This window comes from Globicephala melas, chromosome 5, assembly GCF_963455315.2.
Source record: "Globicephala melas chromosome 5, mGloMel1.2, whole genome shotgun sequence".
NCBI lineage: Eukaryota > Metazoa > Chordata > Mammalia > Artiodactyla > Delphinidae > Globicephala > Globicephala melas.
Genome location: NC_083318.1, coordinates 86,501,928 through 86,574,016, shown reverse-complemented (window position 1 = coordinate 86,574,016; position 72,089 = coordinate 86,501,928). Strand labels below are relative to the sequence as shown.

The following is a 72,089-nucleotide window of genomic DNA, read 5'->3' as shown; positions in this document are numbered from 1 at the left end:
TCATAATGATTAAAAGGTCAGTTCCTCAAGAGCATATTAGTCCCAGATGTGTACATAAAATCAGAGCTTCAAAATATATGAAGAAAAAATTGACAGAAGCAGGCACAATAAATGAATCAACAATTGCAGTTTCAGACTTTCACTTTTATATTTAACTGACAAAATAGGGGAAATTTGAATGACACAATTAATCAAGTTGATCTAAGCGATATTTCTAGAACATGGGGATCAGCAACTTCAGAATATATATTGTTTTTAAAGTGCACAGGAAATAGTCACCAAGACAGACCAAAGTCTGAGCCATTGACTAGGATCAATAACTTTCATAGGAATAAAATGGTATAAAATATGTTCTCATATGATACAGAATATGATTTAAATGGGTTTAATTACAAATCATTAACAATAACATATGTTGAAAATCCCCAAGTATTTAGAGATTTATCAACATATTTCTCTCTAACTCATGAGTTAAAAAGGAGGGCAATAATAAGAAAGAAATTTTTGGCTTTACAATGTTTATATAAAAAGAGAAGAAATGTTTAGAATCAATGATCTGAGCCAGGGGTTGGCAAATTACAGGCTGAGGGTCAAATCTGGCCCATGTCTGTTATTTTTGTAAATAAAGTTTTATTGGAAGACAGCCATATCCATTCTTTGACATATTATCTATGGCTGCTTTCACCCTACAATGTATGAGTTGGGTAGTTGCAACACACTGTTTGGACCACAAAGCCAAAAATATTTACTATCTGGCCCTTTCAAAAAAAAGTTCACTGACACCTGTTACAAGCGTTTGTCTTAAGAAGCAAATAGAATAAAGAAAATAAGAAGAAATAAAAATCAATTAAATAAAAACTGAGCAAACAAAAAATTCAATGAAGTCAAAACTTTTTTTTAAATGTAATACAGAACTGATGAACTCCTAACTAGATAGATAAATAAAAAAGAAGAGGAAGTAGAGATTATGGAGAGAGACCATAACTACAGATTTGACAGACATTCAAAGGAAAATAAAGTTGCCTGATTAACATCTGCATGCCTATTAATTTGACAACTTAGAGAAATGGACAAGTTGTTTGAAAGACATACTTGCTAAAACTACATAAGAAATTAAGCATTGAGGCAATCCTATATTTAATAAAATAATTGAATTATAATGAAAAATATTCCCCCAAAGAATGTTCTAGTTTCAAATGGTTTCACCAGTGAGGTCTGTCAAACATTTAAAGAAGAAATAATACCAGTAATACACAAACTCTCTTAAAATATAGATAAATAGAACATTTCCCAACTCATTTTATGAAACCAAACCCCAATATAAAACTGTCAGGGACATTATGAGAGAATAAAATTGTTGACTAGTAGTGTTCACAAACACAGATGCAAAAATCATTCATGGAATATTAGTGAATAAGATAAAGCAATATTTTTAAAAGATACCACATTATAACAAATTAGCATTTTTTTTTCCAGGAGTGAAAAGTTGATTGAACATTTAAAAGTGAAACAATGTAATTTACTAAATTAACCAAATCAAGGGGAAAATTCATATTTTTATTTCAGTAAATGCAGAGAAGTCATTTAACAAAAGTCAACACTCATTCATAATAAAAATTCTCACCAAACTAGGATTTCTCACCAAAAGGGAATTTCCACAATCCTTAAAGGTAATTTATGGGAAATGTTCAGCTGACATCATACGTAATTGTTAAATAATGAATGCTTTCCTCCTAATAACAGTAACAATGCAAGTATATACACTTTTATTCTTTCTAATCACCATTACACTGGATACCCTAGTCAGAGTAACAAAGTGAGGAAAGGAATAAAAAATGTACAGAGTAATAGAAACAAGTGAAATTATTTTTATTTACAGAAAACCTGTTTGTTTTTTGGGGTTTTTTTGGTGGAAAATAATATGGAACCTACAAAGCAACTGTGGAAACTGATAAGTGTATTTAGCAAGATCATTGCATACAAGTTCAATGTACAAAAATCAACTGCAACTCTTAGAGGAAAACATAGGAAGAACACTCTTTGACATAAATCACAGCAAGATCTTTTTTGATCCACCTCCTAGAGCAATGGAAATAAAAACAAAAATAAACAAATGGGACCTAGTGAAACTTAAAAGCTTTTGCACAGTAAAGGAAACCATAAACAAGACGAAAAGACAACCCTCAGAATGGGAGAAAATATTTGCAAATGAACCAACAGACAAAGGATTAATCTCCAAAATATATAAACAGTTCATGCTGCTCAATATTAAATAAACAAACAACCCAATCAAAAAATGGGCAGAAAACCTAAATAAACATTTCTCCAAAGAGGTCATACAGATGGCCAAGAAGCACATGAAAAGCTGCTCAACGTCACTAATTATTAGAGAAATGCAAATCAAAACTACAATGAGGTATCACCTCACACCAGTTAGAATGGGCATCATCATCAGAAAATCTAGAAACAACAAATGCTGGAGAGGGTGTGGAGAAAAGGGAACCCTCTTGCACTGCTGGTGGGAATGTAAATTGATACAGCCACTATGGAGAAGAGTATGGAGGTTCCTCAGAAAACTAAAAATAGAACTACCATATGATCCAGCAGTCCCACTACTGGGCATATACCCAGAGAAAACCATAATTCAAAAAGACACATGCACCCCAATGTTCACTGCAGCACTATTTACAGTAGCCAGGTCATGGAAGCAACCTAAATGCCTATCAACAGACAAATGGATAAAGAAGATGTGGTACATATATGCAATGGAATATTACTCAGCCATAAAAAGGAATGAAATTGGGTCATTTGTAGAGATGTGGATGCATGTAGAGGCTGTCATACAGAGTGAAGTAAGTCAGAAAGAGAAAAACAAATATAGCGTATTAACACATATATGTGGAACCTAGAAAAATGGTACAGATGAACCAGTTTGCAGGGCAGAAATTGAGGCACAGATGTAGAGAAGAAATGTATGGACACCAAGGGGGGAAAGCAGTGGTGGGTGGTGGTGGTGGTGTGATGAATTGGGAGATTGGGATTGACATGTATACACTGATGTGTATAAAATGGTTGACTAATAAGAACCTGCTATATATATAAAAAAAATATCAACTGCCTTTCTATATGCTAAAAATAGAAAATAAAATTTAAAAACATAAAAATATTTAGAAAAATAATTAACAAATAGTGCAAGACCTCTACACTGAGAACCACAGAACGTTTCAGAGATAAATATAAAAATTTATATAAAATATAAATTTACTATCTGGCCACTTTTTTTTTTGAAAGAGCCAGATAGCAAATATTTTTGTCTTTGTGGTCCAAACAGTCTGTTGCAACTACTCAACTCATACATTGTAGGGTGAAAGCAGCCATAGATAGTATGTCAGAGAATGGATATGGCTCTCTTCCAATAAAACTTTATTTACAAAAAAGCAGACATGGGCCAGATTTGACCCTCAGCCTATAATTTGCCAACCCCTGGCTTAGATCATTGATTCTAAACATTTCTTCTATTTTTATATAAGCATTTTAAAGTCAAAAAATTCTTTCTTATTATTGCCTGAATAAGTATATACCATGTTCCTGAACTGGAATACTCAATATGGTTAAGATGCCAAGTATTTCCTGTTTGGTCTTGAGATTCAACACTATCCATTAAAACTTAGCAGGGTAGAAATTGACAATCCACTTCTAAAATTTATATAGAAATGCAAAAGACATAAAGTTATAGTAATAAAGACTCTTTAGTGTTGATGCAAAGACAGAAAAGCAGTTAAATGGAATAAAACAGTCAAAAATAGATGCAGATACATAAAGTCTATTGATTTTCAATAAAGATACAAAGGCAATTCAATAAGGAAAAGATAACCTTTTAAACAAATTATCCTGGAATGATTAGATATCTTTATGGAAAGAATTATCCTTGACCCCTATCTTCACACTCTACACAAAAATCAATGACTATAGATTTAAATGTAAAAGCTAAACCATTAAAAATTCTGTAAGAAAACATAGGAGAATATATTCATTACTTTGGGGTAGGTGAAGACTTCTTTATTAGCACACTAGACACTAACCTTCAAAAAACTGACAAATTTAACTACACCAAAAAAAAGAAACCAAACATTCCAATCCTCAAAAACCACGCTAAGAAATGAATGAAAAGACAAGCTACAGACTAGAAAAAGTATTCACAAAAACATTTATTGGGCCAAGTATGTTATCCAGAATACGTAAGAAGCTCTAACAAATCAATCATAAGAATATGATTGAAAAATTGATTCAAAAAATAGGGCTTCCCTGGTGGCGCAGTGGTTGAGAATCCTCCTGCCGATGCAGGGAACACGGGTTCGTGCCCCGGTCTGGGAAGATCCCACATGCCGTGGAGCGGCTGGGCCCATGAGCCATGGCCACTGAGCCTGCGCGTCCAGAGCCTGTGCTCCGCAACCGGAAAGGCCTGCGTACCGCAAAAAAATAAAAATAAAAAAGATATACTAATTGTCAGTAAGCATAGAAAAACAACATATTGTTAGTCATCAGGCAAATGCAAATTAAAGCTGCAAAATATATAGTATATTAGAGTAGATATAGACTGAACTGTTTAATATATTAGGTTGAGGAACAGATTTAGGAGTCAGGGATAACTTATATATGTTTATTAAAGTCACAGCAATAGAAATGTTCATCCAGTGGTTTCTGAGAGAGAAGAGAGGGTAGAGGTCAAACTTTGTGAAGGTTAATTTTGAAGGGATGTTTGATAGAAGAGGAACTCATGGAAATGACTTAAAAATACAGTTCTAAATGTTGACCAGAATGTGCAGGAATTAGAATTGTGACACATTGCTGACCAGAGTATAAAATGTTACAGCCACATTGGAAACTACTTAGCAGTTAGTTATAATAAACTTACCCTATGATTTATCTCCACTTTGTGGTATTTACTCAAGAGAAATGAAAACATATGTTTACAAAAGGACTTGTACAAGAATGTTCATAGCATTGTTATTCCTAATGGTAAATAATTAGAAACAACCCAAATGTTCTTCAATAGGAGAATAAATAAACTGTAGTATATTCATATAATGTAACATACAATTTAAGCAATAACGTGAATGAATCACAAAAGCATTATACTGAGTGAAGGAAGTTGCCACAAAAGAACACAGTGTATAAAGTAATAAAATAATTTTAAAAAATTTAAAAAAGAAAGAAGAGAGAAACCAAACAGAAAAAAACAAATCCACCAATCATAACAAGTGCTAAAAACTATACTAAAAACAACAACAACAATTTGAACATACAAAACAAAACAAACAAACAAAAGAATACATAGTGTGTGATTTAATTTATGTAAAGTTCCAGAACAAGCAAAATTAATACATGGTGATAGAAATTTTATTTTTGAAAGTAGTAGCTTGGCATGAGAATGGGGAGACTAGATTGACCAGAAAAGAGAAGGAAGGTGGAGTGGTGGAAATGTTCTGCAACTTGATAGGAGTGATAGTTACAAAGTATACACATTTATATGTATATGTATGCACATGTGTATATGTAAATCAAACTCATCAAACTTAAACTATACATTTAAAAGTATGGCAAGACTATGATGATGGATTGGTTGTGTAAGCAGTATTGGAGGTGAGAACATGCATGGGTTCTGTACATCAGTCTTGAACTAATGCTGTTATAATATATTTAGATAGGAAGCAGCCAGTGGAGTAGGTTGGTAGGGAAAGTTTTGAGGCTAAAGTGTGGATTATCAACTATAAGCAATGTTGATTCTAGAGAAATTATTCTACATAAAGTTTTTCTGGTTAGATCTGTTCAGAATTGAACTGTTTTTCTGCTTTGCCTTTCTTACACTGGCCTGGGATGGAGAGATTTGGATGCCAGGGTTAAAACAAACAGACACATAAAACATAGTTCTTTGCATGTATCCTGGCGATATTTCCATTAACTGTACACTCTTGTCTTCCTAACCTTAGTAACAAAAATGATAGAGTTTAAAGCTCTTCTATAAAGTAGTCTGAAAATATAGAATATTTCACTGATAGTGATTATAGTATTCATGTTTTCAAACATAGTTGTTGCTCAAGAATACCTTACTAAGACTTAACATCTTCTTGAAACAGATTGGATACTGAACAGTCTGAGATTCAGAAAGTTTTTAAGCTGAGTCACTAAATTGGATTTTTAAAAACCATCCAGAGTAATAAGGTCCTTTTAATATTGCCAAGAATAAAGAAATAAATTTGGCATGCTTAGCTTAATATTAATGTTTTTATCAAAATATTTATTCTTGAAGGAACTTCTCAATGTTTATCTTTGCATTATTTTATTTATGTAGAACTTATCTATTTTATGCTTTTATATGTTAATATTGTGTTTATATAACGTGTAATTTTCAAAGCATTTATTATTGTAACCCCTAATACTGCCAAGTTTTTGACGATTATAGCATGATGCTTTGAGCTTTGTGGTTTTCCCTGAGTTCTGCTTCTCTTCACTGTACCTTCAAATAGAAGAGCTATGTTGTGCTCATTTCTCTTCTTTAGTCTCTGACCATCCCCTTTCTCCTCCTCTTTAAAAAGAGAAGTGGAATACTTGCTATGTTCCAGAATGTTTTCTAAACATTCAGCATGAATTACCATGTTCCTAAGTGCCGAACATGCGTTTTAACAGACATCTTGTCGTTTGACTCCCCATGTCATGTCCAACATTAAGAGGTCTGTCAATTACTCAGAATTACTTTCAACTCACCAATTTAGGGAAAAAAAGGACAATGTATAAGATGAAGGTAGAATAGGTGATTATTGGGTTACTATTCTATAGGGTAAGTAACATATTCCAGAGTCATAACATTACTAAATGCTGGAAAAAGATATGATTCTAGGAATTGTGATCAACTTTAAAGTAAAATATTAACCAAATTTGCTTGAAACCACCTAATACATGTTCATTCATTTATTTATTCACTCATTCATTCATTTTCCTTTTCATACAAATAGTTTCACACACATCAATACACATCTACATACAAATACGTGAAGTTTATTGAATGTCAATTTTTTTTTCTCAGAATTTCAGCTGAAAGTTCAAAGCTGAGAAAATAACTAAGAAGTACTTCCATAATCACGAGTAAAGGGAGAAAATTAACATTTTCTGAGTACAATTGACTCTTGAACAAAGTGGGAGTTAGGAACACCGACCCACACACAGTCAAAAATCCATGTATAGGGGCTTCCCTGGTGGCGCAGTGGTTGAGAGTCCGCCTGCCGATTCAGGGGACACGGGTTCGTACCCTGGTCCGGGAGAATCCCACATGCCATGGAGCGGCTGGGCCCATGAGCCATGGCCGCTGAGCCTACGCGTCCGGAGCCTGTGCTCCGCAACGGGAGAGGCCACAACGGTGAGAGGCCCACGTATCGCAAAAAATAAATAAATAAAAATTAAAAATCCATGTATAAATTTACAGCCGGCACTCCACATCTGTGGTTCCTCATCCGAGGATTCAACCAACTGCAGATCGTATAGTATGGTTGGAGGTATTTATTGAAAAAAATCTGCTTATAACTGTATCCCCACAGTTCAAAACTGTGTTGCTCAAGGGACAGCCATACTTCATATGAGCCAGATATCTTACATGTGTTATTTCACGTAGTCCTTTCAGAAAGTTTGAAAAGGTAAATATTGTTATCTCTGTTTTACACCAGAAAACTGAGACTCAGGTTAGGTGACTTGTTGAAGGTTGAAAGCCATATTGAAAGCCACATCTGATGAAATCCAGAATCTATGCCCTATTTTGTACTAGATGTTGCTTCTCCAAACCAGTATACATCTTCTTGAGGAGCTATCCTTTTGGGTGATGACAGCCATCTCTCCGTGTATCTGTGTCATATTGGGAGTGTGTACTTAATGACATCTGTCACCAAATAATTTTGATTTTAATAGGGAGTGCATCAGAAGGAATCTAGCTGAACGGACCTGGGAGGAATAATGAGATGATATGTCAAAGTTAAGTACATACTTTAGTTCATTAGTGTCAGTCACCACACTCGTAAATCCAATGACAGGATGTCTTTATTCTCATTGATGCCACCATTTTCCAGAGCCTTCCTTTATTAATGCAATTATACAATTGATTCAGCAATTGATATTTTCTTTATTCTCATTGTTGTTACTTTCCAGATTATGCAATGATAGGATATTTGAAAAGAAATACAATTTTGTAAAGCTAAGGCTAAGGCTTATTAAGTGATTGCATCACTTTTCTGTGACATTTAAAGTGTATAATACTATTTATAAGTAAAATGTTCAGGAGAAGAGCCAAAATATTTTATATTTTTCAAAGACCTGATGTTAACATTGAGGAAGTAAATAGCCTAAAATGATATCCAAGGCACTGCCACATCTTTTCTCTGAAAAATAAAATAAAAGAACATTTTAATACCATTAGACTGTCTTCTGTAAAATTTCCTAGATATTTTCTAAATTGCTTAAAAAGAAATAAAATACTTTTCTGGCATTGGTGCAGAAGGTCACACTCTACTGAAATCCCCTTAGTATTTCTGATTAAAAAGCTTGAAACTTGCATTGAATGAAATGTTACATTACAGAAGAGACTTCTAAAGAGCTGCTCACATTATTCACTTCTGGCTGTAATTTTATAGACTTTTTTTTTAAATCTGAAGAATGTTAAGTATTCATTTTCACAGAAGGAGAAATCAGAAGAGACTCATAGGCAGCAGGGAGGAGGTTTCAAAAATCTTTGCCTTTTACTTTTCCATTTCAGGCCAAATTGTTAGCTGCTTTTTTTTCTAATTTTTTTTTTGTTTGCTTTTTAGTGTGTATTTTTTACTTCTTGGAGTCATCCCAACCTGCACTTCTATCAAACACCCAGTACCTTCATAGCCAACCAAGCCCATTAGGACAGGTAATTAATTAAAGTTATATTTAAAATAAAAATCATGGAATTTTAAATTCCCATGTGATTGTACAAATGTTTTATCACTTTGATACTTTATTTCATTCCAAACTAATACAGATGTATTGGCATTATTACAACTTTTAGCTTGCAAAGTGAAGTGTTGATTTGGGAGAACTGACTTTGTACATAGTATCTGTTGAATGTCTTTTACATGGACCTAGTATATTTACTATTTGTGCTTTCAGAGTTTATACCAAGTTTATGGCATAGGCAGACATGATCCTCAAAAATTTATTTTGATTTTTAAAAAATTGCTAAAATCTCTTAATTATTATTAGCTTTGTATTTTTTTATTTTGTTGTACACCTTTTCATTAGTTCTCCTTATAATTTTTTTCTTTTAATTTACAACATGTCACGGTACTTAAGGCATGCCTCTTGGCAAATACCTACCCCAAACTCTGAATGATTAGGATAACATCTTATGGTTCCTTTAGGCTATTGGTCTTGGCCTAGTGAAAAAAGGATACGCATAAGAAGCTCTTATTAAATCAAAATTAAATTATTTTCTGATTAATTGATTATCTGTAAGCAATTATTGGTCTTCCTATTCAAGGTTAAGACCATATATTCTACTATATCTTAACTGTTATTATTTCTAAGACTAAGTCCTATAAATTAAGCACTAACTTTATACTTTCTATTAGACATCAATTTCTTACATAAAATAAATCTTTGATTACTCTACCTTCTTTTCCATGAGTTCTGGGGTAATAGTTGAGTCAATAGCAGAAGTAAAAAAATTTGTCGTGCTGGGTTTTTGTGAAGTTGAAGGAATGAAAATTCCTGCATTGGCGTGCTTAAAATTTATCATTTTTTTTTGTAAATATGGTGACACTCCTCCTGCTGGCTATAAGGGTGACAAAAAAAAGTGGTTACAGGTTCAAGGACAAGGTCAAAATTGGGAAGAATATAAAGCAATAGGATTGAGATGCAAAGCAAGGATTTTATTTGAGAAGTAAATACCTTTATTAATTTTCTAGATTATAATCTATCCTTTAGAAAGACTATAAATATATGCCAGCAAACATGGATGTGTCTTAATACCTAACTTTAAATGAGTGTACCCAAGGAGAGTATCTGGCATGTAGTAACGCTCAATAAATATTTGATGAACTGAGTGAATTGAATCTTGCTTGGAAAACGATTACAGGGGGAAGAAGTAATAATTGTGTGGAATAATAACATTTTCATTAAAATGAACAGTAATGCAGGGACCTGTAGGTTGTCAGTTGCTTATTTACAGTAGCTAGCAAAGTGTGGTAAGGAAACTTACCATCACAGCAATTTCAGGAGCTGTGCCTAGGAAGGGATCAAAGGCTGGTTGCTGCTGTCCTCTCGGCATAACCTGAAAAATTGCAAAGTTTAAAAAAGTCTAAATTATTAATCGATAAAATATGTTGTTTTGCACCCAAGGCAGTTAAACCCTTCCCAACTTCTTCAATTAGTTTCTTAAAAACGAACAAAATAATTTAGATTTGAGAAAGAGAAAAGCAGCTCCTGACGCTGAGAAAATGGACTGACGCAATAGCTCTGCTGCAGTGTTTTCAGGAGCCGTCCTGACATTCTATTCTGGACGTTCATGTTCTCCTGTTGTACATTAACAATCCTACAGAACACCAACATAAGACAGGTCACCTCTGAGCATGATGAAGTACAATCAAAACAACACCACTTTGTAATCTTGTCCAAAGCAAGGTCCCTGTGCAAGGCATGAAATACCAGGCATCCTTAGGTCCTGGCTAATCTGAATAATTCCTGTTTCTTTACCAGTCATAGTCTTTGCCTCTCTCCATTACCTTTTAGGTAAGAATTGGAAAGTTACCCAATCACAGAACTACCCCCACTACTTGAGAACACCCAATCCAAGGTGAACCATCACTCCTTTAACTCTTCCCAAAATCACCTGACACAAGGCCAGACCCTGTAAGAAGTCATTCCAATACCTTCCTGTTAAGACACCCCACAGTTCTCCATGGTGTGTGTTCTCCCCTGTTACAATGAGTGGATAAATCCAATTTTGTCCAACTAGGGGTGTGTTCCTGGTGGTTTTTGACTAAAGGGCAATGATAGATTTAATAGTTTGTGAAACAAGTAGTTCCAAAAGTTAGTTCCTTTTTTTTTTTTAGTGAAAGGTATACGTTTACTTACAGGTTCTGCTTGTCGTGGAATATATCCAAATTCAGTATAGAATGGCATCTGTCAGAATTTAGAAAAATGCATTAGGTTTGCTCTGATGATTTTTGTCATAATGTGGTGGTAAATGATTACTGAAATATATATATATATATATATATATATATATATATATATACACATTATACTATAGTAAAGACTTTTTTGAAAGTTTGTATGTCCTAGGTGGTAAAAATTATTGCTAAATTACCAAGCATCCTTTTACCACCATATAATTTCTAGGTTAAAACTCTCCCTTTCTCTTTAAGTTAATATGACTTAATTGGAAGTACTACTACCAGTCATTTAAAGCATAATTTCCAGTTTTCTCTAATTGATTAGGCAAGTTTTAAGTGATGATAAGTTTAAAAAAAACTAATTTCCATTCTAATTAAAATCTAGTTATGTATGAGACACCTGAATTTATATTAGAATTCTAGCAATTTATTGCAGGTCCACAAAACTCAAAATAATGTTACCTAATTTTACCTCAAGATCTGGTGATCATAAGTGCCTTTTATCATGGTAGCTATTTAAAAAAATAATAACCACATGTATATGAGAAAAGGGATGCTGGTAGATTTTTAAAAGTTAGAAAACTTCATTTTCCAATACGATTCAGATTTTGGCCTCTGATTCAGCTGAAGTCCATTCACTGACTTTACTCTTTCAAAATTCAGCCTTGGAGTATATTTCCAAATTAGTGACATGTTAAAAGAAAGCACTATATCCTTTTATGACCACCAGTTCAAGCTGTTGAGTTTTTGCACTAAGTATAATCAGATATTCTCTTCTCTGAAAATTTACCTTATCTTCTTTATTCTCAGGTGGAACTAGTCAAACTAAAATCAAACACTTATAGTACCTGCTCCTCAAACAGCAGCTGTCTGGTTTGCAGAGGTGACTGTGCGACTGTTTGTTGAGGCTGGTCCCAGGGTAGGAGCATGTAAACTGGGTAGTACAGAAGCATCTATTTGTAAACAGAAAAGTACAGAAGAGCTTCCTTTAGTTCAAGACTTAAAAAAAATACCCTCTAATATCAATATTGTATTAAAGCTGATTTGTATTTAGCAATTTTATGAACAAAAGAACACATGAAGCAGTCCTTCCCAAACTTTAGAGTAAACTTGTATTGCAAGTGACACTGGACTTTGTTTCAATGTTGCTTGGTCAGACACATTAGGAAGTAGTGAATTCAACTAATAACAGGCTTTTTTAACAGGGCACCTTGGACTTTATATATAAATTACTTTGCAAGTATCTAAGAAGACAGCCTGTGCAGCATTTTCCATTTATTTTTTTGAAACTATATATTCTGCAGAACATGGTATTAGAAATTCTACCATAATGAATGAATTCTCAGGAATGTATTTCCTTTAATAATTGCCACTTTATTAAAACAGTCCATAAGTATTGTAGAATACTTCAAAAATCCAGAAATAGACAAGGAACAAATAAAATCACCTGCAATTTCACCACCCACATTATCATGTATTAGCTTGCACTTATGTCTGTATATGCATATGTGTTTATAGAAAATGAGGATCATTGTACATACATGGGGTTTTGTGTGCTATTTTCTTTCCTTGTATAATTAAATGAAACCTTATTGGATATAAGAGCTAAAAAAATGATAACTGTGGTTTGAGAAGAGGTATATTTTGTACAGTGGTTCTTCACCCTAGCTAACGATCAAAAACACTAATTGAACATTTTAACAGATAATCAGTTTTGATATATTCATGGGGTTTTTATTCATTAGGTGTGGGACAGGGTCCAGGCATTTGTAATTTTCAAAATCATCACCAGAGATTCTAATGCAAAGCCAGGTTGGAGAGCCACTGGTTAGGTGGTTAAAGGAAGGGTGAAGAATTATATTTTAACTCAGCTATTTATTTTCATCAGGATTGGGAACTTAATCTCATAAAGACTTAGTTTCTTGATCCTTAAAATGAAGTAATTCCACTTGTCAGGTATCTAACTCTCTAAATGCTGTGGCATGGAATGAGATAATGTCTAGAGGTAACTTTTGTTTTATAATAGGAGTGGACAAAATTACATAATTATGATTGCATTAAAGCCAAGTGGTGTAATGTTTTACAAAACGGTCAATATTCTGCTGGTGAATAATATAATTTATCCATATCACTATTTCTTTGAGCTCAGGATATTATAAAATTAACTACCCAAACATTAAGAGGGTTTTCTATATCACTTTAACGATTCTACTAGTTTGCATTCATTTTTTAAAGATTCTGTTATTTAATGGAAATCACCACCATTTGACTGTAATATTGGAGTTAAACTGAAAATATTTTGAGCATAACTCAGAAAAACTCTCTCTGTATCATATGGTATTTTATCTGATTAATGCATCTTTCTCTGAACCAAAATTTAGGGTTGGGCAAAGTCAGCCCATGGTATTTCTCCAGAGTTGTTACCAAATGCCAGCATTCTAGGTGCAGAGAGGACACAACCTAAGGCTTAGTGAGCTCTTTAATTCCCAACAAAGTAATGTCCTGGAAACTCAAGGGTCCTGAAGAGTCTCGGCTGGTCTTTCTTTTGGAGCTCTTAAGTGAGCCTAATATTAACAAACTGTTACCAGCCCAGCAGTGGTGGTATCTAGATCGTGATAGCACTGTACGTGTTTGTAGCCCTGCTGTAGGAATAAGAGCTACAAATATAGAAGAAGCATTCAATGGAGAGGGTATACAGCCATCTCTGTATAGGAGTGATGGCATTCCTTTCATTTACCTGTGCTAGTTCACGAGGCATTTTGAAGGAGAACACAGAGGGCATAACCTGCCAAAAAAGGAATTATAAAAAAGTTATACTTGACTTTTTAATTTAAAATTCCAGAGCTGTTTTCTTTAGACCTAGCCATACAAATGTATAATTTGTATTAGCAGACTTCTATGACAACAAAAAGTCATCTATTGTGTGTACCATCATTAACGCAAATTGCCCTTTTTTTAAAGATGATATTTCCCTAGTTATCCTTTCCAAGACATGTTTTAACACTTTTGATTTGTCCTGGACTGCTGACTTAAATAGCATTTTTTATGACAGAAATCAGAAAGATAAGGAATTACTTCCAGTGATGGTAGAAATATATTATGAGAAAGAATTCTTGCTCAATAACTCCTGTCTTATTTCAAAGCTGGTTCATATTCTTTTTCACATTCCATGTGCATTATCTCTCTTCTGGGTAACAAGATGGAAGAGGTCCGACTTACATTTTATTAGGGCCCTGTTTGGTCTGCGGTGGTGTTTGAGGCTGTGAGGGGTTCAGCTGTCCTGCCCGGGTTTCTTGGGCAAAACTGACCTGTCCTGGGAAGGGTATCTGATTTGGGACCTGTCCAGCAAACCAGTCGAGAGTTGATAAAGGGAATCGGGAGAGTCCTGGAATTTGAGCCCTGCTGCTGCTGTTGTAGAATCCCAGGGAAAGGAGGAATCCATGAATTAAATGGATCCTGGGAAGACACAAAAGAAAGGAAGCATTTCTCTTTCATTTCAAAAAGAATTTAAAATCACTCCTGAGCAAGAAGGAGACAAAATGTAAACATTTTCTATATTTCCATTGCTCCATTATAAAAAAGGGCAGATCCTGGCACATTGTGAGCCATGCAAGCAGCAGGAACAATGCTAAATCCCCAGTGCTCATAATGTGACATATGGGACAGAATGAGGTGGATAAAGGCTACAGTTTTTGCAGTTGCCAGACTGGTTTCAAATCTTCTTCTTCTTTTTTTTTTTTTAACCACTTAGCTGAATATGACTTTGTGTAAAATGGTTAATTTAAATATCTCATAGTTATGAGACTTTGTGCCCGGCATATAACAAGTTCTCAATAAATAAATGTTCACCTGATTATAGTTTTTACTTTAGTCTTCAAACAAATGGTAGTTAGAATATATAGGACAAATTCATAACTTTAAAAATTAAGATTTTAGAATCAGAAAACATTTTGTTCTCATACCAAGTACCACAAGAAATGAGTGGTAGAAATGTATTCTTGAAATAATTTTTGAGGTAGGGGTACCTGAAGCCGTAGTGGCTGAAGCTGAGCATTATTAAGGTTCAGAAGTAACTAGAGAAGGAAAGATAATATGAAAACAAGATTACTGCACATGCTAAAACTATTAAGAACGTTTACTACAAATATATCACAAGTCAGAGCTAGCTGATCATAATTTCCTGTTAGAGGTGAGATGTTTTCTTACTAAGCTTATAATAAATGACAGTGATTAGAGGTTAGGATTTAACTACCCCTCCCCTGCTGTATATGAGATTGCACAACTTTAGCCCATTCCAGTGGTTTAGTTAGTCATTTTATGCTCTTAAACACCTATTTACACCATATCAGGTGTTATTAGAACAAAAAGGTATACAAGAATCTGTCTCTACTTTTAAAGAATTTGCAATCAAACAAGGGAGGCAAAGTAATATTCTAGAAACAACTTGGTATACAAAACAAACATAAACATTGGAAATGCATTTGGATATAAAGAGCTAGTGGGTAGAATTGTAGGATAAATCAACAGAAAGCTTTTTATCTCTTCCCCACTGGGTTTCTATAAAACAAAGAAATAAAAAAATGAGGGACATTGTTTTAAGTATTTAAACTAACTTCATTGCTGTTGCTTGCAGACATAAGGCACTGTGGAATAAGCTAAACAAAAAAAACAAAAAACACAAATGGTAGAAGAAGACTTGTTATGGGTTTCACACAATGATTTCAATTGTACCATGACATCACTTACTGGGGCTGATATTGTGGCTCCCAGTATCCCAAGAAGAATTATAGTTTTCATTTTCAGATGAAATACCTAGAAAATATGTTGTGAAGCTTAGGTTTAAAAAAGATTTTCTATGTAAAAATCATGATAACAGTAAATTAGCTGGTATTGTTCAATCAGAAGGATAGTTGGCTGAATTTTACAGTATTTACTTATATATTAGGATTTAAAATAAAAAAGGTACATTTATAAATATCTGTAACAGAACTCATTCTTTTTCTCAGAGCAGCTTTTTATAAAAACAAAAATTGTTTGCTTTTCTTTTAGCTTGCCTCAAATAACTTATTTGGCAGCATGTGATGTAGTTGAATGAATTTATGAACAAGATGGCCTCATTCCCTGTGCTGTTCTACATTGTAGGTAGTGGGTCCTTTGGACCATGGGAGGCCCATGACTGGGGTCAATGAACTAGGTCTTTATTATGCAAACAATTTTATTGTCTATTTAATGTAGTGGTAAGAATACCACAATAAAGCTCTGATAGCAGTTCAGTACCAGGAAGTGTCTATTTAAAATTCTAATAACATTAAAATATATTAAAACTAAGTGACAGAGTCAAAATTTTTCTAATTCAAGGAAATAGTTTATAAAATTAAACTGTAATACTGATTTATAGTCTATCCCGTGGAAATATATTATTTCTTGTCCTCCAGATTTGAAAACTCCTGCCCTAGTTCAAATCATTGACCTACACAAGTATTTAGGGTGACTTTGGTAGTTTATCCTACAGAGTTGACTGATTTGTGTTCTTAAAATTATGAAAGCAAAGATTTGATATCTTACCTCACTCTTTTACCTATGAAGAGAAATCTAGACTCATTCAAGGTCGGTGTCCTTTTTATCTTTTGGCTCTGCTGCTTGGAGCTTCTCTTAAATTTTAAAACCCCATCTTTAGAAGAGGAGGACCAATCAGTTTTCAAAGGACCGGTGATTCAGTGGGCTTCAGACAATGGCTTAGCTATTAACCCCTTTCCTAATCATCTAGGTGGTATATGGATCCCCACAGTTTTAGTAATGTCATTAAATTATCCTCAGAAATGTTTCCCTGTGATCATTCCTGGCTTCTGCTTTGGTTATGACTAATTCTTCTAGAATAATAACTTTGCTCCCTCTTTTACCCTCCTTAAAATGGATACCTTAATAGAGCAACTTTAAAAGACTTTATTCAAGGACTAATGGGTGATTATTTTTATTTTAAAAGTAAAATACAAAATTATTAGACATAAGACATGGGTCTAAAAGACAAAAATTCAAAACATCTTTAGGGGCAGTGAAGATTCTTTGTTTCTTCAGTGCTGGACTGAGTAAATATGAGCTAATTTCATTTAGGTTCAACCTTAAAAACACCAGTATATCTCCTTTTACCTAGGAATTAAATCCTTAAAATATTGCTAAATCTCTATGTGTCTATGACATATATTTCCAGGTGATCACGTTGCTTGGAATAAATAATTTAATAAATATGAAGCATGATGGCATACATTTTAAAAACAATGGAGAGTGAATACTTTGTGTTTTAAAAAATTCTCGGGCTTCCCTGGTGGTGCAGTAGTTGAGAGTCCACCTGCCGGTGCAGGGGACGCAGGTTCGTGCCCCGGTCCGGGAGGATCCCACGTGCCGCAGAGCTGCTGGGCCCGTGAGCCATGGCCGCTGAGCCTGCGCGTCCTGAGCCTGTGGTCCGCAACGGGAGAGGCCACAGCAGTGAGAGGCCCGCGTACCGCAAAAAAAAAAAAAAAAATTCTATTTTGCTGAATATGATTCTAGCATTCAAAATACAACTTATGTATTACTATTTGCCCATTATTGTTATTTAAATTTTCTTCATAAAGTGAGTTTTGCGTTTGTCTTGTTTTCCTTTATTGTTAATACTCACCCGACTCTGATAAATAGTCAAAGATCACAAATTTTGTGATAATGTATTAACAGTGAATTTCCATTGTGCAAGAGTTCTTTGGTTAATTTAATCTTGTACAACTAACGGTAGCCTTATCATGCAGGGAAACAAAGTTATAATAAATTTTTCTTTCTTAGTAGAATGAGACCCTTAGAACTTGAATAACTCATTAATACTAAAATGATGATACCATTTGCTATCTAGCCAAAAATAAAACCTACAGGGACAAAAAAATACTTAAGATAACAAGACCCTTTTCTTTACTAAAGCAGAGAAGCTACTACAAGGATTGAAGAAAGGAACCAACCCAAGATTTAGAAGAGTTGTCTTTTTAGATTAGTTAAGTAGTTAGACCACCCCAGATGTTAATGCAGATTTCACTATAACCAGGTTGTTGGTTAATCTAACCAATTGTTACCTGGAAAATCCAGTAGGTCTGTTGAATGGGTGATGGCTCTAAATTGCCTGATGATATGTTTTCAGTGATTGACCTTAGTTTATCCTGAATACTGTTAAATTAAATTTAGTAAACCATAAGCTCTCAATCTCCTGAGATTTGCTACTGCACTGTGCAGGGTCTTAGGCAGCTAACCCCACGACTGAGCCAGAAAGTTCTCAGAGCCAAGCACTGAAAAAGTTAGCACCTCTATCACACAGCCAAATTAGAGTCAATGTGAACATTATTACCCTGATGATGAACAGTTTCACCTAGCTGCATTCCTCAAATCTGAAGGTAGTTGGGAAGAGATTTCTGTCATTGTTTTCACTTTGTTTTTATTTTCCATTACTTGAATATTCTAAAGAAAAGCAGTTGAAGCTCTCCAGTTATGCAACAAGTTGAAGTGGAAGAAAGGTAGGCTATGCTTTCCTATGTGATCTCTTTCAATCTCCTAAGTCTCTGGAGGCAAAGTTTCCTTCCTCTGAGTAGGAAGGAAAATAGCAAGGGGCTCTAGTTTAATTCTTATCACATTGTAGTGTGAATAGTGTATGTGTCTGTTTCTCCCACTCAACTGTGTTGAACTTACTAATTTTTCTATCCCATGTCAATCATCCAGTAGGTATTCCATTGGCTTTGTTAAATAAATGGGTTCTTTCATTCAGGGGAGAAAAAGGTCATCCAGGCGCAGAGCAATGTCAGTCTGTATGGATTAAGGGGCAGGGACATTAAGCAGAGGAACCTGAAGATAAGGAAATCCTGAACCAGATATTGTCACTGTGACTTCATTATTTTGTTTTAGTTCAATTACCAGAACACCAGACATCTCTTTATTCAAATAAAAGTACAAAAACACATAACAATGCCAAGTATTGTACATCTGACTGTTGGATTATGTACCTTGAAATTATCTGTATCTTTTCCCTGTTCCAATAACATAAATGATGAAGCAGAAACAACAATGGGTTATAAGTTAATCCTTTCAAAATGTTATCTCTGCTTTTTATGTTGTTGTTCATCTAACATGAAAATCAATTAAAAGGTTTACAGAGAACCATTGTGAAGTAGATTCTTTGGATTAACGAATCGAATTTGAATTTTAGCACTGCTTATAATAAAAATAAATTTCTTGCTTATGAGTTATACTTTTCCAGGAAAAGTATACGCACCAAGTTAGGCAGGACAGATTATATCACTGTCAGCCACGTTTCAAAGAGAAATCTGAGGTACGGAAGGTTCAGTGACTTCCTCCTTTCATTTATTCATATGACAAATACTTATTGTGCAGCTTCTATAGTTCATGTCCTTTCTGGGCACTGAGAAATTAGTGTTAATAAAACAGACATGATTTCTGCCTTCATGGAAATTGCTGTTTCTTCCACTGTCAAAAAGGTACCACAAACGTGCCCAGTATGCAGGTCTTTTGATTCTTAACCAAGTAGCCTTTCTAAAGCACTAAGCTACCTAACCAGAGAGGAGAGATACATAGCACAATCCCAAAGATAATTAGAGAATAAGCAAACTCTTAATCAAATCTCTTCTGTTACATAATGTTCACTTTTAATTTACTAAAGCGATCGCTCTGTTTAATAGTGTACATTACTGGATATTAATGATCACATGTCCACTAAGGTGCTGACTTGATAATATGAGTCTAATTTTATTATATTTAAGGTTGGTAGTTATGTGCATGTAAATTATGACTATAAAGTATAATTTCTAGGAGTAGTTTGTTCAGGAATAGAGGTAGTAAGAAAAATAATCTACACCTCTTCCTTTCACAAAAAGACCCATGAGGGCAGAGTAACTGAGAAGCCAGCCCACAGTGAATCTCGGGCTATAGGATGGCAACTGCCTGAGATGCCATGCATTGCAGCCTGTGGAGTGTGCAGTGGAAGCACACCCCTCCAATACAGCCTGGGAATAATCATCATCTGCCTTCTCAGAAAATCACTTCTTTTGTCCCCTGACCTGAACTGGTTTCTTTTTCTACTGGACCTCTAGATTATTTATTTGTGTCCCTTGCTCTTTATGAATACAGAACCCTGTATCAGTTTCTTCTTTTCGGACCTGTCATCAGAGTTTGACCCCAACCTCTTTTCTGTACTATAACCTCCCAGAAACAAATACATCCATTTTAATCAAAATCTTGTAGTTCTAGTAACTTGATTTAAGATTAGTGTTTTTGGCTGATTTCTTGCTTTCTCCTTTTCAGACATCGAGCCGAGCCCATGCTGTGGTCATTCACTCTCCTATGAACGTCCTGTCAAGGGAGCCTAGTAGCCTAGGCCAGTATGCTTTAGTCTCCCTCAAAATTCTGTGGATTGTCTTGTTTTTCATTTTGTTACATTAAAAGTTTACTGCAACAAGATTTTATGTCTTCTGACAGCAGCAATATTTTATTGCTCAAAATATTTGCTAGCCTGTCTTCCTTTTTTCTTCTCTTTTCCCCTTGCCTTCTTCCATCTATTTACTCTTTTTCTTCTTTTATCTCTTACTCTATTTCTTTTTTCTTCTTCCACCTAACCTGGTTTATAAAGCCCTTAATTATCTGACCCTTGTTTTATTCTCTTACTTTGTTGCTTCTCACTCGGGTCCTTGTTCGCTAAGCTCCAACCATGCCAGCTTTCTTTCTGAATATTGAACACATTAAATTTATTCCTGCCTTGAGGACTTTGTATTTGTTCTTTAAGCCTGGGATGCCCTTTCTCTGACCACTGAGAGGCTGATGCCTTCTTGGCATTCAACTTAGGAATCACCCCACAAAACGATGTTCCCAGACTCTTACCCAATCTAGAGAAGTTACCTCTGTCATATCACCCTACTTAAATTCCCTGCAAAGCATATGCCAGTGTCTCATAACTGATATATTTATTTACTTATTTGATTATTCATTCTTTTTAGTGTTACTCATAAACATTTGTTTTTATTTTTTACCTTCCATCACTAGAGTATAACTTCATTAGAGCAGAATCTTTGTTTTGTTCACTTCTTTATCCTCAGTGCCTAGAATGGTGCTTGGCCCATATAAGATATTCAAATATTTGTTGAACAATTGCATGATGATTGGTCTGAAGAAATTCCAAAGACACACTTGAACATAAAGAGATTTAATGCTTCTTAGAGCACTAACAAATATTATAAGTCATTGAAAGAGGGAAGAGATATAGGGACGTATGTATATGTATAACTGATTCACTTTGTTATAAAGCAGAAACTAACACACCATTGTAAAACAATTATACTCCAATAAAGATGTTAAAAAAAAGTCATTTACATGTTTGGTGATAAGATATTATATTGTTTAATATAACAAACTTTCTAGAAACTCATTCTGTAGTATAAGAGTATTATGATACAACAAAGTTGTTAATGCAATGCCTTTTATAGTCCAAACAAAAAGTATACATCTAGCTTGGTTTAAATACTTCTGTACGATAGAATCTGTTACCTCATTTCTGGTGAACTGACATATATATATATATGAAGAATTTAGTAGAAAGGAGTAGTCATTTGTAATTATGTGTTTCTCTATTTGTAATATCTTAATCCACACCTTAGCAATCTTAGAAATATCTATTTTTTTCTGCTTGCTATTTGAACAATGAAAGGGGAACTCATATTTGTTGCTTGGAAAATAAGGCTGACTGTCAAATCTGATTATGGAGTCAAGGTCAGAAATGGGAGATAAATTTGCAGACAGAATAATCAGAAATAGGAAAAATAATCAGTATGAATTTATGAAAAACAATGCTGTGAATGGGAACTGTATTCTGGAGGTCACGCAATATTACAAGCTTAGATTATGGAGCCAAATATGAGTAAAAGTGCTACAGACTCTAGTTTGTCTCCTGCTTCACCTTGGGAATAACTGTGTCCAAATTACTAGTTTCGGTCATTTGGTCACCCATATTCACATTAGCCTGTCCTCTGGAGTTAGTGATGGAAAAAAAGTCATCTTTAGTTTCAAACTCTTCTTTTTCAGAATTCTGTATTAGTCTCTGTTAGGGATGATTCAATGCCCCAACCAGAGTCCCACTTGGGATGATAAGACATTATATTGTTTAATATAACAATTAAAATGAAGGACTTTTTATCCCAGCTTCTGGCAGTGCTGCCAGACAACAGCCTCTTCAGGGTTTGCCTCACCTCCCTCCCTCAATGGTATTCTCCCTTCCCTGGCCAACAAACACCATCTAACTAACCCACTAGTGGCCAGACCTCTCGCCATCCTAGCTCCAGAATCCCTTATGGGATTGACTGAAGCCTTTGTTGACTGTACAGCAGCTTGACTTCTCCCTTTGCCTGTTCATCAAGTGTTATTTCTCATTAGTTAGCCAGCTCTGAATCACTACAGAGAATAGATTACTTCTGAGCAATAACCTCTAACACACTAGTCTCATTTATCATGTGTTGAATTGTGAATGTTCTTCCTATGCCTTAGGCCATAGTCTAATACCCAGAACTAAACTTCTCATTAGACTTGCTACTATTATATATGTTAGCAATTAGATGTATATTGAATAAGAACCAATATTATCTGATATAATGGGTCATAAAATGACTAAACAAGAAAACCCTAAGGCCCTACATATAGAGTCCATGCTGGAAAATTATTGCTGGTTATTCTTTTCATAGAATGGTTGATAAAACTTGCCGCCCACTACATCATTGCAATGCATTTCTGACCAAGTTTCAGAGAGAGAGAGAGAACAGAGATCTCACTAGGATAAAAAGCACCTGGCAGTTTTGCTGAGCATACACCAGAAAGGTTAGCATTGTGAAGTATCAGAATAATCCAGGGCTATAGAAATTTAATTTCCAAAATCCCTTACAAAACCTCCCAGTTTATTGCATTCATTTGTTACCAATTTTTAACTTGTCTCCATCTCAAAGAGGGGCTATATAAGGATTGAGATTAAGAACATGGACTCGAGTTATTTTGCCTGGCTCTAACTCTGTCAGCTACAAGCCTTTGAATTATGGTTGGTTTACCTTTCTGTAAAATGGGGATGACATCATAGGGTTGTTGAGATAATTAATGCTCTATTCATATAAAAAGCACCCAATGTTAGATTCTTCATTAGACAATAGGGACCTTGAATATCCCCAGAGCCTGGCACAAAACTGACACAGAATTTTTGTTGAATGAACGAAAGAATGAAGCATAATACACAGAAATATATTTTATTACAAACACCAGCTTGGTAAATTGAATGGAACTTGGTGCAGGAGAACAAAAGTGAACAGCAAATAGCCAGTGTGATGTTAGAAATAGAAGATCCACAGAGCACTTGGATAGAGGGAAGTCACTGAACCAAAACTAAGGATATATATTATTGATCAATTAGTCTGTTAATTAAAAATATTTTTGAAAAAATTTCAAAATATTGATTTCAACATTTTATTAAGAAAAATTCACTTGGTTCTACCAATTCCTCTTTCTCTCAAATTCTAACCTTTCTTTTAGACAGTGGTGTGCTAAAATTCAGTTAACCAAATCTCTGACAACAAAACGAAACAAAACAAAACAAAACCCTCATTTTTAGTATCTCCCAATTTCCACAGTGTAACACTCCCACCAGGCCCATTTCAAGTTACCAACTGTTTAACAGCTGGCTGTTAAAATACCTAAATATTAAAGATTGAATCTCAAGAGGCAGTAAGAGTCAGCTCCAGCAAAATAATGCCTTCACATAATGAATAGTGCTTGAATCGCCCAAATAATCTAGCTTCGTTGCACTGGTAGTAGTATTTTACGTTATGTATCCCACATAACTGTCAATTTATGCTGAGGATACAGGTATTTAGAGATATGTGAAACTAACATTTGTTTGGTACCATGCATCAGGTTCTCAGCGGTGTTTTCTGAGTACATTTTTTCAACTGACCCTCATAAGAATCTACAAAGTATCATTATCATCATTATACTTACAAGGAAACTGAGACTCAGAGATATTAAGTAATTTGCCCAAGGTGGAATAGCTTGTTAGTGATAGAGTTAAATTTGAACCCAGGTCTCTTTCTAAAGTAAATACTTATTTCTATACCATTCTTTATGTGTTTGTCCAGGATGAAGACATTGGACAGTTTTTTTCCCATGTACTTTTGAGATACATTCAATAAATATCACGGTTTTCTTGATTAAAATTTCCTTCTCATTATTTGTTGAAGATGCCCCAGATGTCTTGAATAATATAATCCCTGACATATATCCTGTTATAATTAATATGTCTTGATTTCTGAATTTTCAGAGGCTTGCCTTAGATCATTTGGGAGTTTTCTAAGAAAGAGATACTAAGTCAGACAACTTATTTCTGCTTCCTTAATAGTCTTAAGAGACTCATTCTGACATGAGGAAATAGATCCAAGATTATTGTTCCAGTATACAGCTTAAGTGCTCTCAGCTGAGATTACAAACTGGGAAGGTCACCTAATAACATTGCTTATTGTTCTGGTCACATTTCAGTGCAGGAAGTTTGATTTTCCCTATTCTTTTTCCAAGAAGATTTTCCACCTGCAAAAACAATTATTTAAGGCAGCATAAGCCAAGAACTAATAAACCAGTGCCACAGACAACTTTCCTCATCAGAACGGCTTTCAGAAATATAGAAACTCTGTGGAAACACAAATATTGTATTTTCATAAGGTATCTGCTTAACTGGATGTTTTAGTAATATTATTTACATAGAGTTCTACTTTCTTTCTGAAATTAAATTTATTACTATGTTGGATACCTCATCAAATTTCTGAACATATGTGCTATAACATTCCAGAGCATATTCTTCCTCTTGTATTCTTTCTTTTGCCATATATAAATATGTATACCATACATGCAGACATTTACTTGCAAACTCCTGTAAAGCATTGCATCCAGCCCCTATTTCTGAATGATGATGTTAATTAGAACAAAAATATTGCTTACTAACATATATATTGTGCAAGGTGTTATACTAAGTGTTTTATTTACATACATCAAAATTGTATTAATCATCCCACAATCTTTAGCTGTAGGTATTGATACTCTCATTTAAAGTTGGATAAAATATTGATCACTGAGATTCTGAAATCTTCCCAAGGGTACATGACTGATGAGTTCCAGGGTCAAGATCTGAACTAAGACCTATGCAACTCCAAAATACTCTTGTTAACAACCATACTACACTAAGGCAGGAAATTTATTAAAGACTTATTCCATAACCTTAATGTTTACAGTTTCATATATGTACACATTTAAAAAAATCTCAGTGAATTGAGTAATGTTTTGTCATGGGTCTGATGATTATGAACCTACATTTCCACAAAGTATTTGTCTTATTTTGTATCCTATTGTAACATCCATGCATACATAAGAGTTGAAGAAATTTAACCTTCATTGATAATTTATTATTAATGTGTTCTTTTCTGTTGTGATGCCTATTTTACATTACTGTGGAAAGTATCATTTTCCTAGGCTGTCGCTTACCAGGCAAAGGTTAAAAAATAATGTCTTTAAGGCACGTAATTACAATAAAAATGTTGCAAAATAAGTTCTAACCCTGAAGGTATGAATGGATGAAAAAGTATTACCAAGAAACATTCATGCTGTCTAAGCCTGGGCTTTGAATAAGTGTTAGGTTGGGTTGAAATGACTCTCCTAAAAACCAATGTGAATGAAACGACTTGTGGGAAATAATTTTGAGGGAGCGTGGTCTGTTGGTTGCAAAGACAGCAGGAATTGGACACTCCTTCTTCAGTAATTGCTCATTCAGTAATTGCTCATCCTGATTTCTCTGTAAGGTAAAATTCACTGAGCAGTCATGTTAATTATTTGCCCCAGTGAAGAAGACTTGTTGAAATAAGCAACTTGCATTTGCTCGGGGCCTTCAAGCAAATTCTAAGCCTAGGAAATCACTGAAAGCTAGAATAAACAAGTGTAATCTCTAAGTAGAATTTTGAAAAAATTTTCTGTAAAGGAATATAGAATTTCTTTATGTTGGATAGTAGAAAAAAGTTCCTAGTTCTATATTTCATAGATTTAGATTTAGATTCAAAGGTTAGATGTGCCTTCAGATAGAAATTTTTTTGTTCACAGATGGATACAATTCGAGTCCAAATGAATGAATAACTGTGGAAATCTGGCCTGGGGCTAATTGTGTGCATTTAGGAGAATGTGTTTTACAAACCTTGGCAGTCAGATTGTGCTATTAGGAAATTCTTGGTAGGAGAAGTTCTTGGAAAACAAATGTATTGCTTTTTTCCTTTAAATGTCAAAAGTACCAAAGATTTCAAGGGCATAGTCTACCCAACGACATGTGACAGCTGGGGTAGGTAGGATGGTCATAAGATTTCTAGATGTGTAACCACCATGCAGCACCAGACCCAAAAAAGGCCCTAGAATTTGGCAAAAACCACAGCTGTTACAATTCCAGAAAAATTTGTAAGTTCCAAACTATCACCTATATAAGTGATAAAACCTGAAGTTTATACCTTATCAATGCTCTTTGGATAAAAACACTGTGAAAGGAAAACGCTCTGATAAAACATAGCATAAGGTGATTTATTAGAACATCATAAATGCATGAGTATGATAAATTTATTTACTACATCTACTGCATTTATTATACAAATGGAATTATTAATAACATGGCTTCATCATCAAAAATCTTGAGTTTGAACCCCATTTCAGCCATTTACCAGCCGTGTAATTTGGGCAAGTTAACTAACTTCTCTGAACCTGTTCCCTTTTCTGTAAAATGGGACAAATTATATACTTATCTCCAGCATATCTACAGAAAATAAATGTTACTAGATGAGAAAATTCATTGCTCACCAAGGTAATAATTCTCAATAAATCATTATAGGGGAAACTTGAAACATCTGATTTTCTAGGGAGAAGTCTCTAATAGATAACAATCATTTGAAAAAGCCTCACAAACTACTCATATATATGTGACCTTCCACTCCAGTATGAAATCACCAGGTTGCATTAAAAAAAATGGTTACTTAGAAAAAATTGTTAGTTTTAACAGTAAAGGATAAAAAGCTACTGCTGATATGCCTATCTCCTACCATCCTATATTTTTTTCAAACCTTCCCTGGTTTATTAATGACAGTTTAATACTTATGATATACTTTTTTTGCTAAATCTTGGTATCCCCTATTAAAATACAGATGACTTTATTCCTTCATCCAGACATTATTTATTGAGTACTAGCAATGATCCAGAGATATAGCACTCAGAACACTTACAGTCTAATAGATGAGAATAACATGTAAACAAATGAGTGTGATACTGTTTGATGAGGATAGAATAGAGGTACAGCCCTGGCACATGTGGGTCAGGGGTGGAGTGTGCTGATAAACCTTCATAGCACAAGAAAACCCTGAGCTGGGTCCTGAAAGAAGAGGAGAAATTCATCAGGCAGATATAAGTGGAATGAAAATCCCAAAGTGTACCTTATGTACAAATGCATGGGGCATGACATAGCTTGATAGTTTGGAGGCATAATTACTGGTTTGAGATCACTGGAATATAGGATTCCTGTGGGAAATTGATGGGATGATGTATGGCAGATAATCAGAGGCCACATCATACTGGGTTTTCTAAGACAAATAAACATGCTTGGATTACATCCTGTTGGCATCTGGCATCTGGCATCCATTAAGCAAAGTGTACATGTGTTAGACATTAGTAGTGTCTACCAAATATTTCCATTCCTCCTCCTGGTCATATGTAAACTTCTACTTTCCAGCCCTTAAATTTAGTGACTTGCTTTGGCCAATTAAATATGAGCAAGAAATAGCATGTGTCACTTCTGGCTGGAAGCTTTTAGATAATTCAGCACTCTCTTTTTCTGCTGTGGCTACTGGCAATGTCATAGATGGTAACTTTTCCGTCAATATGTGTTTCTTCAACCTGACTCCCCCAGTGAGAATAATATGTAGCAGAACTTAAACTGATCCACAGTAAATATGTAGTGTAAGAGAGCAATAAATCTTGAGTTTCAAGCCACCGAGTTTTGGGGGTTGTTTGTTACTGCAGCATAAGTTAGCTTGTCTTTATTATTTCATTGCCAGGTGAACTCCATTGTCCATAGACCATCCTATCTCTGTGATATGTTACCTAAGTGACTTCAAGTGAACTATGTAATCTTTCCAGATCTTAGTTTTATGATCTGTAAAATAAGGCTAATAATATTTGCCTTGTGGAGCTATTGTGTTGGAGGAAGTCATCAAAAGGATGTGATGACTGACCAGCAAGCTGGGCCCAGGCAATCAGAGGCTTCTCGTCCCCTCCCCTGTCCTTGGAATGTACCTTTTGCTCACTGTCCCCACAACCAGAACTGTTTTCAAAGATGCAGCCTTGAGAGAGAAATGTGTTGTCAAGACAGTCTGAACAGTATACGTGACTGAACCCAATTAAAGACCTTTATATAGGCTTTTAAGATTCTGGTGGGCAGGTGAAGAGATTACTGGTTTTGTGACACCCAAGACAAGCCTTGTATGTAAGTTCTCTCTCTTATTAAAACTGCCATCTACCAATCTGGAGTGTTTTGCATCTTTCATCGGTCCTCCTTGCCCTTCATCAACAGGAAGTACTTTATCATTGTCTGATACCCATGTAATGGTTACTCATTAAATAGATGCTGTAACCACCATTATTAATGTTGCTAATATTTCCACTTCACTCATCTCAACCTCTCAACTCTTGGTGCTCAATTTCTGTAACAGACAATCAATTTAGTGACCATTCACAGTCTCCCATTGAACTTTAAGTTCTATAATTCTGTTATTGATGTCTCAGCAATTTTTGAGTTCCACTGATCTAATGATGGTCTTGACGCTCTCAGTTCTCTAAGATTTCTAGTTACAACTTCACTCTTGAAATACTAACAGCTAGTTAAGTGTTCCCATTCACGAATGTATACTTTTATATTTTTTGTCAATAATTTTACTTTAGGATGTGAGTCCTCAGTATCTATGAACTATGCATAGAACTAGCAATGCTACAAATTGTATGACTCTATTTGTATATAGATGGGTGATGACAGGATAAAAATCATTAGATTGTCTTGTTAAGAATAAACTACAGTTATTAGGCTAAGAGATCCCTAAATGAAATGATGCTGAAACATGGTGCGTGTGTGTGTGTGTGTGATACAGAGAGAGAGAGAGGAGAGAGAAAACACATGATGGTGATGTGGTTTAGTTGCAGAATTAAGTTTTTCTTCCTATCTGTTTGTTTTTGGACATTCAAATCATTAACACAGAATTATTAAAATGTAAAGAAAATTACTGAATGAAATATAAAATCAGAAACCTGAACACATGAGTCTTACTAGTAAGTTCCTGGTGAATCTGATTACCTTTGGGTATTTTATCTAAATGATTCTGTGGCTAATTAAAGGACCAAAAATTATATCTTAAGTGCCAGTCACAACTGACTGCATATAGCTACTTAACAAGTTGTACTGAGATAGATTTTAAGGCTAACTTAACTAGTAATGGCTGCAGTGGGCACAGGATGGACCCATGACTTGATAAACCTGTCAGCTATAAAGCAGGTTAGGTCTTTATAGGTCAGGTCTTAATGCCTGCAGTATCCACATGTCACCACTTGAGGGCGCTCTCTTCATCAGCTATACACAACAGATTTTTTTTCCTTCTGTATAATTCGTTCTTTCTTAAGGGAAAATATAATTAATCATGCTACATCCTATATTTTTGAGTCATGCAAGATCCATACCATATAAAATGCATTCCAAATAACTATAGGTAACTCAAATTTAATTTTAGCCAGCCAGATATATTGATGAATATGAGGTTATGGAGGCTAAGGCTAAGGGCCAAATTTTGCTGGATGGATTTGTGGTTATGGAGCTCACTGGTAATCATAAATGTAGCTGTGTATTTGGTATTTTTCTGTATGTATAGTATGGAGGTGTAAAAATCAGAAAAAAATTCAGACTGCTTCTGTCAGAAGAGCTCTGTATCTGTTGAAATCCAATACGTGATGGACAGGCGTCATTTGTTTGACTTTTACTGGTTATTAAGTCATGCCAATATATAGGACCATTCGAAAGATAAGGCAACCTAGTGGTATCCCTTGCAGTGAGAATCAGTTAAAATCTAGACATATATATATATATATTTTAAAGGGACAGGCTTTTAGAATGTTAAATGCTAGAGGAGATTCAATGCCAACTCAGAAGCTTACAGAATGATTCCTCAATGGCTGTGACAACATTAGGAAGTGTATCCAACTTCCGTAAGAATTCCACTAAGAAGGGCATAGACTAAGGTCATTTATGGCAACAAAGGACAAATTTACTCAAGGCATATACCAGGGACTAGTTTAGTACAAGGAAAATAAATGTGACCACAGAATCAATAACGACATTCACAAACAAGAAGAGAGACAGGCTGTTTGTCAACCAGTGAAAAGCCAAGGGAAACAAAGTCATGAGGAAAAGTCAGGAGAGCTGAATTCACCTCAGATAAACTCAGCGGCTTATTCAAAGTGTCCTGTGGACAGTGCTGATACTGATTTCACTAAAGCTTAAAAGGACAGACCAGAGACCAGTCACCTGTGTACATACCCAAAGGCATAGTTGTCACTTGGGTTTTTGTCACTTGTTTATGTGGCTTGGCAATTTCAAGAGCCAGATTCTTTTTTTTCATCCATGAGCTTATCAGCTACTCACTGTTGCCAGAATTTTCTCCAAGAGTATGATTTCATTTTTAGAACTTTTGAACTCTTTAAATGCAGCCTTTTTATATCAAAGTTTTGAGCTCTTTTAAATGCTGCTTTTTGACAAAGAATGCTTAATCATTTACCTAAATGAGTACATGCTAAGGACCTAGAATCTCAGAAGGTTAGAGATGGAAGTGCAGGTCGCCCCCAGAGAGAAGTGGTTGGAAAAGGTCACTCATATTTGTTAAGGTGTCTTTGAAAGACCAGGTTTAGATAGGCATAGAATAGGATGAGTGTGAACATTTATTAGGGTAGAAGGGAATAGGTTTTTGAGCCTGGGGACACTAAAGACATTTGACTATTTTATAATTATTCCCAAAGATGACATCATTAAAAATTGTCCTTTGTGTATTGTAATTTTCTTGACCCTTAGGGTTGGTGGAGTTAAAGAACAACTATCCTGAAATAAGCATCATTTCATTCTAAATTAGGCAAATAAATGCCAACTATTTATATTACTGTGTCTAGATGTGTAATTTGAGGTGTTTGGAGATTTATAGGGCATCACGGAGAAACAATTGAAATAATTAAATGTCTGGGAAATTGATTTTTGCATATAGGGTAAAGCACTGAGATCTTTGGGTTCGTGTAAAATCGGACCACTGATTACCGTAAGTATTTGAAATTATATTGCACAAAGTTAAAGTGGTGGGTTGTACCTCTTCCCCATAACACCCTACTTAAAGTATGAAATTTGCTTTTGAGATTTTTCTAGAGCCACCATTGGAGGCTTTGTTTTCTTTCTTCAGTAAGAATTTGTGATAGAAACAGAGCTTACAATGAAGTAGCAGGGGTTGAAATTAGACAATACAAAGAAGTACAGTTCATGTTTTTTTTAATTACAAATTTTTTTAAACATCTTTATTTGAGTATAATTGCTTTACAATGGTGTGTTAGTTTCTGCTGTATAACAAAGTGAATCAGGTATACATATACATATATCCCCATATCCACTCCCTCTTGTGTCTCCCTCCCAACCTCCCTATCCCACCCCTCTAGGTGGTCACAAAGCACGGAGCTGATCTCCCTGTGCTATGAGGCTGCTTCCCACTAGTATTTCATATTTTTAATGTGAAAATTCATTTGTACCTATGAACATTTAATAACATGATTGGAGGGAAATGAAAGGATTTGCAGACATCATAGTTGAATTCCCTTTTCATGTGCATTGTCCTGATTTTCTATTGAATTTATTAGAGTGAATCTACTCCTTTCCATAATTATTTGATGATTTTAGCCACAATTACAACCAACTAAGCACAATTTCTCCTCCTTTACTATCAGGCATGACATTTACTTGCAGAAAGACTTTTACTTAATTTCACTGCAACTTTTCCCCCTAACTCTATTGAGGTAAGATTGACAAATAAAAATTACATATATTTATCGTGTATAATGTGATAATATTATATACATGTACATGGTGAAATGATTACCACAATGTAACTAATTAACATTTCTATCCTCTCATTTATTTACCATTTGTGTGTATGTAGTGAGAAAACTTGATATGTGCTCTCTTAGCAACAAGATATAGTTCCTATTCTGAAAGAATTACTGTTGCAACTGTGTTGAGAATAGATTCTAAAAGGGTAGGAGAAGCAAGCAGTTCAGTTGGGGGCTACTGTGAAACTCAGGTGAGAAATAATAGTGATTGTAACCCAGGTACTTGCAGTGTAGATCATGACAAGTGACTGGATTCTGGATATATTTTGAAGGTAGTGGTATTATGAGTTACTGATGATCTCATATGTGGCATGTGACAAACAGAGGAGTAAAGGATGATTGGAATAATGTTTATCCTCTGTTTATTATTAAAAAATAGATTTTATATGAAAGCATCAAAGATAATGCCTGGAAACAGTGGCCAAGCCAATGTTTGTTTTTAAAGGCCTATTCTTCTGGAAGAGCAGAAGTAATTTGATGTTAAACTGTTTCTGAAAATGTTTTGTTTTATATTGTAGACAAGTCAGAGGGTTAAGCCACAAATGAATATTTTTCCATATACAACTGTTTGATTTTATTTATACAGCAAAGACAATTTTTGGAGGGAAAATCCTGTTGATTCGTAAAATGTCACAACATTAACAATTTAGTGGATACTTAATACTTTGCAGATATGCAACCTAATCTCACATGATACTTGCAACTCCATTAGGCAATAGTATTGCTACAGTACTAGTTGAGAAAATCATCATTAGAGAAATTAAATAATTTGCCTTGAGCTACATTGTTTTTAATTACAGAATCTGGGATTTGAACCTATTTTATCTGATTCCAGCATCCATATTATGTAACTGCCAAACCAATTTATTATGCTACCTATTACACACATTTAATCTGAGTGTATTAAAAACTTAAAAACAAAGAAATTTAGAGTTGATTTGTTACATTCAGGGGTAAATCATAAGTTACCTTGCATCTGCTAATAGTGTGCTCAAAACTGAGGTATACTGATCACCAGGGAATCAGGGAGAGTCTGTTCTATGGTCAGGTGGTCAATATGATGATCATTTTGATCATGTCCATGATCATTTAAATACTAAGGAAAAATAGAAATATAATGTTTATGCTAATGAATAGAATAATATTCTTCCATATGGTTTTCTGATTTTAATTCTGGGTCCTCAAATATATTCTGTCTTTGCTTACTCTGTAGTGTTGGTGTCAGTCCTGTCTGCTATGAAGGCTTAAGTTTACCTTTTAAACCTCTGCTTTAGGCTCAGAAACCTTTACACAATTGTCATGCATAACGAGCAGGCAGGATAAAACTCCCAGCTCAAACTTTCCTAGAAGTAGACTATTAATGAAGTTTGTGGGTGCAGAAGAAGTTTTTGACAGAGAGGAGAAGCTCCCTGGGAAATCTTCTGACACCCCAAACACATCTCCAGTAACTTTCAGGGTATTGGGTAAGTCACTTGATATCACACTGGTATGTTTACAGGTGGGTCAGATAATATCAAACTGGTAATTTTCTTTTTGAGATGAAGACATTTATTAATCGTCCTTGAAAACAAAATGCAGAATTTCCAAGGATATGCTTTGAAAAGATGTCAGACTCTATTGCATCTCTTTTGTGTTATTAAATGACTCTATATTCTTATCTAAGCCTCTTATTTTAGACAAAATATTAATAATTATTTTTGGTGTGTGTGTAGAATTGTATTTCCTTGTCTGGGTTGGAAAGTGAAGAAGTTCAGCATGAAAACCTCACATATTTCCAAGCAGGATGGGCTATTGGGTGGTATTCTGCTGAAAACACTCTGATGTTTTCTGGTTGTAAGTCAAAGTACAAAAGTCCTTATCAATGTACAGGGCCTGCATACCTCTTTGGCGGGTCATCTTCTACTTCTCTTTCCCTTGTTCACCCACTCTAGCCACACTAGTGTTCTGGATTTTTCTCTGAGCTTGGCAGGTTCTGTTCTACTTCACAGCTTTTGCAATTTCAGCCACTCCTCCGGGAGTATTCTTCTCCTGGAGCTTTGTATGACTTACTCCTTCCCACCATTCAGCTCTCTGACCAACCTCACCTGCTCAAAGAAGACTTCTTTGACCCCCTAAATTATGTATCTTCTCTCCCTCTGTCATTCTGCCAGCTCTTTTCTTTATAAGTTTCTTTAATATCTATATTTTACTGCATATTATTTGTTAACTGCCTGAGTGCACCCCTAAAATATATGTGCACGAGGAGAGGAACTTGGTCTTATTGTCATAGATGTTTATCCCCAGCACCTCTATTATATGCATGACTTGTAATAGATAATCAAAAATATTCATTGAATAAAAGGAATGAAGTGAAGCTAATTTCTTGGTCAATGGATAAAAATAATTGAGATTTACTGCATTTTGCATTCTGAATGACCCACATGACTTTAATATTTTTTTAAAATATACATCATATATAAGAAAGAAAATCTGAAGAGGTATCCAATTAAAGCCTCCTCTCTGATTCATTGAGAAGTCAGAAAATGTGCTCCTACACTCAAGTATATTATTAGCAGTTGCTTAATTTTTGTGTCAAATTATTTAGAAATCCCTCAAAACTCTCTCTCACAGAACCATGTTTTATTTTTCTAGCACTTGTTTTACCCTAATTTCCTCAAATGAAATAAATTTTCATTTATTTATTTTCTGCCTAGTTTCACTGTAATGTAATTTCAATGAGAGTAGGTCTCTTGCTATTTTTATTTTTGTTCACACCTATGTTCCTAGTACCTAGAACAATTCCTGGCACAAAGGAGATTAAAAAGCTATTCTTTGAATGAATATCTTTGGAGCAGAGTTCAGGGAATAGCAAGGTAAGTTCTTTTACTTTAGCTATGTTACTTAGTCTATGATTTGCTGTTCTTGGGTCTTTCACAGAAAGAATTGGCTATGTTTAGATGAGTGGTAAAGGGTGTGATAGCATATGTGATACTAGTAAAAACAGAGACATAAAAGTTAGGAAAAGCAAGCAAAAAATAATGGCCTTTACTGCCTCAGGAAATGAAATAAAATACAACAATAAATTATATGCCTGTAAAAGAGATTTAATAGGAAAAGTAAAGAAATTCAAATTCCAAAGGTATTACTGTTGCTATACATTTTCTTTAGTGTACATGATATAATCCACAGATGCCATCATAGTAGAACCAAACACTTGAGTAAAAGAACATGGAATAAAATTTTGATTCATTTGAAGACGTATACAAATCAATGTTCTAGGAGGAAGACGTTTCAGAGGTTCATATCAGAAGATATAAAATTTGAATCTAGTCACTCAAAATTTAAACCAAAAGTTGTATTAATTCCATTTGACTGTTCTCCAAATTCTTTCTGCCCCCCAAACACACATACCAATGCTACTATATCACAGTTAGACATAGTGTTATGGTTCCTGAGAGAGTAAAGTCTCCATTCTCTCCTTTATATGAAGGTAGGATGGAGCCACATGTCTAATTCTGACAAATGGACAGTGAGAAGTATCATGTGTGCCATTATCTGGTTATGGCAATTAACCACAAGAAGTTTCATGTGTCCCCTTACTCTCCCTTATCCTGATGCTGGGACTTTGGATGCCTTGAGGTCCAGAGGTAGCACATGAAAGTCATATATCACACCTGTATCAGAATGTAAAGCCATGTAAGAAATAGTCTTCTATTACATAAGACACTAATATTTGGGGGACTATTTATTACCACAGCATGCTGAGCCTATTACAAGTAATACCGTGACTCTTGATTAATATCTAAATAATTGTACATTCAATACACACACACACACAGGCACATACAAACACATATAATTATTAAAATATAACAAGAAGATTAATAATCGTTGTATCCTTTTTTTTAAAACAGCTTTATTAGAGTAAAATTGCTTTACAATGGTGTGTTAGTTTCCGCTTTATAACAAAGTGAATCAGCAATATGTATACATATATCCCCAAATCTCCTCCCTCTTGTGTCTCCCTCCCACCCTCCCTATCCCACCCCTCTAGGTGGTCACAAAGCACCGAGCTGATCTCCCTGTGCTATGCAGCTGCTTCCCACTAGCTATCTATTTTACATTTGGTAGTGTATATATGTCCATGCCACTCTCTCACTTCGGCCTAGCTTACACTTCCCCCTCCCCGTGTCCTCAAGTCCATTCTCTATGCCTGTGTCTTTATTCCTGTCCTGCCCATGGGTTCTTCAGAACCATATATATATATATATAGATATATATATATTTTTTTAGATTCCATATATATGTGTTAGCATACGGTATTTGTTTTTCTCTTTCTGACTTACTTCACTCTGGATGACAGACTCTAGGCACATACACCTCACTACAAATAACTCAATTTCATTTCTTTTCATGGCTGAGTAATATTCCATTGTATATATGTGCCACATCTTGTTTATCCATTCATCTGTCCATGGACACTTAGGTTACTTTCATGTCTTGGCTATTGTAAATAGTACTGCAATGAACATTTTGGTACATGTTTATTTTTGAATTATGGTTTTCTCAGGGTATATGCCCAGTAGTGGGATTGCTGGATCATATGGTAGTTCTATTTTTAGTTTTTAAAGGAACTTCCATAGTGTTATCCATAGTGGCTGTATCAATTTACATTCCCACCAACAGTGCAAGAGGGTTCCCTTTCCTCCACACCCTCTCCAGCATTTGTGGTTTGTAGATTTTCTGATGATGCCCATTCTAACTGGTGTGAGGTGATACCTCACTGTAGTTTTGATTTGCATTTCTCTAATAATTAGTGATGTTGAGCAGATTTTCATGTGCTTCTTGGCCACCTGTATGTCCTCTTTGGAGAAATGTCTATTTAGGACTTCTGCCCATTTCTGGATTCGTTTTTTTTTTTTTTTTTGGTGTTGAGCTGCATGAGCTGCTTGTAAATTTTGGAGATTTGTCAGTTGCTTCATTTGCAAATACTTTCTCCCGTTCTGAGGGTTGTCTTTTAGTCTTGTTTCTGCTTTCCTCTCGTCCTCTCGTGTGCAAAAGGTTTTAAGTTTCATTAGGTCCCATTTGTTTATTTTTGTTTTTATTTCCATTTCTCTAGGAGGTGGATCAAAAAGGATCTTGCTGTGATTTATGTCATAAAGTGTTCTGTCTATTTTTTCCTCTAATGGTTTTATGGTGTCTGACCTTACATTTAGGTCTTCAATCCATTTTGAGTTTATTTTTGTGTATGGTGTTAGAGAGTGTTCTAATTTCATTCTTTTACATGTAGCTGTCGAGTTTTCCCAGCACCACTTATTGAAGAGGTTATCTTTTCTCCATTGTATATTCTTGTCTCCTTTATCCAAAATAAGGTGACCATATATGTGTGGGTTTATCTATGAGCTTTCTATGCTGTTCCATCAATCTCTATTTCTATTTTTGTGCCAGTACCATACTGTCTTGATTACGGTAGCTTTGTATTATAGTCTGAAGTCAGGGAGCCTGATTCCTCCAGCTCTGTTTTTCTTTCTCAGGATTGCTTCTGCTATTCGGGGTCTTTTGTGTTTCCATACAAATTGTGAATTTTTTTGTTCTAGTTCTGTGAAAAATGTCATTGGGAGTTTGATAAGGATTCCATTGAATCTGTAGATTGCTTTAAGTAGTATAGTCACTTTCACAATGTTGATTCTTCCAATCCAAGAACATGGTATATCTCTCCATCTGTTTGTATCATCTTTAATTTCTTTCATCAGTGTGTTATAGTTTTCTGCATACAGGTTTTTTGTCTCCATAGGTAGGTTTATTCCTAGCTATCTTATTCTTTATTATTGCAGTGGTAAATGGGAGTGTTTCCATAATTCCTCTTTCATATTTTACATCATTAGTGTATAAGAATACAAGAAATTTCTGTGCATTAATTTTGTATCCTACTACTATACCAAATTCACTGATTAGCTCTAGTAGTTTTCTGGTAGCATCTTTACGATTCTCTATGTATAGTATCATGTCATCCGCAAACAGTGACCGATTTACTTCTTTTCTGGTTTGGATTCCTTTTATTTCTTTTTCTTCTCTGATTACTGTGGCTAAAACTTCCAAAACCATGTTGAATAATAGTGGTGTGAGCGGACAAACTTGTCTTGTTCCTGATCTTCGAAGAAATGGTTTCAGGTTTTCACCATTGAGAAGAGTTTGAGAAGGATAAGTGTTAGCTCTTCTCTAAATGTTTGATAGAATTCACCTATTTGTTTGTTGGAAGATTTTAAATCACTGTTTCAAGTTCAGTGCTTGTGATTGGTCTGTTTATATTTTCTATTTCTTTCCAGTTCAGTCTCAGAAGATGTGTTTTTCTAAGAATTTGTCCATTTCTTCCAGGTTGTCCATTTTATTGGCATACAGTTGCTTGTAGTAATTTCTCATGATCCTTTGTATTTCTGCAGTGTCATTTGGTACTTTTCCTTTTTCATTTCTAATTCTGCTGATTTTAATCTTCTCCCATTTTTCCTTGATGAGTCTGGCTAATGGTTTATCAATTGAGTTTATCTTCTCAAAGAACCAGCTTTCGGTTTTATTGATCTTTGCTATCATTTCATTCATTTATTTTTCATTTATTTCTGATCTGAGTTTTATGACTTCTTTCCTTCTGCTAACTCTTGGTATTTTTGTTCTTCTTTCTCTACTTGCTTTAGGTGTAAGGTTAGGTTGTTTATTTGAGATGTTTCTTGTTTCTTGAGGAAGGATTGTATTGCTATAAACGACCTTCTTAGAACTGCTTTTGCTGCATCCCATAGGTTTTGGGTCGTTGTGTTTTCATTGTCATTTGTTTCTAGGTATTTTTTGATTTCCTCTTTGATTTCTTCAGTGATCTCTTGGTTATTAAGTAGTGTGTTGTTTAGCTTCCATGTGTTTGTATTTCTTACTAATTTTTTCCTGTAATTGATATCTAGTCTCATAGCATTGTGTTTGAAAGGATACTTGATATAATTTCAATTTTCTTAAATTTACCAAGGCTTGATTTGTGACCCAAGATATGATCTATCCTGGAGAATGTTCCATGAGCACTTTGGAAGGATGTGTATTCTGTTGTTTATGGATGGAATGTTCTATAAATATCAATTAAGTCCATATTGTTTAATGTATCATTAAAGCTTGTGTTTCCTTATTTATTTTCATTTTGGATGATCTGTGCATTGGTGAAAGTGTGGTGTTAAAGTCCCCTACTATGATTGTGTTACTGTTGATTTCCCCTTTTATGGCTGTTAGTATTTGCCTTATATATTGAGGTGCTGCTATATTGGGTGCATGAATATTTACAATTGTTATATCTTCTTCTTGGATTGATCCCTTGATCATTATATAGTGTCCTTGTTTGTCTCTTGTAATAGTCTTTGTTTTAAAGTGTATTTTTTCTGATAAGAGAATTGCTACTCCAGCTTTCTTTTGATTTTCATTTGCATGGTATATCTTTTTCCATCCCCTCACTTTCAGTCTGTATGTGTCCCTAGGTCTGAAGTGGGTCTCTTGTAGACAGCATATATACGGGTCTTGTTTTTGTATCCATTCAACCAGTCTATGTCTTTTGGTTGGAGCATTTAATCCATTTACATTTAAGGTAATTATCAATATATATGTTCCTATTACCATTTTCTTAATTGTTTTGGGGCTATTATTGTAGGTCTTTTCCTTCTCTTGTGTTTCCTGCCTAGAGAACTTCCTTTAGCATTTGTTGTAAAGCTGGTTTTGTGGTGCTGAATTCTCTTAGCTTTTGCTTGCATGTAAAGCTTTTAATCTCTCTGTCAAATCTGAATGAGATCTTTGCTGGGTAGAGTAATCTTGGTTGTAGGTTTTTCTCCTTCATCACTTTAAATATGTCCTGACACTCCCTTCTGGCTTGCAGAGTTTCTGCTGAAAGATCAGCTGTTAACCTTATGGGGATTCCCTTATGTGTTACTTGTTGTTTTTTCCTTGCTGCTTTTAATATTTGTTCTTTGTATTTAAATTTTGATAGTTTGATTAATATGTGTCTTGGTGTGTTTCTCCCTGAATCTATCCTGTATGGAACTCTCTCTGCTTCTTGGACTTGATTAACTATTTCCTTTCCCATATTAGGGAAGTTTTCAGCTATAATCTCTTCAAATATTTTCTCAGTCCCTTTCTTTTTCTCTTCTTCTGGGACTCCTATAATTCGAATGTTGGTGCATTGACTGTCATCCCAGAGGTCTCTGAGACTGTCCTCAAATTCCTTTCATTCTTTTTTCTTTATTCTGCTCTGCAGTAGTTATTTCCACTATTTTATCTTCCAGGTCACTTATCCGTTCTTCTGCCTCAGTTTTTCTGCTATTGATCCCTTCTAGAGAATTTTTAATTTCATTTATTGTTTTGTTCATCACTGTTTGTTTGCTCTTTAGTTCTTCTAGGTTCCTGTTAAACTTTTCATGTATTTTCCCCATTCTATTTCCAAGATTTTGGATCATCTTTACTATCATTATTCTGAAATCCCTTTCAGGTAGACTGCCTATTTCCTCTTTATTTTTTATGTCTGGTGGGTTTTTGCCTTGCTCCTTCATCTGCTGTGTGTTTCTGTTTCTCATTTTGCTTCACTTACTGTATTTGGTGTCTCCTTTTCGCAGGCTACAGGTTCGTAGTTTCTGTTGTTTTTGGTGTCTGTCCCCAGTGGCTAAGGTTCGTTCAATGGGTTGTGTAGGCTTCCTGGTGGAGGGGACTAATGCCTGTGTTTTGGTAGATGAGGCTGGATCTTGTCTTTCTGTTGGGCAAGTCCACATCTGGTGGTATGTTTTGGGGTGTCTGTGGCCTTATTATGATTTTAGGCAGCCTCTGTGCTAATGGATGGTGTTGTGTTCCTGTCTTGATAGTTGTTTTGCATAGGGTGTCCAGTATTGTAGCTTGCTGGTCATTGAGTGGAGCAGGGTCTTGGCATTGAGGTGGAGATGTCTGGGAGATTTTCACCGTTTGATATTACATGGAGCTGGGAGGTCTCTTGTGGACCAGTTTCCTGAACTTGGCTCTCCCATCTCAGTGGCACAGCCCTGATGCCTGGCTGGAGAACCAAGAGCCTGTCCTCCACACAGCTCAGAATAAAAGGGAGAAAAAGAAAGAAAGAAAGATAGAAAGAAAGAAAGAAAGAAAGAAAGAAAGAAAGAAAGAAAGAAAGAAGATAAAATAAAATAAAGTAAAACAAAATAAAGTTTTAAAATAAAAAATAATTATTAAGAAAACAATTTTTTAAAAGTAATTAAAAAACAAACAAACAAAAAAAAACAGACAGACAGAACCCTAGGACAAATGATAAAAGCAAAGCTATACAGAGTAAACCACACACAGAAGCATATACATACACACTCACAAAAAGAGAAAAAGTGAAAAATATATATATATCGTCACTCCCAAAGTCCACCTCCTCAATTTGGGATGATTCATTGTCTATTCAGGTATTCCACAGATGCAGGGTACATCAAGTTGATTGTGGAGATTTAATCTGCTGCTCCTGAGGCCGCTGGGCAAGATTTCCCTTTCTCTTCTTTGTTTGCACAGCTCCTGGGGTTCAGCTTTGGATTTGGACCCGCTTCTGCGTGTAGGTTGCCTGAGGGCGTCTGTTCTTCGCTCAGACAGGATGGGGTTAAAGGAGCAGCTGTTTCGGGGGCTCTGGCTCACTCTGGCCTGGGGGAGGGAGGGGTACGGATGCGGGGTGAGCCTGCGGCAGCAGAGGCCGGCATGACGTTGCACCAGCCTGAGGCGCACCGTGCGTTGTCCCGGGGAAGTTGTCCCTGGATCTCAGGACCCTGGCAGTGGCGGGCTGCACAGGCTTCCGGGAGGGGAGGTGTGTATAGTGACCTATGCTCACACACAGGCTTCTTGGTGACTGTGGCAGCAGCTTTAGCGTCTCATGCCTGTCTCTGGGGTCCGCGCTGATAGCCGCGGCTCGCACCCTTCTCTGGAGCTCCTTTAAGCAGTGCTCTTAATCCCCTCTCCTCACGCACCAGGAAACAACGAGGCAAGAAAAAATCTCTTGCCTCTTCGGCAGCGCCACACTTTTCCCTGGACTCCCTCCCGGCTAACTGTAGCACACTAGCCCCCTTCAGGCTGTGTTCACGCAGCCAGCCCCAGTCCTCTCCCTGGGATCTGACCTCCAAAGCCTGAGCCTCAGCTCCCAGCCCCCACCTGTCCCGGTGGGTGAGCTGACAAGTCTCTCGGGCTGGTGAGTGCTGGTCGGCACCGATCCTCTGTGCGGGAATCTCTCCGCTTTGCCCTCCGCACCCTTGTTGCTGTGCTCTCCTCCATGGCTCCGAAGCTTTCCCCCTCCGCCACCCACAGTCTCCGCCCATGAAGGGGCTTCCTAGTGTGTGGAAACCTTTCCTCCTTCATGGCTCCCTCCCACTGGTGCAGGTCCTGTCCCTATTCTTTTGTCTGTGTTTTTTCTTTTTTTCTTTTGCCCTACCCAGGTACGTGGGGAGTTTCTTGCCTTTGGGGAGGTCTGAGATCTTCTGCCAGTGTTCAGTAGGTGTTCTGTAGGAGTTGTTCCACGTGTAGATGCTTTTGTGGAGAGGAAGGTGATCTCCGTATCTAACTCTTCCACCATCTTGAAGCTCTTCTGTGTTGTATTTTTTAGATGGGGTTTGTTCAAAAGAAAGGCGCATATTGCCATCACATGTTTAAATCTCTGACAATTATTATGTAGATATTTAGGAAGTAACCTTTTAAAACTGTGAATTGGAAAAATAATACACCATAAACTTCATTTCTCTATGAATTCAGTCCAATGAAAAAATATCACAAACCAACCAATATGGTCAGACTGATTTTTTAAAATTTTATTTTTTTATTGAAGTATATTTTTAATATAACAGAATGGTAGTCTTTGGAAAGGAAAATAAATTTTTCTAGCTTTTACTGATTTCTCCACCAGTTATTCCTGAAAAGGGGAAAAAAAAACATATTAGTTTTGTGTAAAACGTACCAAATGACTTGTATTATAGAGAATTTCTTTTGCTGCTTTATGATTTTAATGTTAAGGGACTATATTGAATGGTCATGTACAAATTCATGCTACAATTCAACGGCACATTTAAGAGAATCAAGCTTGTTTTCCTCTATCTTCTTGTAGATATTATGCATTCTTGTAACAATTTAAAAGTGCAATGTTAATTCATTGCTATGATTTATTTGCACATATGTATATATTATACAGAACTTTTTTGTGTATGAGTGTTGGGTTCAGATCAACAGTCTCCTAATACTGAATGACTTGAAGTAGAATTCCTTCTCTGCCTTAAGAGACTTTTCCAGAAAAGTAGTACTCTTTCCTTTATCTGTTGTGAATTAAGTAATTAATATAATAAGGAATGAAATGCAAATACTTATTGAAAATTGTTAAGTTTACATAATATCTTGAACTAATTCCCTAATTAATATCCTTTTATCTTATATAAGAGTAAAACAAATAAAAAACCCAAAGAATATAGCAGTAGACAGGGTTTAACTCAACATTTAAGCCTTTTAATTTCCTTGGCAAAGCTGCTGTTAAGAGGCATCATCAACAATACTAAAGGCTATCAAGTTTGGTCTTCAATTCTACTTTAAGTACTGATGTCACCTCAGTAGAAATTCTGATTTGGCTGACAGTCAAATAAAGCCTTGCCATTTTCCTGTCCAGTGAATGTTTATACCAGTAAAATTGGAACAGCTTTACAAAGGGATAAAGGAATAAGAGCTTGGAATGAGTGTAATCAATGAGCTAGTTGACCAGTGCCTTTCTTCCCAGGACAGTGTGTAATGACAAGTGGGGGGCAAGGCTGGTGCAGGGGAGGAGGTGGGGACAGGAGATTTGAGATCTAAATTGTCTCTTTGTTTATTTGTTTTCTAAAGCAGTGGTTCTCAGTGTGGGGTAAGAATGGCAGTTGAATAAATAACATAGAAAATGATCTGTGAGAACTTTAACAATGGTTTCTTTCACCCATAACTCAACCCCTTTCCCCCTATGGAAGTTTCTTCCCTATATTGACCTCTATTATTTTAGGATATTCAAGTCATAATCCATATGGATCAATGTCAGGAAGAACTGTCCAAAAGTTGCCTGAGTTTCTTACACAGGGTATGTGTTCCTAATTTCAGAGATCTTAGGCACAGACTGGCAGTACCTCTCCATACCCCACTTTCTGAATTTCATATAGTAAAAATATATTCAAAAGTGGGTTCAGAAGATGACATCTATATAATTCATCATTTTAAAATCTCATGATCATGTATGACTTACAGAAACAAATGCATGGTACTCTTTTCTCTTGAAAATTTCATTTCTTTACCTAAAAAACAAAACAAAACAAACAACAAAATGATAAAATGTACTTCATTTCCTAGTATTAGACCTATCTTTTCTGGGTAATCTTTATTCCTTAAGAAGTTGTGCCCTGGTGATTTCTTCATAACTCATATTTAGAATACTCTAAGCCATCAGACTTAGCTTTTGGAAACAAAGAACTGGTCAAATTACTCAGTGAAGGTCCTTTATAAATTCCTTTGGCTACAGGAAACAGTCTAAGATATTTAGCAGTGTTTTCAAGGCCCTTTTTTATCAATTTCTTTTTATCCATACTTTCTTAAATTTCTCTCTACCTTCGTGTGAGTCATGAAGAACTACAAGTATGTATATACTGGTAGAAGGAGAGTGTTTTGTGTCAAAGAAACCTACTGAAGAAACATGTTAATGTGTGGAGTATTGGAGAATAATGATGGCTCTTCAGACTTCTCTGGAGCAGTTCCAAGCAACCATTTAACTTGATTCTCATCCGTATCAGAACAAGGGAACAAGAAGAAAAGTTGGTACCCCCTTCTAGGAAACAACTACTAGGAGTATTCAATTAGTAACAATATACTTTAGAAATTATTCACTGTTGGGTTTAAGCTCTCATTTGTTTTCAGCCTGTGCCCAGGGTTCAGAGTATCTTTGAAGTACTTTGGAATCCCACTTTCCCCTTTATAAAATAGGCACATTTACTAAAACTTGGGGACAAAGTGCTTCTAAATATTTTTCAAAAAATCATTGTTTTAAAAAAGTTCAGAGAACTATTCTTTAGGTCAATATGAGTAAGAGAAACTGCCTGAAACAAATTTTAAAAATAACAAAAATATGAGAAACAACAGTTTCTCAAGATCTAAACATCAAGTTATGAAGGACACCAATCCCTAAGAGACAGGAAGCAAAGGAGATGAACCCTATGATTGTCCTATCTTACTGCCTGGATTGTTTCCAGGACTTAGTGAAGGGAGATGGACCTGGGTGCCCAGGAAGACCAAGATAGCTGAAATTCACAGGGCAGAGAATCTGAAGGAAAACGGTGGACAAAGACATAGATACAAAGATCTAAAAAGGTTAGCCTATGTCCATAGCAGCATTATTTACAATAGCCAAGATATGGAAACAATGCACATGTCCATCAATAGATGAATGGATAAAGATGTGATATATATACATATACACACACACAATTGAATATTACTCAGGCATAATCAAGAATGAAATTCTCCCATCTGCAACAACGTGAATGGATGTAGGAGTATTATGCTTAGTGAAATAAGTCAGACAGAGAAAGACAAATACTCTATGTTATCACTTATATATGGGATCTAAAAATTAAAACGAATGTATATAACAAAACAGAAAAAGACTTACAATTATAGAGAACAAACTAGTGGTTATCAGTGGGGAGAAGGAAGCTAGGAGGGACAAGATAGGGAGGGGTATGGGATTAAGAGATATAAACGCCTATGTATAAAATAGATAAGCAACAAAAATATATTGTACAGCACAGGGAAATATAGCCACTGTTTTGTAATAACTCTTTTTTTCTTTCAACTTTTTTTTCTTATTAGTTATCTATTTTATACATATTAGTGTATATGGAGTATAATCTATAAAAATATCAAATCACTATGATGTATACCTAAAACTAATATATCGTAAATCAACTATACTTTAATATAAATAAATTAAATAATAAATAAATAAATATGTTATCCTAAGGTTTTCAACCAAGTATATATTATTCACATGAAGATACTACCTCAGGTCAGGTAAAGAACCACCTGAAAGGACAAAATGGAACAATATCTAGTGCTTGCACAGAGCAGGAAAAAGTTTTTGATCACACAAGCCGGAGTAAAAAAAGCTCAGATTTCACAGGGCACTCAGAATAGCTTGATCTCTGCAATGGGAAAAATTAGCCTTAGATCAAAATGTTTCTCTGTTCCTGTTTACTAAATGTGAAAATCACAGTAACCTAATGGTATCCTAAAATAAAACTTTCTCCTAATGTCAGAAACAAGGCAGGGCTGTCCATCTAATCCTTTTTATTGAATATTGCAATTTAAGCCAGTACAGTATTCAATATATAATTGGATATAAATAAATGGCATCAAGTTTGGAAATTAAAATGTTCATCAGCAAATAAATGGGTAAAAATTTATGATACATCCATATAATCTAATACTACTTTCCAAAAAAATAAAAAAACTGAACTATTGATATGCATAACTACATGGATAAATCTCAAAATAATTGTGCTGAGTGAAAGAAACCAGACACAAAAAAGTATATACAGTATGATTCTACCTATATAAAATTCTGGAAAATGCAAACCAATCTGTACTGACAGAAAATAGATCAAGGACAGGAAAAAAGGGGAGGGTGGGAATATTAAAAAAAAAACAGGAGGAACCTTCTGGCTGTGGTGGATATATTCATTATCCTGGTGATTTTTTTCATGGGTGTGTATATATATGTCAAAACTTACCAAAGTATACACTTTCAATATTGGTATGACATTGTGTCTCAGTAAAGCTGTACAAAATATTTCAGCTGATACAGTATATATTTGCTTGTGGAGAGACTGTTTCTTTCCTGCTCCTACACCTCTCATGCATCACAGGAGTAAGACTGAGGCAACCCACCTGGTCAAGAGAAATAGAGGACTGAGGTCCTGGGGCAGCTGCTGCAATTTCTGCTTCATCAGGCTCTGTCACAGCAGGTGGCTCAGTCTCTGGGATAGAAGGTGGGTTTGTAGTAGGTGGGGCAAGAGACTTAAGTACATATGGATCGGCTGCAGTAGGTGCAGCTGTATCAGGTGGGAAATAAGGTCCCATAGGTCTTTTTGAGGGAGGAAGAAGGCGGAAAGCCCAAGGAGGGGGTGGATGATGGGACAACCAAGAAGGTATGGGAAAACTAGAAATGTGGTAGAGGAGGGCTCCAGGAGCAGTGAGAACCCAGGGATATGAGGGTACCCCGGCATCACGGTCAGGATTCCCAGGGTAATTGGGGAACTTATTCCTTGTAGGATAGACAGGAGGAGTGAAATCACTGTCTGGTATGGGATAAGGAATATTCAGAGTTGGGTTAACTGGGTAAGGACTGTCAGGATTGCCGCTGTAATCCTAAACGAGAGCAAAGAAGTCAGTTAAAGTTATTACCTCTATCTTATCGCTACATTACTTATGTTATGACTGTGATGATGTACAATGAGTAAAGGTTATTTTTTAAAGAATTCCAATTTAGTCTCATTCTCAAGGCTAATGTGCTTGCATCACTTACAAAATAAGAACTAATCATTTCTGAAGAAAATGGAATAAACTTCAATGTAAAAGGAAATATTTTGTGTGTCAGTGAACTGGAGTGTTATAAACTAAACAATATGCCAGCTAGGCCAGGACAACAATAGAAGAAAAGAAGATGCACAGTGTAGGATCAGTCCTTCCAAGCCTCTTTATCTGCACAGCACGCCTAGCTGGATGCCTTCAGGACCCGCTGAGTCTCTAAAGTGCCCCCAAGGGTGCATTCACTTAGTTATACCTTTTCTAGCTGTCCTTCTGAATTCCTCCCACCCTTCCTCAAAGCTTCTACTCCTTCAAGGCTAGGCATCTTAAATTGTTATTAAGAAGGAAAGCAGACTGGATGTGGATGATGACTGTTGGCTTTTTTGTTTTTTCCAATTGAGATATAATTAGCTATGGTTAACAATACCATATTGTGTGTTTAACAGTTGCTAAGAGAGCAGATCTTAAAAGTTCTCATCATGAGAAAAAAGTGTAACTATACGTGGTGATGGATGTTAACTAATTGTGATGATCATTTCACAATATGTACTATGGGCTTTTCATATTTAATTTTCCCGATAGTGTTTTAAATGAGAAAATTCTAAATATTACTAATGCATTTACTATTACATTTCACATGATTATTTTTTGGTAGAAGGACCTCCTCATTTTCCTTTAATTTCTCTAGCTTTGTCTATTACATGTATGTAAAACTGTCAGGGAGCTCCAAGGTCACAACATTATGTAAGAATTTATAGAAAATTAAGACATTTCTTAGTCTCACACACATGAAGTTTTATTTCCTATTATAACTTTGTCAGTTTTCTGAGCAAATTTGGTATGCATTTGTTTATATATTAAGACTCTAGATTCTTTGATTCATTGCATAGCCCAATTATAATCCAAGAAAGTAAAAATTTATATAACATAAATATCATTTAAAATATAATAAGCCATATTTAATATTTCTTATCATATGTTTATTTTAATGGTAACTGGTTGATGGAGCTATTTTCTTTTCATGTATTCCAAGTTAACCTGTCAGTAACATGCACTATTGATAAACATAGACCCAATTTTCATATTTGTTGGAAATTACTGCCTTTTTTTAATCAGCAATACATTTCTATGATATAAAACTTTATTTATATAATTTTCATTTAAAAGTATTTACCTAATGAAGTGGCAGTGAAATTGGGCAGGATATCAATATGAATAAAAAATTACAATATGTGTGAATATAAATATGCTCATCCTTATAGATGCATTTTTAAATGAGACCATCACAGCAAGAAAAGATAACATGTTATGAAATTATTTAGCTTTTCATGGAAAAACTTAATAATACTGAATTATTTAATGTTATTAGACAGAAAATGCTATTTTAAAAAGAAAATTAATAATATAAAATATATTTCTTAAAATATATTTATATTTCTTAAAATATAAACAAATATAGATATATTTTACCTCTCCACTGGATGAGACAAAATTCTAAAACAACAAAGAAAACAAAGTTGGTTTTAAGTTTCAGACCCCTGAAAAAAATCTTTCTTTAGATCTCTACTGGCATTCAGAGTGACTATAACTGCCAAAACTCTGTGAGTAATGTAGAATTTTCTTTCTTAAGCAATATAGTTGTTTACCTTGCTTACCTATGACTGTGTAGACCCAGTCCTGTTATTCTAAATACCTTATTACAAAGTAGATCGGCAATGACTGATTTTAATGTCCTACTGGTTCCAGTGTTTCTACACTCTCTTTAAATTTTCTTGTTCATAACTGTTTACAAATACTTAGGTACAGGGAACCAAGTGTTTTGATTAATTCTTTGGCTAGTGACTTATTTACACCAGATATTTACATTAGATCATCATTTAGGTTTATCACAAAATCCCTAGGGACTAAACAAGGCTTTGCAATATAACTTCTCAATGAATATAGATTTTTCCTCAGTAGCTTTGGGATATTTTGTTTTTCTTGATAGATTTTCAAGAATTAAAAAAAGAAAAAGAGTGCCTCCTCTGTGCTGTCCACATGCTAGATCTTAGGTATTGGAAAGAACAGACAAGGTTTCTTTGCTTGTGTTTGGGTTACTGTTTCCCAGCTATCAAGCTTCTTCATTAAAATTTAATATTGTGTATCATATTCTTTCCAATTTTAGGTTGGTTTCCTGAATTACTGAGATAAAATATTTGCTCCTGGATCATATTGTCACCTGAAGGTATGATGCATAATACACAAGTGATAGATGTTCCAGAGTGTTCACAGAGACAAATGTCAATGATTCATACTGTGACCAGAGAGCCCTAGATTCTTATGATTAAAGTCTTAACTTTTATAAGAAATTCAAAGTAGTATCTCATTGTTTTCATTTAAAAAATTATTTTCAAAACCTTTCTACTTCTTCTCCATGTATCTAATGGTATTTGGTTCAAACTGCACACATCCAGATCATATCTCTTGGCCTTTCCTTGCTAGATTGTCATGTTTATCTACTGCATCCTTGTGGATAGATACCAGTATCATTTTCTTAGCATGCTCCTGTCATCAGAATTGAGGCAAAAATGACAAAGAACTAAAAAAATTCTAATATATGTCAAGTGATGAATGTTTTAGTGTCCTGCGTCATGATAATTTATGAGTATTTGCCGCACAGAAGTCATTTAGCATTTTGGGACATACTCCTCCTGCTGGTAATTCCTAGGTCATGCTTTCTTCTGCTCTAATCTTTAATACAGGCAAAGCCTTCCCAGATTAATCTCTTAGTTTGCTGAAGTAAACTTAGTACAGCATTGTCATAAAATTTCATAGAGGCATGAGGAGGAAACCTGGGTATAGCAAAAATTTTATCACACTCTAAAGGGAGTACACTTACTTAATGCTTCTGCTCATTTAAAAGAAATAAAGACCTTACAGTAAATATGTTTAACACAAATATATTTATACTCCACAAATATTTTTCTATCAAATAAGAAGAGATTAATAGCATTAATATTTTAACAGCAATAGTTGTCACAAAATTGCCTTGTAAAAAATCAGAGAGTTTTAAAATGTAAAATATACTTTAAGGTAAAAACAAATACATTTATACACAGATGAAAAAAAAGTTTTACCTCATCAATGAAGTAGAAACACTTCTAAAACAAAAGGAAAAATATTAATTGACTATGGTTATTCATTTGAAAACATCTGTACCCAGATTTTATTACTGAAGAATTTGTACAACTGTATTATTAATATAGTTAATTTCTTCTTGAAATATAAATCGCTAGTATAAATTAGTTGTTTATTATTGTTATCATCATTATATTTTTTTAACATAGACCATTGTCTCAGGAAATTTTATATTGGCTGATAGATTTCGGTTTGTAATTTTCTACATGTACATAAATCTTACCATCTGAAAAATCATTCAGTCTTTTTCATATATCTTGTTTTGCTGTTCTCTTTCACCTTTCAGGTTTTGTTTGCATTTGTGTTTGTGTTTGTCTGTATGTATGTGGTTCATAGCCACCTCTTAACAGTTGCAGAAGGAACATATGTCCAGTTGTTTTCCAGTTAAACTTCAATATCTTTTATGAATTTCTCACAGATTATACAACAGAGTATGAGATAAGAATGACAAGATAGTGTAGGAAACTCATCATTTACTATTTTAACAATTAGAGTTTAAGTCAGGTGATTTTAGGAGATTGGAAAATATCTTGAAATTTTCACAGGGTGATAATTAGTAGTATCAGTCAATAATCTGATAATAATAGTTAATAATATCAAGTAGCATTTGAGCTCCTACTATATCATAGGTGCTCTGTTAAGTACTTTACATAATTATCATATTTAATCTTCAAAGCCATCCTATGGAGTAGATGTCATAATTTTCTCTTTTTCCAAAAGAGGATATTTAGCTCACTTGTTGGCTAGGATTAAGAATTTTCCATCAGCTATTTCTTACATTAGAGGCTCATCTATTTATAATACACTGATAGTCATTATGTTCATTTACTTTAACTCCATCAAGTATTCCTTGTGACTCTACATAAATACCTCCAGCAGTGGGACTTCACTGCCAGAGGAAGCCTAATCCAGTTTTCTATAATTTGAAGACATAACCAGTGAAGATCATCTTCATGGAATTCTGGTTCCCTTTAATTTTATCTTTCTCCAGCCCACTGCATTTCTGAATTCACTTCTTCTCCTTGCTGTTTATTCATTTTCAGATTACACAACTTTTTAAATTCAGATTTTTAAAAAATTTCTTTTGAAAAGTTTGGCACAGCAAACCACATGTCCATTAACATATCTCTCTGCTGCATCATTATCAACACTATAATAATTTATACCATTAACACGAATCCCTGTCTATAATTACTTGATGGGTATATTATTGCTGTAATTTAAAAAGTCCATTTGCTCACCCTTGCAGAAGCGACACACACAATGCAGGCCCAAAATAAAAGCTTCATTTTGATTGACCCTATGAACATTAATATTATAAATTGGTTGTTTCAGAAAATATACAATGTATTTTGTACTTCTCTTCTAGAGAGTGACAAAAGAATGTATGGCTTTATTAGTCTGACTAGGAAGACCCTTCACATAAAATCTGGTCCCGCTATTTAACTACTGTCAGCATTACCTAACATAAATGACATCAAAGCCCAAATTATGTTTTTTGGCAGATGTCTTTCAACAACTAATTGGCTTCTGGCTAAACTTCCTTAAGTGGAAGTCACCTCATTTACTTACCTAGGGATACACTTTGCAATTAATTTGTCTTGGAGGGCTTACCAGGAAATAAAATTGCTTAAAAGTAGCCATTCTATGGGTGCTTTATTGAGATTTTCTTTTTATAGCTTCACTGGGAGATTGGTATCACCTACTGGGAAACATTTCAGGTCCTAAAGGTGTTTTCACCATGTGCTATGACATAAAAATTTAGGAGCTATGATAAATGCTATGCTCCAGCTTAATCTATTGTAATAAAATATTAGGTCTGAAATATATGGAATATATGGAATTCATCCAAATACCAGATAATGTTTTAACACTGGGGACTCAAGTGAAGCTCTGCTTACACGTTACCCCTAATATTGCTTACATTTTAACTTGGGAAGCTAACCATATAGAGAGAGTTTCAGAAGTCAATTGGGTATGTCTGTCTAATATTGGGGGACAGAAATTTAGAGCTGAAGTTATCTAGATAATTAGGAGTTGATTTTATCAGCTGATTGTTATGTGGCAATTAAAATGTTTAAAGTGGATAACATATTTTGGAAAAAATATGTTGAATTTGAAAAGAAGTGGCTGAGGTCAGAGCCCTAGAGAACATCAATGTTTGTGCAGGAGAAAGAAAAGAAGTCCTGCAAAATACCTATAAAAAGTAGCTAGATAAAGACCGTTATAAGAATTACCAGGGGGCTTCCCTGGTGGCGCAGTGGTTGAGAGTCCGCCTGCCAATGCAGAGAATGCCGATGCCTGCCGCCTGCCGATGCACTGGGTTCGTGCCCCCGTCTGGGAAGATCCCACATGTCGCAGAGTGGTTGGGCCCGTGAGCCATGACCGCTGAGCCTGCGTGTCCGGAGCCTTGCTCCACAATGGAAAAATTACCAGGAAGTAAATATCAACAGGTCCAAATAGAATGATGCCCCTAGGGACAACTTATTCTTCTTCTACTAAAATTTCCTCATCTGCAAGTTATAATATTAATAGCTATTAGAAATATAAGAGTACCAGTACCATACTGTCTTGATTACTGTAGCTTTGTAGTATAGTCTGAAGTCAGGATAGAAAGCCCAGAGATAAACCCACGCACATATTGTCACCTTATCTTTGATAAAGGAGGTAGGAATGTACAGTGGAAAAAGGACAGCTCATCAATAAGTGGTTCTGGGAAAACTGGACATGTATATGTAAAAGGTACATGTAAAAGTATGAGATTAGATCACTCCCTAACACCATACACAAAAATAAGCTCAAAATGGATTAAAGACCTAAATATAAGGCCAGAAACTATCAAACTCTTAGAGGAAAACATAGGCAGAACACTCCATGACATAAATCACAGCAAGATCCTTTTTGACCCACATCCTAGAGAAATGGAAATAAAAACAAAAATAAACAAATGGGACCTAATGAAACTTAAAGGCTTTTGCACAGCAAAGGAAACCATAAACAAGACCAAAAGACAACCTCCAGAATGGGAGAAAATATTTGCAAATGAAGCAACTGACAAAGGATTAATTTCCAAAATTTACAAGCAGCTCATGTAGCTCAATAACAAAAAAACAAACAACCCAATCCAAAAATGGGCAGAAGACCTAAATAGACATTTCTCCAAAGAAGATATACAGACTGCCAACAAACATATGAAAGAATGCTCAACATCATTAATCATTAGAGAAATGCAAATCAAAACTACAATGAGATATCATCTCACACCAGTCAGAATGGCCATCATCAAAAAATCTAGAAACAATAAATGCTGGAAAGGGTGTGGAGAAGAGGGAACACTCTTGCACTGCTGGTGGGAGAACAGTATGGAGGTTCCTTAAAAAACTACAAATAGAACTACCATATAACCCAGCAATCTCACTACTGGGCATATACCCTGAGAAAACCATAATTCAAAAAGAGTCATATACCAAAATGTTCATTGCAGCTCTATTTACAATAACCTGGAGATGGAAACAACCTAAGTGCCCATCATCAGATGAATGGATAAAGAAGATGTGGCACATATATACAATGGAATATTACTCAGCCATAAAAAGAAACGAAATTGAGCTATTTGTAATGAGGTGGATAGACCTAGAGTCTGTCATACAGAGTGAAGTAAGTCAGAAAGAGAAAGACAAGTACCGTATGCTAACACATATATATGGAATTTAAGAAAAAAAAATGTCATGAAGAACCTAGGGGTAAGACAGGAATAAAGACACAGACCTACTAGAGAACGGACTTGAATATATGGGGAGGGGGAAGGGTGAGCTGCGACAAAGAGAGAGGCATGGACATATATACACTACCAAAGGTAAGGTAGATAGCTAGTGGGAAGCAGCGGCATAGCACAGGGAGATCAGCTCGGTGCTTTGTGACCACCTGGAGGAGTGGGATAGGGAGGGTGGGAGGGAGGGAGATGCAAGAGGGAAGAGATATGGGAACATATGTACATGTATAACTGATTCACTTTGTTATAAAGCAGAAACTAACACACCATTGTAAAGCAATTATACCCCAATAAAGATGTTAAAAAATATATATATATTTAAATGTATTGAGCACAATAATTTTAATGACCCTTCTATGTACACTAAAGGCTGCACATAACACATAAAAAACCTTTACTGGATCGTAAATGTGGCCTATATTAAATTAATATGGCAGATGTAATAAACATTAATCTATTCTAAAAAAAAGAAATATGAGTAATATTAATAATTGTAAGGATAATTGAGACAAATATATAAATTACCCTGCACATAGCTGTTCAAATTGTTTTAGATATGATAATCATCATTATTACTTTGCCCCACTGAACATCATTGAAAAGGATAGATTACAGAGGAAATTTTTTTTTTTTTTTGTGGTACGCGGGCCTCTCGCTGTTGTGGTCTCTCCCATTTCGGAGCACAGGCGCTGGACGCGCAGGCTCTAGACGCACAGGCTCACCGGCCATGGCTCACGGGCCCAGCCGCTCCGTGGCATGTGGTATCCTCCAGGACCGGGGCACGATGCCGTGTCCCCTCCATCGGCAGGTGGACTCTCAACCACTGCGCCACCAGGAAAGCCCACAGAGTAAATTTTAAAAAGCACCAAAAGAGCTGTTAGCTTTGAACTAGAGGAAGATCACCACATCCCTTGAGACTTGAAGGAGACAGTCACAGTTACGTTCAGAGTTAGATCAAGTTATTGAAGTGTCATACTAGGGAGGTGGATAGTGTTTAGGCTTGATGGACAAAATACTTGTCAATAAAGTAGAAAGGCAAATATTTTTCCAGTGAGATTTTTTCCAGGGAGTGTTGAAGAAGGCTGCTAACTCTAATGCCAACAAGACAAAGTTTGATAAGTAGTCTTTGGTGACCAACAATGTTAAAAAACAAACTTACTTTAGTGCTCAGCTCCTTGCATGGAGTGGCAATAGAAATTTAGTTCCTGGTTGGGTGTTTTCCAGTAGGATTAAGTACAGAGGTGCAAAGAGTTACATGAGTTATCAAGATGATATTTTAAAAAATCAAGGGTGAATTCTGAGCTGTGCAAGAAAGGAAGTGAGGCGAATAAGAAATAGAGAAAATGGAATGTAATAAGAGTGTTAAGGGATGGAGTGTTCTACGAAGACAAAGATAAAAGGGATGGAGTGTTCTACGAAGGCAAAGAAAAATTATCTTAGCTTCTACCTCTTACCCTTTCAAAATATATGGCATATGTTACCTCCTTCTGAAAAACACTTCAGTGTTCAGCTTGAATAAGAAGCGAGCCTAAGAGGGCTTGGACAGAATGGAATACAATGAGAGGGTTAAAGGATTGGAGTATTCTACCGTGTCTAAGAAAAAGTCTCCAATTTTCAAATCTTTTCACCAAAGGTACATATCATGTACCTTCACTCCCCTGTGAAAACTTTCACTCCCCTGTGAAAACTCCTCCAATGTCTTCCCATCATAAGCAGATGCTTAACACAAATTTCTAAGCTCAAATAATTTTCATCTTTATCCCTTCCTCCTAAATCCACTTTCCTTTATCTTTCCCTATCCCTTTGTCTTCTTGGACGTGTCACCCCCTTAGAGTTTTCCCTTACATTCCATGCATGAATCCACTTAATTGCTTTTCCTGTTTCTCCATTTGTTGATACCATTAATGCGGGGCCTTGGAAGGTTTATGTTCTCAATGCCTGACTCCCTACTTTAGTGTGACAATGTGACCCGGGAGAGGAGGATTGAGGGATCTGGTGAAGATTTGGGATTAATGCTGTGGCAGATTATGAGCACAAATAAATCAAAAATTGGTAAAACAATGGTTGAATAGTACTGAAAACCTAGCTGTGTTTGGAGAATATAATTTGTAGTGTTCAAGGTTATCCATTATGAGAAGTAAAATTGCATTACCCAGAAAGTGTACAGTTATTTTGGTGGTAATCAAGCTGGTTTAAAGTGATTGTTAAAGGACTGTTTATATTATCATCCATAGCCTAGTGGGCCAGTATGAACAATGGAAATGATGATTACACACCAAAGAATGCACTTGAAATTTTATTTTCAGAGGAAAAGAAATGTAGTTCTGCAACTCAGAAAGAGTAGGGAAAGGATTTTAAATAATCATCAGCTAAGTTTTATGAAACCACCATACAAACCCAGTATATTCAGCATGAACTAAAGGAAGAATATAAATAATTCAGGAAATATTCTGCACAGTCGTCCTTTCCCTCAACATTTCTGTCTTATTAGTGGGCCTCTCCAAACATGTTGGTAGTATGAAGTGAAGTGGTAGATAAAAAAATGTAGAAGATAGATTTTCCAGGCAAGCCTAAAAAGAAAAAGATAATACTATATTATCTATTAGATTTATATTCAAGAAACAATGTATGCTTGTATACAGAACACACACCCATCCATCCTATTCTAGCAGAATGTTGTTATTTATAATGATTATTAGTTAATATATTTTAGTGTCCAACATGATACCTAGCACATAGTAGGTTTTTGTTTGTTTGTTTGTTTGTTTGTTTTTGCGGTACGCGGGCCTCTCACTGTTGTGGCCTCTCCTGTTGCGGAGCACAGGCTCCGGACGCGCAGGCTCAGCGGCCATGGCTCATGGGCCCAGCCACTCCGCGACATGTGGGATCTTCCCGGACCAGGGCACGAACCCGTGTCCCCTGCATCGGCAGGTGGACTGTCAACCACTGAGCCACCAGGGAAGCCCCATAGTAAGGTTTTAATAACTATTTGTGGAGCAATTTAATGAATGAGTGAAAATTGATAGCCAGGTTCTTCAATCCTGCATATAAAAGTAATATTTATATTTATTCATTAAGTGGTAAATATTTACATTTTTAGCCAATTTTGAAGGAAAATTTATTCTTATTTTCTAAATAGTTTATTAGACATAAAATGCTTTCTACATTTAAGACCCTTTTATCTAATTGAAATCTAGGTTTTAGGAAAAAAAATCATTATGCAAAATGACCTTGGGTTGATACTTTAAGAAATTGCTTAAAATTATTAAAATCTTTAAAATCTATGTGCATTTTTTTGTTTCTCTATTTCTTTTGTAATTTTTCTGCCAATTCAATACCTTTTGACTTTGTTTTTTCTCTGCCATTGCTTTGCTTAGTCTAGTTCTAATTATCTGAAAGACTTAGTTTATGACTTAAGTCTGATGCATCACGACCTTTTTGTACTACCAGCTACTTCTCATGCCTCTAATTTAGCATCTGGCACCTCATATTGCCATTCCTGTATCTTTGTCTAGAATAGAGCTTAATGAGGATAAGTTTGGTACCTTATTTCTGTCTCCCTCATGTCTCTCACAGTATAGAATACGTGATCAGCTTTTTAAAAGTGTAAAATAAATGTATAAATAACTATAGCAATGGAAATATTGCTATTTATAAAATACAGCTGTGATTTCAGCTCTTATTCACAATAGTTATTATTTTTCTCACATAAAATCATTTTTTGAAGTTGTCTGATCCCTTTTCATCATTTGGAGAGCCAAAATGACATGACAAAGCAAATCATGTTTGTGACAATGTACTTAAAGCCAAAAAATCCCCTAGGTGGACTTTAGGTGTAGTTTGGCATCAGTAGTTGTGTGTTGGAGTCCTAGAGCTGGAAATCTGTGTTAGAGTCTTGGCTCTTCCACTTTTGCAGGGTGATTATGAACAAGTTTTTTTAACTTCCATGGGCCTCAGTTTCCTTATCTCAAATTGGCTGATAATATTAACCACCTCCTTGGTTTTTTGTGAATATGAAATTTTTTAATATAGGCAAAGGGCTTAGAATTGTGACTAGCATTGTAAGGCCTCAATAAATTACTACCACTGTTATTACTCATTTCTCTGAAACCTACTTTGTCTCATTGCAGGACATATAAAAGGAACAAGAAGATAACTTGAGTGGGACAGAATTCCAAGATTGGAGATGACCTATATACTGCAAGGACAACGTAAGAAAAAGAAAAGGTGACTGCACAAAAAAGCAACACTGATGTTTATTCGTTTCCTTAGCCCTTCATCATGGCTTTAAAGCAATGGTTAAAATGTCAAACAGAGACACTAAGAAAAGTAGATTTTGTGTATTTAAAACAGTGGTGATTTTTCCAGAGAAAATAATGCAGAGAATTTGTTTTAAACTAGCTTGTGTAGGAAAACTCTCTTCCACCAAACTGAAATTCTGAGTCTGAACTCAAAGGTGATAAGTTAACATCCCTGTGACCATTAAGCTTGTGACAATTTCCACCCAGAGCTGTTGCTTCTGGCTGAATGTGTTATCAGCTATAGAGAAACTTTCCTATAATTTATTTTCAAAATATTTATAAAATGCATGCAAATACACAGATCACTTACATTTGTGAATCAAAAAGGTGTAAGCAAAATTTAAAATATTTCATAAACCAAGTATGACTTAATTAAAGTTGAAACTCTATTAACATTATGCATTCTTCACACAAAAATCCTCTTTATTGTTTAAATTATAAGCCTAAAGATACTTACCATAATCAAGTGGAAGCAGTTAATTCAAGAATCTTAAAGGTATCTCTTTAAAAGAGAAAGGAATAATATATTTTAGCTATGTGCTTATAATAAAAAACAAAAAGAATATTTACCACCCCATGGAAATATTTAGAGCATCATTTTGGCATCTCATATTCAAACTACAGATGCTAAATTCTTATTTTCTCTAATCATGGGACAGATATCTTTAAATGCTACATGTATATCTAATAAATTAAATCATATTTTAAAAATCCTGAAAAAATGAAGTGACTTGACCAAAGTCAAAAGCTTATTTATGTCAGGGCTTCTGATTCCAATCCTATATTTTTATGTTAAACTGTCAGTTCTCTGGGTGCAATTTCCTGCTCTCCCACTTATTCCTACTGTTTAAAAAGTTTCCTAAGTCACATTTTTAAAAAAATGAAATAAAGGAGAAATGTTAATTAGAGCTTTGTCAGGCTACTTTTTGGAATTTCAGATACTTTTGTGAAATGGAAGTCATATTCTCTATGCTGACCCACCTTGAAAAATTGCTGTAGGAATAAACTGAAATATTATAAGCAAACACTTAAGAAATTTAAATCCAATGTAAACACAATTTATCATTATAATTATTTCTGCTTATTGTAACTATATTGGTACTATACGATTAATTTAATTTCCAGCCTAGAATTTTTACTTAATTTTGTTTCAGCTTCTACTTGAGAGCTTGTTGGAATTTAATTTCCCTATCTTATTTTTACTATAAAAGATAACTCGGTTTTTAAAATTAAAAATAAAAGGGAGAACTCACCAGATAGGGGATAACATTTGTCTTAACGTGATTCCACGGCTTCATAGTTTTCTGATACTGAGAAATAGTCTTGAGATACTGGGACCTGGTTAATTTCTGATAATATTGGTTGATTTTGTCCTAGAAAAAAATATAATTTTTCCGTTATCCAATGCGTCAGAGCACTCTTGGACATAACCAAATAAACTAAAGCTTTATTTATTTGGATAAATTCTAAATGATACCAAACAGACTTAAGCAAAGGAGAGGTTATTCATATAAAATTAACTCTATGCTTACATTCATAAAATAAACTGTAGGATTAAGAATATTCTTTGGTTATTTCAGACCCCAATGCCAAAATGCTTAAGCAGAAAAAAAAGAGAAAAGAAAAAAAAGGTGTGTGTAAGAAGGCAAGGGGATAATTTCTTAATTTACTAAATAAGTGTCTCAGATTGTGGCTTCTTTTCCATGTCTCGTGGAAACACCCTTGTCCTGAGAGTCATATAGAATGTGTGATTTATCTTAGAAGAATCTGTGACACTGAGTCAATTGTTAATCTCTGAGTGTCACTTACCTTGTAGAAGTAAATGAATTAATATAGAGAGAGCACTTGGTATAGTGCCTGTCACCTATTAATAAATATCCCTCTCCTCTGTGTTGTAGTTTGAACCATCTATATAGGTCCAACTATAGATTATTATAGAGATTAAAATTGGAATTAAACACAGTGACATCTGCCTTCAGGATAATTTCCTGTTTTTACAAAATGAAAAATCAATGGGTTTTTAGAATAACTGGGGAATAATGGTTGGGTGGATACATGGCAATGATCCAATTAGTACAATGGGAGAATGTTTTTGTAATAGTTTTGACAAAGTATAGGGAAGACTTTTATAGAAATTAGACTGTATTAAAAATAGCGTTTTTTTGTTTTTATTTTTTATTTTTTGAGAGGATCGCAGTTCAGTGTCCAAGCTGAGACTGGTTGTGCTACAAAGGCTTGCATGGAAAATTTACCAGAAATTTTAGGCGATTCTTTCCTTCTTCAGTCAATGTAGTTTTCTGTTAATAATAAAAATAAACTGCGATAAATACAAAAGAAAATATGGGATAATATGTAATTAGTTTTGTTTGAATGGAAATTACTTACCTTAGTGAGTACTTCGGTTGATTCCTTAGGGAAAGAAAACGAGGATCAGCTTTACTTAGAGAGCTCATGAGTAATTTTGTCTATAACATTATAGCAGAAAACTAGAGCTGATTATTTTAATAATTCAAGGCAAAACCACTGTTACCAAAAAACAAAGTACTACTTTATAGGAATGTATTATGGATTTAATGAGTTTAAATATTCATTACCAGAGCATTCTCTGTGTCCATATGATATTTGACTGAAAATATGTTTTGAATTTTCCATTTACCTATATTGTTCATATAATATCAAATTCTCATGGAGTATATGCAGATGCAAAGGTGGGGAGAGAGAGAGAGAGAGAGAGAGAAAGGAGAAAAACTAAAACTAGTCAGGCTGTTGAGGTATGTGGCAGAGCCTGCATGCCCTTTCTGGGAAGATCATTGTTTTCTTTTTTTTAGTGCCTGGGTACCCCCAATTTGAGAGAAAGGGTAAAGAATGCTTCCTCCTTCAGTGAAGATGAAGATGTTGGGCTGTGCCTCAGGCCACAAGACTGTGGGCCACAATCCATGCTCTCCAAAACTTCCTCTCCGAGGAAGTTTTCCCATTGTGCTTACACATTTGGCTCATTGTAACACAGCAAGTGTTCTTGAACCTGTGATTTACACAACTCATAACCCAATCCAGTATTCAACCCTTTAAACAGTGAGAGAGACTCAGGGTAGAACTATGGTGAAGGCAATTGACAGGATGTTGATTTGGCTTTGGCTTATTTTAAAAATTACTATTACCAATTAACCAGAGTCCAGTTGAACATTATCAAAAGCATGGGGTAAAACAGCTACTCTTGGCTATGTATCTTCGTCATTTCAGACCTCTAAAATGACTCTGTGTATATTTCTTACACATGTTTTTCTTTATGTCTACTGGCTATTTTGATGTGGCTCTGTTAAAAAATTATCAATACCTAATTTACTTAAAATAATTAACAGCAGAAAAGTACAGTATTTCTTAATAAACTAATTGTTTTATATTAAAAGTACCATTCTCCTCACTATATGAGCTACTAGAAGATTCCTTGAGAAATAAAAATGTAATCAAAATCTGGGGACCAGGATGATTGAATCCTTAGCAGTATATTTTTGATATTTGTGGAATTAAAGATATTTCTCATATTACAAAAAGGATATTAGTATGAAAGGTAAAAAAGAAAAAGTAAAATTTCCAGTTCAAAAAATAGTAAAAGTTTGATTAAAAAAAAGAAAGAGGCAGTGGAACCATATAAAACTTATGTGGAAAGTCTGGCTTACATGGAAGGATTAATTGAAAGAATTCAGGGCAATTGAGAGAAACACATTAAAAGGTGGAGAGAAATTATATTTTTAAGTAACTTACAAATATAACTCTATTTTATTAAAAGCAGAACATTTCAGATAGACCTAACTATTCATATTAGTTTTTGAAAATATGAATTAAATAGTTTCATATAGAAATAATACCTTACCATATCAACAGTCTTCTTTGAATTTTCCTTAAAAAAAATTTAAAAAAGAATTAAACATTTTATTCTCACTGTATTGGTTATACATACTTTCATCTTGAATATATGCAGAAAACCCCTCTTTTATAAAGAAGAATAATTAATTTTATTTTTATTGTTTTTTCAATCGCTGTTGTATCCCAAAGATCTAAGATCATGTAAGGACATAATACTTGCTAAATACATATTTCTTAAGTGAGTGATGAATGACATATCTCATCAATGAACCAATAAATATATAAATATATTTTATCTGACTGAATGCATAGCCACATTGTTTCCCGCTTATATTTATGCAAAATAAGTAATACTTACTTTATAACCATAACAAACTAAAAAGTAATTTCTTAACTATATTTAATATAAGTGGTTTTGACTTACTTCCTGAGAGGAGCTGACAGATTCCTTAAAAAAAATTGAAATGATGCATTTAATCTTACTCGTAAAATTATTTCTCTTTTCTGAACTTTTTCATTCATTATTAAGTAGGAATAAAACTAGGCAATTTCTTGGACTTCCCTGGAGGCGCAGAGGTTGAGAGTCCGCCTGCCGATGCAGGGGACACGGGTTCGTGCCCCAGTCCGGGGAGATCCCACATGCCGCGGAGCGGCTGGGCTCGTGAGCCATGGCCGCTGAGCCTGCGTGTCCGGAGCCTGTGCTCCGCAACGGGAGAGGCCACAACAGTGAGAGGCCCGTGTACCACAAAAAAAAAAAGAAAAAAAAAAAAAAACTAGGCAATTTCTTGTGTAACGTGAAAATGTATTTAATCATGTGCGATATGCTGGAAGACGTTTGGATAACAGCACTTTGTATGGATCTGGATGAATTAGAGTTCTTATTTCAGAATGATACATTGGATTCCTCCCACTCTGTTTATAAAATGTAATATCTACACCATGTCTTCTGGTGTGATAGCAATATTAATGGTGACATTTAAAAAAGAAGTAGTGTTAACATTTTTGGCAAGGTCTACTAGCACAGATCTAATCTTTGTATCCTTGGATGTGTACACTTTTGTTCTGCCTTTCCCAGATTTTTCTTTGAGATCTGAAGATCCGATTTTCCTATATTATGTAAATCTAGATTTATTGCTTAAAAACTACATCAAAGACTGTCTAGTACAGTGTATAATAAGTGTATAATATCTTTTTTTTTCTTTGGTATGCGGGCCTCTCACTGTTGTGGCCTCTCCCTTTGCGGAGCACAGGCTCCGGACACACAGGCTCAGCGGTCATGGCTCATGGGCCCAGCTGCTCCACGGCATGTGGGATCTTCCCGGACCGGGGCACGAACCCGCGTCCCCTGCATCGGCAGGCAGACTCTCAACCGCTGCGCCACCAGAGAAGCCGTAGTGTATAATATCTTGCTAGTTACCAGGGTATTGACTTTGTAGGAAAATGCCTTACCTCACTGGCAGAGAGCTGCTGTCTGCTTTGTAACCAAAAAAAGGGTCAGGAAAACTTTTGTTATTTATTCCTCATATGAGAAAAAGTTCCTTAAGACAGACTGTTTTATGAAACAAAATGGTAGACAGTACTTGGAACTTGGGCAAGTTACTTCACTTTCTCATATTTTCTTAACAATACAATATTTTTGTTACATGAAATTAATGATTACTATCCCCTCATATATTAGAGACTTGTTTGAGGAGCCAAGCAAAATGATGTAGGAACATACACTTAGAACAATTCAAATTAAATTTCTTATTTGTCACTATGGTTACTATTGTTATTTGTTACTACATTTGGGCTATTTTTTGTTTGCTATTTAATTTCTGAACTACAAGATTTTATTTGCATTTGTTCTGCTTTCTCAGTTACAACTCATTGGGACATTTTGTCTCTAGCTATTTTACATATATTTATCCTGATCTCATCCCTCACCAAAAACAAAAAGAAAAACAAACAAGCAAACAACAAACAAAAAAGCAGCACTCACCACAGTGGGAATAAAGGGCTCAGCACTTCTCTTAACTTGAACCCATGGGTTCATAAGAGTTGCACCTTGATATAGAGCCTGGATATATTGGGGGAACTTCTGATAAAACTGACTTATTTTGCTCTAGAGAGAAAGAAAATTATCAATATTTACTCCAATGCTGAATTTCCTCCTTGTGTCAAAAGCAGATTTTGGAAGAACCAAGTTACTTAGAACTTTATTGAATTAGATTATTTATAAATGGTGGCAAATTTACCTAACAAGAATAGTTTAGTAACATAACATTTATTGTAACTGTTCCTACATTTATAATAAATTGCAAAATTAAAGAACTTGTCTGATTATTAAGGCCTCCAGAACAATATCTATGTGGAAAAAACAAAGGTATGTATAAGAAATGAAAGGAACATTTCTTGAATTAGAAGGTAAGTGTCTGTCATTTTCTTTTCCATGTATGTAAGAAGTCTGGTCTTTGGAGTCAGATAGAACTGAACTTTAATTCCCTTAATCCTGGGTATTGGAATCCATGACCCTGCTCATATTGCTTAATTTATCTGAGCATTATTTACCATGTAGGATTATATTTGTTAAAATATATAGCAGTTTTCATAGTGCCTGCTATGTCTATCTATCTATATATCTTCTATCTATCTATCTATCAGGCTCAATAAATATTCTAGTAAATTCCAGAGCCTTTGATCTGACTCTGATGATTTTTTTAGAGACTAAATATAAAGCCACAGTGGCATCTTCACTCAGGAGAATTTTAATTTCATAGAGATTTGAAAATAAATGGGCATGTAGAATGTCAACTGGTCTTTAGAATTGCCTGGGAATAATTATTGGATGAATTCAGAATTACCTTAAAAGAGTGGTACAAAAGGAAAATGCTACTAGAAGCATTTTGATAAAGTTAAGAATGGCCTTTCTAGCAGTCAGAATTTCCTAAAAAGACAGGGCTTATCTGGGGAGTCCCAATTTTTAAGTATTCAAAGAAAGACTGCTTCTGTTCTAAAGGTTTTAGCAGGTATGTCTGCTCTGTGTAGGGATATGATAACAATAATTGTTACCTTCTTTTTAGATGCACCTAACTACTGTGCTCCAAGTAATTTTTTGCATAATTGAAATACATATCATCTAATGTAATTCCTCAGGGTCAATATAACTATCTTCATTTTTAGTTGAGGAAACTGTAGCTTGGAGAGGTTAAGTAATGATTTGTGAAGTTGTGGTTGGAATACAAGTTGCTAACTCCAAAGCAGGTGCTCTTTCCTTGTGCACACAGCAAGCTTCTCTAATCCGCAGAGGATGGGTTACATGACCTCCTATATATGGCTTGGAAACCTTTACACTTGCGATGTCTTTCTATGACACTGTTGTCAAAGAAAAGTTGAGTGGACAAAAATGTGACACCTCAACTACACTGGTATCTCACTCACACCATTTAAACTTGAAACACATTTTCTAAAGTTTGTAATTCCTTCAAAATCAGTTAGATAATTGCTCAACACTCATTTTTCTTAAACTATAAATCCACAAGTTTGATAAGATAATAGCTGGAAATTAAAGTAACAAAAAATATATTACTTACTATAAATTGGGGGTAAATAACTCATTGGGATGGAATGAGTTGTGTGAACATTTGGGAGAAGAAACAGCAATACTATCATGGTTTACTTGAAATTATAATTTGTACGAGAAATTTACCAGTTGTTTCAGGTATTGCTTATCTTCCACAGTAACCTTAACTTTCTGTTAAGAAAACAAAAGCACTTGCTATAAAAATACACAAAAAGAAAACAGGGCTGGGTGATATGAATTCCATTTTATTTGAATGAAAATTACTTACCTCCCTGGGAATTTCAGCAGGTTCCTTAGGGGAAGAAAAGAAGAATTAACTTAACTTGCATGATTTAGCCTTAAAGTTGTACTAGAGTAGAAGGGGCAGTTACTTAAATATATTTATGGCCCAAGCTACTATTACTGAGAAATTATGTTATTTATTACAGATTAAATAAATTACTGAGAGCCCTCACTCTATGTCAAATTAATAACATGTGACTGAAAGTATGTTTCATTTTAAAGTTTTCATCAATTCTATGTTATTCATACAATATCAGATGCCTAGGGAGTGTAGACAGGTGACAAAAATATTACAAAGTAGGACTAGTGAGGTGTGTGACAAACTAAATCCTGCAAACCCTTTCTACAGGACACAATTGTTATTTATGAGAGGCCGCCATTGGCTCTCCGTTTGAGACAGACCTGAAGCTTAGAGAAACCGTAAAGCAGACTTCCTAGACACTAAGTAGGAAGTCTTCAGGCTATGCCTCAGGACACAAAGCTCCGGGCCATGGCTATGCTTCTTCCTTTCCAGACACTTTTTCCCACTGTGCTCATTGCTTGGATATTTCTACCACAGCATGTCTTTATTATACTAGTGACCATTCCCTCTTTCACCCCCGCTTAAACAAGAGGTTCTCAAATTTTAAAGTGCATAAGCATGCCCAGGTGATGCTGATGCTGCTAGTTGAAAGGTAGCGCTTTGAGAAACACTGCCCTAAGCAATATTGAGAGGTTTTTCAGGCTAAAACTACACTGAAGGTGAATGATAGGTTCTTGATTTGACACTGGCTTGATTTAAAATGTACTTTCCTCTGGAGTCAGATACCTGATATGTCTGTCAAAGAGCACCAATATACATTGTAAGAGTTTTGTATGAATTATAATAGAATTTTCTATTTGGTGATAAACATACAACCAGTGGTATTTATCATTGTTTATTGCATTTATTGTTGTATCTCCAGAGACTATCATATTTATTATTGTACTCCTAGAGGCTAAGGTAGTGTTGGGGACATAGTTCTTGTTGAATAAATGCTTTGTCAAGGGAATGAATGGATGCACAAGATAATTTTAGGCAAGGCATGGATAAGCTTTTCTTTCTCATTGTAATAGTCCTTACTTATTTTATTATGTATTAGGAAAAATAAATCATTAACCCAACTAACATGCCTTTGGAAGTAAATATATATTGTTTCTGTGATACACAAATTGATTGAGTCAATTTTAAGAAAATATTGCAATAGAAAAATAATTTTAAAAAGAAGAAAATAAGTTTGAGACTTCAAGAATGAAAACCATTAAAAGACAAGTTCTTCATTCCTTATAGAATCTGGGAATTAAATGTATTAGTTGATTCATGGGAAGATATATTTTCTTCATTTGAATTAGTCATAGAATTAAGAGAAGATGGTATACTTTTGGTCTCATTCTTTAAAGATAATCTTGGTTTTCAAATTTGATTGACTTGAAATATATTTTCCAAATCCAGGTTAATTTCAATGTCGTTCTAATACTATATTTTACTTCACATTGTACTACTGATGTGAAATCAATATATACCTCACAGGATGTGGAACAAATGTTCTCCTAAAAGAAAACAAAACCAAAAGGATATAGCATTTACTGAAATCCAGGGTAATATTCTTGAGCATAAAGTGATAGCAAAGAAAATATAATTTTTTGAACAAAAGGGTACAGAATTAAGGAAGAAAAGTAAAGGTGATGAACTTTTAACAAGAAATTCTTTCTAAGATATTCTGCTTTAAAATTGTGGCTCAAAAATGGCTCACAAGTCTTTTCCTGGAATTCTTTTCATATTAGTCCATAGCATTTTGGCAAAACAATGAAAACATCACCATTTTCACAATCATAATTAAAAATAATAATCTTTTTGGCTGAATGAGAAAGTGACCCATGTTTGATAGAAAAAGCAGTCTCATCAATCGAAGATTAACAGACTAAAGTAATCAGGATGTACCTTGCTAGGATGAAGGACCACATTCTTTCCCTGCTTATATTTCTACGAACTAAATAAATTTATTTTATAACTTTGATTAAAAAAAGAAAGTTAAAATATATTTAATTTAAGAATTTAGGACTTACTTCCTGGGACATGTTGATAGATTCCTTAGAAAGAGAAAGACAATATTACTTATTTACCTAAATTAAATTCATTCTAGCTTAATACAATATCAATCTACAACCATTATCCATTGGGTAGATAACATATTAGTTTTTACCTGAATTACACAACAAAGTTAGCCAAAGTTTCACTCCCTCTACATAATTATTATATTTCAGATAACTAACTAATTTTGCATTGTGCTTTGGTTTATGAATAACTGAATCAAAATCTCTCCCAAATATCAGCCACAGGGAAGAAAGAAAATATTTCCCCTGTACAATTTCCAATGTTCTTTTTTTTTATTGTTATCATGTTTTGTCTTTTTAAAAGAGATTAAATACATCACAAGAAAACAAGAAAATGCTTAGGTTACCTTGAAGTTGTCTGTGGGCATCTGTTATGGCCAGGAAGTCATTTGGAAAGTAGCATTTAACATAGTTCCAGAAAAGCTTGAGTCCTCATTGCAGAAACATAGAATGGATTCCTGTCATTGTACTCACAAAATGTTCATCACGACTTGTGAACAAACATCATTAATATTGAGAGGTCTTCAGAAAAAATGCACAAATCTAATCTTGGTGATTTGAATGTGTAGATTTCTTGGTCTTTACTCCTCCATATTTACTTTTTTTTTATGGCTTCACTTCTAATTGTCTCTGACTGTAGTTCTAGACTCACTTGTGAAAAAATATTTTAAGGACAAGAGTTTAGGGCATATTATGTTTTTACTAAGTGAAAGGATTTTATGTTGACACCAAAGTGTCTTACCTCACTGGAGGAGACATGTTCCATCTCCTATAAAAGAAACAAAAACAAATACAAGTTTCAGTTTTATGGTAGATTTTAAATGCCAAGCTATCTCACTATTTTTATTTTGTTTTGTTTTTATTGTTCTTGTTTTGATGGCAAGAGACTTTTAGAAATTTGTTTCTGGAAATGTGTAGTGTTTAGTTGATTTTTTTATTATTATTGTAATATTCTATGCTCTAATATTAATAAGCAAATCATTCTGTACTTCAAATGAACCCTTTTTATAGCTTAATGTATTTATTGCTTTTAGGAAGTGTTGGGTTCTTAGTTTTTCAGTATTTGATATTAATCATGTCACATTTTAAAATATAATATGATGTATGTGCAGATGTGCTACAGAATCTTAAAATATTATAATACCATCACATTTTGTTTTATTTCATTTATGTTAATTGTTAGATTTAATTAATCTTAAGGAAAATACTGACAATTACTGATTTAGAGAGAAAGGGAGAAGAGTAGTTAAGACTAGGAGATTATAAACAGAAGAAAGAAACAATGAAGCTTGGTGTAAGATTGATCACTGAAGCATTATTACTATGTTTTTCTGTTTGCCTAACTAGAATTCTTACTCTGGCTATGCTCTTGGATTGGCTGTAAACTTAATAACAAAAACCTTTCAAGATTGATATGTGAGATATGGAAATGCAAAGGAGGCAAAGAACTCTGGTTACCCTGATGATATAGTGCATTTGTAGGGAGTGAGACACTGGGTATGGGAGAGGGATTGGCAGCACGGGCTGCAGGGTAAGGGAAAAACTGAGTTACTCCTGAGGAAGTTAATAGATTGTGTGCCTGTGTATTCGAAGCACTTCACATGAAGAATCTAGTCCTTCTTTGTCATCATGTGATATGAATATTATTATTACATTCTCACTAGAAGAATAAGATGCTTTGAGAAGTTAAGGGATGACTTTGCGTTAGGTTATTTGGCAAGTAATTTTCAAAGTTAGCACTCTTCAACACCTGCTTGTTTCCTAAGAATCATATCTGCTGAGGTACTGTAGTCAAGAATGACGGAATTCTGACATGTGCTTGAGAGATGGTTTGGGAATCTACATTTTACCTGTCGCTCTCCCGAACTTTGAACGATGTCCGTGTTATGGTTTAATATGTTTCTAACTTTTAGGAAGTGGTTCTTGGAGTGAAAATAGTTCCCCAGTAAATTCAAACAGATATGGAAGAAAGTGTATGCCTTTTAACCTAAGACTAAAATCTTTCCAACCCTACAAGGAGAACACTTTATAAAAAGTATTTTTGTCCACCTTGATATCTTTTGTAAGGTGAGGCCAACGCCATCTTTGATTATAGGTTTTAAACGTCACACTTCCTTGCTGCCTACCCCTGCCGTTGTCTGCATAAAAGATTCACTATTCTTATATTCAGGTAATAGATACTCATAAATATCTTATTATACTTACATGCTTTGCAAGAGCAACAGCCAAAAGGCAGGTAAAAAGGAAGAACTTCATGTTTACTTGGTCCTGTGAAATAGATAGGGAGCTAATCAATAATAGTTTTACTCTCCTTAAAATCACATATTTCCTTGTTAATTATGTGTTATTTATCTTTGTACCAGTTAATTAGGAAAGGGAAATGAAGACTGATAAAAGCAGATTCACCGAGAAACACATGGATATGAATATGATGAGTTTTTTATAAGGAGAAATTAACACAACATAATGAAAAATCTTAGTTTCTAAATTGTGGAAGTTCCTTTGGGGCTTAGCAAGTTAGTAGAATAATTGACCCTATGTATAAATGGTTAATTTATTTATTAATTTACTCACTTATTCAATGAATACTTGCTACCCTGTGTCAGGTACCATTCTAGACATGAAGATACAGTGGTGAAAATAATAAGTTATGCTTATACTAATAAGGCCACATTATTTACAATTCTTCTTTAATCTTGTAGAGAATCACTATCAGAAATGCAAAATCATTTTGAAATCAGATTTCAGGTGAGGCAAAAAGAGCCTGGCTCCCTCATAAGGGGAAGAATTAGCAGGTAGAAATAACACTGTGATGGGTACAAGGAGGCCTGCTGATCCCAGATCAGCCTGGGACAGGCTGCTGAACCTTGAGCAAGTCACTGAACATCACTGAACCTCACTTTGAATATCTAGCCAAAGAGAGGTTTAACTAAAAATAT

General features: G+C 34.9%; 2 protein-coding genes across 2 annotated transcripts; both read right to left on the bottom strand.

Annotated features, from left to right (window-relative positions):
* Positions 1-9,413: 9,413 nt before the first annotated feature.
* On the bottom strand, positions 9,414-15,980 carry ODAM (odontogenic, ameloblast associated). Its single transcript, XM_030880737.2, is given in 11 exon segments — positions 9,414-9,443; positions 9,680-9,837; positions 10,264-10,339; positions 11,143-11,190; positions 12,032-12,136; positions 13,921-13,968; positions 14,399-14,581; positions 14,583-14,639; positions 15,209-15,256; positions 15,797-15,838; positions 15,930-15,980. Coding segments are annotated over 11 exon segments (846 nt in total).
* Positions 15,981-43,380: 27,400 nt separating this feature from the next.
* On the bottom strand, positions 43,381-71,406 carry PRR27 (proline rich 27). The gene is made up of 14 exons (XM_030880723.2): positions 71,356-71,406; positions 69,893-69,919; positions 69,103-69,126; positions 68,978-69,019; positions 68,560-68,586; positions 67,004-67,027; positions 66,862-66,906; positions 65,155-65,277; positions 63,181-63,207; positions 61,695-61,718; positions 61,562-61,606; positions 60,563-60,682; positions 47,421-47,900; positions 43,381-43,386 (listed from the first exon to the last, which is right to left on the bottom strand). Exons 1-14 carry the CDS (start codon positions 71,404-71,406, stop codon positions 43,381-43,383), a joined length of 1,065 nt encoding a protein of 354 aa, XP_030736583.2.
* Between the last annotated feature and the right edge of the window lie 683 nt (positions 71,407-72,089).

Coding starts and splice junctions, on each gene's coding strand:
- PRR27 (XM_030880723.2), bottom strand. CDS start 71,406: ATGAAGTTCTTCCTTTTTACCTGCCTTTTGGCTGTTGCTCTTGCAAAG. Junction 69,920..71,355: donor CTGTTGCTCTTGCAAAGCAT/GTAAGTATAATA, acceptor TTTCTTTTATAG/GAGATGGAACATGTCTCCTC. Junction 65,278..66,861: donor AGCAATACCTGAAACAACTG/GTAAATTTCTCG, acceptor CTTTCTCTCTAG/AGCAAAATAAGTCAGTTTTA.